Genomic DNA, 70,136 nt, shown 5'->3' with positions numbered 1-70,136 from the left:
GAAGGGGCAAAGGGCAAGAACGTGATCATTGGCGATGACAGGCCGTTGACTATTGATAACAAGATTTTGGCCAGGGAGATAGTTCAGGAGAAAACTCCTGATGGGAAGAAGAATATGAAGATCATACTTAAACCTCGCACGCTCGGGGGCAAGATGAAAGGATCACCGGGGTGTCCGACCCTAGAGGGGGAGGGGGTGAATAGGGTCGCTAATCACTTTTTAACCTAGGGCTCAATCTAATTGCATAAGATAAACCTAACACGTCCTACATATGCTAGTTATGACTATGGTTTATCTATGCTACCCTCTACTTACCCCAAAAGACTTGCAACCTATAGCCAATCCTAATCAAACTAACTAGGAAAGTAAAGATAAGCAAGAGAGAGTAAATGCGGAAACGTAATGCGGTAAGTAAAGCAGTAAGGGAGAGGATATGCAAACTCCCGTGAAGATACCAAGACACACGATTTAACGTGGTTCAGTTAGGACACCAAAGTCCCTCCCTACGTCCACGGCCACTTGTCCAACACGAACAAGTGGGATGCCGAGTCTCTTCGCTTGATCACCGTCTTGCCACGCCTCCAAGGCTCCCGACAAGCAAAGGCTAAGTGACGCCAAGTCACAAAGACGAGGTCACCGCCACCGTCTATCTCGAAGCATCACCACGGCACCGTCTTCACTATCTTGGAGCTTTAACACCAAGTAGGGGCCTCCTTCCCCGCACAAAGTGTCGTTGCCACTCCACACCAAGTCGGAGGGTCACACGACGAGTACACAAGGTGCTTGCCGCAGCAAGGCTTTCTCTCAAGCTAGTTCTCTCAAGAACTAAGCCTAAACAAGCACTAAGCACTCTCACAAGTGTGCTTAAGTCTATATGATGTACAATGAAGCTCTATGGTGGTTGGAGATGATCTTTAGCTCTTGTATACTTTCTTGAACTCCAGCACTCCCAAATGACCCGGCCTTGGGGGTATATATAGGCAGCACAAGCAAATATAGCCATTGGAGAAAAGCTGCCAGAAATGTGCTTAACGCCGGTTAATCCGACGTACCCCAAAAGCCATCATCGGTTCAACCGGTGTATGTAAACTGCTACTTGAAAAACTAGCCGTTAACAATTAACCGGTGTATCGCCGGTTTAACCGATGCAATCAACCGATGTATGTAAAATTAGCGTCGGTTTAACCGGTGATTGTAACTTCTTCACGTTCCTCCAAAAACCACCTCTCTGGACAACTGAACCGATGCAATTGACCGATGCATCGTCGGTTCAACCGGTGTATGTATTTTCATCGGTCTTCGTTTGGCAATGCACCGACGTATGCATTTTCTTCAACGTCGGTTAATCCGGTGAGTGTATCTTCAGTTTCCAGCTTCTGGACAATTACACCGGCGGAACCCCCGTAGGGGTGGCCCTTCGGGCCTTGCTACGCCTCTCTTCTCTTTGTCATCACTTGAACCTAAAAGCCTGAGAATAGTCATCTTAACAATCACATTAGTCCAAGTGTTGTGTGTGTCATCAATCGCCAAAATATTATATTGAAATATGGCATGAGAGGCCATTTTCGCTACACAAGAGGATTCTTCTTCAGTCGACCGGTCTGCTGCTCAGCCGAGACCGGTCAGACCGGTTTCTCCGAACGGTCAGACCGGTCTTGACGGCCGGTCAGACCGCCCTGGTGGTCAGCCCCGGACATTCAAGCCGAAGCATCCGGAAGTGGGTATATGGAAAATTAATCAGCCAAAGGTGCAGGGCAGGGTTGCAAATCAGAAGCCCACGTTTGGACAGCTGTTGAACAAGTACCCAAAGGCCGTTCGAAACGATCGGCTCCTAAAAAAGAGAGCGAGGTCACCTCCGCGTCAAGGCGCACCTTCTTCTCCTCGGGGAGAATCAAGCAAGCGCAGGGGTGATGTGGTTACCTTGTTCCCTCCTCAGCAGATGCAGCCGATGTATGCTACAATGCCATGGACTCCACCAGCATCGGATTCTCATTTTCCCGCGTGGGAGAACGGGGGATTTTGGATGCAATATAATCCGATGCCATATCCACCACACTTCCAGGGGGAGGGAAGCTCCAGAGGACCTGTGTTTGAAAGATTGAGGCAGCCGGCTCATGATCGATTGGGTCAGCACCAATCTGGTCAGGGGCTGAACCCCGGACCGGTCAGACCGGTCTACCCCGACTGGTCAGACCGGTCTCAGCAGAGGCCGGCCCCAATTAGTCTAGTGCGCCAAGAATACCGTGTCAAGGAGAAGAAGGACGAACCAATGCTAATGCAAGTCGATTCTGAGAAGGTTCCAGCTGCAAAGGTTGTGCAAGTTGAAGACGGGAAGGGAAAAGCCCAAGATGCACAAGAGGGACCGGTGATCGTCGAGAAACCAGTCAATGTTTCTCAGAAGCTTGTGTTGGCCAACGATCATGAAGCCAGCAGCAGCAACCTCAAGGACCAGGACAAGAAGAAGTACTTCCAGCCTAGGTGGTGTCCACCAGGGTTGACTCATACTCAGAAGAGGAGGTTGCAGCGTCTTCGCCTCCAAGAATAGAAGGAGAAGGAGGCGGTGAAGTTGAGGGACGAAATATTTGATGAGTGCATACCAAGGTTCCCTCAAAGCAAGATGTGGCGGATTAAGGCAGTTGATCAGCCCACAGGACCGGTCGAACCGCTCCAGCCGACCGGTCAGACCGGTATCCCAGACCGGTCTGACCGCTCAGAGCAACCGGTCAGACCGGTCGACCCTGAGCCTGAGCAGAAGGCCGAAGAAGCTATTTCCACTTCGGCTCCTGACACATCAGAGGTTCCAGCGGCTCCTTCTACAGCAGAGGACGAGGAGTTGGTGGATTATGAGGCTTCTCCGGAACGCACAAGCATGGAGATCAATGTTGTGCGTTTTTCTGATGACTATTGGGCGATTCCGGAGGAGGAGACAGCACATCTGGACTTTGGGCCCCGCGAAGCTATTTTTCAGAAGCCCAAAGATTCGGATAACCACTTGAAGGCTCTCTACGTGAGGGGGCACATCAACGGGAAGCCAGTTTCTCGTATGCTTGTGGATAGTGGGGCAATTGTGAACTTGAAGCCATATTCACTCTACAAGAAGCTTGGCGGGACGGACGAAGAGCTCATGAAGACAAACATGACGGTCAGCGGCATTGGAGGAGGTGATCCCATTGGTGCCAAGGGGGTTGCTTCGATGGAGTTGACCATTGGGAGCAAGATGGTTGCTACGGCATTCTTCGTCTCCGAGGTGCAAGGTAACTTCAACATCATACTTGGACGTGATTGGATTCATGCCAATCAATGTGTACCATCTTCCTTGCACCAATTTCTTATTCAGTGGATCGGTGATGAGGTCGAAGTTGTGCATGGTGATGCATCTTCCTTCATTGGTACCGCCGATTTCGAGTTCGTTGGTGCACATGATAATATCAAGTGTTTATCGGGTCTGGACTCGACCGATTACGACTTGATCAGTTGCACTAAGGAGGGTTTTGTCTCTGCAGTCCTAAAGCCGATGGAGAATCGGCTACACTTACTCCTATGATGCAGCAAGGCAACAACACAGAGCCGATTGGTCAGACCGCTTCCTCTGACCGGTCAGACCGGCCGAAGCCGACCGGTCAGACCAGTGCACCAGACCGGTCAGACGCAGAGTGGCTGCAACAGCGCATCGAGCACTATCGGGACAAGGTGAACGATATTGGAGATGGTTTTATTCCTAGGTCAACTTTTGTAAATGCAAACTTATCGGATGATTGTAAAGCCGATTTAATAAAATTATTGAAAGAATTTGTCGATTGTTTTGCATGGGAATACTCTGAGATGCCTGGTTTAAGTCGCGATTTGGTTGAGCATCGGCTGCCGATTAAGGCCGGTTTTAGACCTTATAAGCAACCTTCTAGGCGTTTTAATTCTGTTATGTATGACCGAATAAAAGAAGAAATTAATCACTTATTAGATGCTGGATTTATTCGGTCTTGTCGTTATGCGAAGTGGATCTCTAATATTGTGCCCGTTGAAAAGAAAGATTCGGGCAAGATTAGGGTTTGCATTGATTTTAGAGATCTTAATAAAGCTACTCCTAAAGATGAATATCCTATGCCTATTGCCGATATGTTGATCAATGAAGCTTCTGGACATCGTGTTATCAGTTTTCTTGATGGTAATGCGGGTTACAATCAAATATTTATGGCCGAAGAAGATACGTCTAAAATGGCCTTTAGATGTCCTGGTTTCGTTGGTTTGTTTGTGTGGATTGTTATGACTTTTGGATTGAAGAATACTGATGCTACTTATCAAAGAGCCACGAATTTGATCTTCCATGACTTAATTGGTATTATATTGGAAGTTTATATTGATGATATTGTGATCAAATCGGCCGGCTTGAGTCATCATTTGGCTGATTTGAGACTTGCTCTTGAGAAAATGTGTCAGTATGGTTTGAAGATGAATCCACTCAAGTGTGCTTTTGGTGTATCGGCTGGGATGTTCTTGGGCTTCATTATTCATGAGAAGGGCATATAGATTGATCCAAACAGAATTGAGGCCATGAAGAAAGTAGAGGCTTCTGCTTGCAAGAAGGACTTGCAAAAGTTTCTGGGCAAGGTGAATTACTTGAGAAGGTTTATATCTAATTTGTCCGAAAAGATAGATGCTTTTACTCCTATTCTTCGGTTGAAGAACGAAATTGAATTTACTTGGGGGGAAGAACAGCAAGAGGTTTTTTAGAAGATCAAGAAGTATTTGTCTTCACCACCGGTTCTCAAGGAACCTAAGAGAGGTATTTCTTTTAGGCTTTATGTGGTTGCGGAAGACAAAGTTATTGGTGCTGTTTTGACTCAAGAAACTGAAGGAAAGGAGTATGTCATCACGTATGTTAGCCGACAACTTATTGATGCGGAGACGAGGTACACATTTATTGAGAAGTTGTGCTTATCATTATATTATGCTTGTACCAAATTGAGGCATTATCTTTTATCAAGTACTTGCATTGTTACTTGTCAAACCGATGTTATTAAGCATTTGCTACAAAATCTGATTTTGAGTGGTAGAATCGGAAAGTGGGTTTATGCGCTTGTTGAATATGATTTGGCCTATGAGTCTTTGAGAGCTATTAAAGGCCAAATTGTAGCGGATTTCATTGTTGATCATCGGATTAATGATGAGCATGATTTGGAAGTCGGCTATATTATTTGCACACCATGGAAGTTGTTCTTTGATGGATCGGCTTGTGATGATAGACAAGGAATTGGTGTCGTTCTAATTTCTCCGAATGGTACTATTTTTGAGTTCTCAAATCGATTGGAGGAAGAGCGCACGAATAACCAAGTTGAATATGAAGCACTTCTATTTGGCTTGAAATTCTTGAAATCCATGGGCGTTAAACATGTAGAAGCTTATAGTGATTCACTTCTAGTGGTGCAGCAAGTATCCAAGGTATGCCAATGTTACAACAGTTCTTTAAATGCATATCTTGATAGATGCCTTGATGTTATCTCTTGCTTTGATGAATTTGTAATCCGACATATTCCAAGAGATAGTAATCAGAAGACGAACGCTCTGGCTCAGCAAGCATCTGGCTACAATGTTACTAAAAAATATTTTAACATGAGAAAGTCGATGCGAGCAACAGCCGAGTCACTGGTTCTGGACGAACCGGTCAGACCGGATGCTCCGACAGGTCTGACCGCCCAGACCGGTCTGACCGGTCAGACTGCTGAAAACAGCGAGTCGGCCACCACTTCCAATTTCAAAGGGAAGGCCGAGGTTGCTGACTGGAGGGTGCTTATTGTATTTAAAGGACCCTGGTCATGGTGCGGAGAGGAATATTCGGCGTTTGGCATTTAAATACATTTTGATCGATAATGAGCTTTATCATCGGACCGCCGAAGATGTTCTTCTCAAGTGCTTAGATTCTGATCAGGCTCATGTTGCTATGGGGGAAGTTCATGAAGGCATCTGTGGCACACATCAACCAGCTCCTAAAATGAAGTGGTTACTTAGGAGAGCCGATTTCTATTGGCCAACTATGATGGCGGATTATTTTAGATATTATAAAAGGTGTGAAGAATGTCAGCGATTTGGTAATGTTTAGTTAGTACCTGCTGCGTTATTACATCCTATTATCAAGCCATGGCTGTTCAGAGGCTGGGGGTTGGATTTCATTGGTCAGATTAATCCCCCTTCTTCAAAGGGACATCGCTTCATGTTGGTTGCTACGGATTACTTTACTAAGTGGACCGAAGCGGTTCCTTTGAAGAATATGACACACCAGGAGGTAATTGAGTTTATTACAGAGCATATTATTGTAACACCCCAGTGTTACTGAGCGCTAATCATGAGCTTAGATTCGCTAATTAGGAGTTTAATCTTGTCATTAGCGTTAATCGAGTTCGCGCGGTAAACGTCGATTTAGCCGGGTTCGATCGTGTTTTTGTCTCTGATCCGATCTTCAAATCAACTTGTGCCCAAAAACAAAGTTGTAGATCATCTTGTCCTCTACAACTTCTATTTTGGTCAAATTTCAAGTGCCTATATGAAATTTCAAGTTTTGGGCGGTTAAAATTTAATCAAAAAGCACTCAAACTCGGTACTGTGCCTTCACTGTTTTCGCCACGGCGACGGTGTGCAGAATCGGCGACGCCACGCGTCGCCGTGCCAGCGAGACCCAGCACCGCTTAACCTCTCCATTGCCGTTGCGATCGCCAAGTTCGATTTCGCCTTCCCGTTCCCCTTTCCTCGCTCGTGCGGAGCATGCCGATGCGCTGAGCAGAGCTCCGCCGCCATCGGAGCCGCGCTGGCCGCCCTCCGCCGTCTGGCCGCTATTTCTCACGCCTCGACCTCCCTCGACCTTCCTCGCCTTGCCCAGCACCCACGCCGTCCCTTTCCCGAGCCCGACCGACCTTCTTCCCGGCCGAATCGGCCTCCCGACCGCCGCGTCTGCCATTGTTGCCGCCTGAGCTCCACCCCCTTCCGTCGAGCTCCACCTTCCCACCTTCCTCCGCTCAAATCGAACCCCTGGTGAGCTTCCCTGGTCTCTCCTCTACCTTCTCCACCCCTTTTCCCCTTGGTTCCGGCGCCGCCGCTGCCGGAGCATCGCCGTGCCGCCGCGCACGCACGCCACATGCTACCCTGGCGCGAGCTCGCGGGCCACCGCCGCGCGCCTCGAGGCCGCCGAGCTCCCCTCAGCGTCGCGCCGCTCCCTCCCGCAGCCGCCTTGCTCCGATGCGGCCGGAACGGCCCGGCCACCGCCGCCGCCCTGGCCTTGTGCACCGCCGCCGCCTTGCTCCGCCTCGTGCCGCCTCTGCGCAGGCCACGGGCGCGCTGGCCCCTGCACGTCGGTCCGCCCGCGCTGCCCCGCTGGCCGGCCGGCCCACGGCCGCGTGCGCGTCAGGGCGCCGCCGGCGTGAGCGGCCGGGGCAGGTGGGCAGAGCAGAGGAGCCCCTGCTCCCTCTGTTCCACTGCGGGTGGGGCCCGCTGATCAGGGGGGTAGGGGTAGTTTTTGTTTTATTTTTGTTTGATTTGAGTGAGGTTTGCAAAATTCATATAAAATCAAGGAAAAATGCTAAAAATGCAAAATAAACTTGGTTAGGTTTCTAAAATCGAGATATTCCGAAGAAAAATACTTGTGCATGGGTAATGTCACTTTTGCCCCTGCTAAAAATTCGGGTTGTGTTTAAGCTAGTTTAATTAATACCAGTTGATCTGTTGTTCTAAAAATTATAAAATTTGCGTTGTGGCTTACTCCTTACATGTGTAATCCACTGTAAAAATTTCATGTGCTGGTGTTGTATACTTTTGTGTAAATCTATTTATGTTTAGTTTACCTTGCTAGAGTTAAATAAATATTTTCGGTCATCAATAAATCTTGGAGAATTTATGTGGCATGCTTTATCAAAATCATGTTATGCTGATAATTTTTTGTGGCTTGATCATATCTGTATGTTAGGTGCTTGCTTTTAATTTGTTCCTAGCTAGGCTCTTTTCTTTTATAATTGTTGTAATTAATTCTTTCATGCATGTGTTTTTACAATAAAACAAACCCCTGGTTAATTTGATCCATGTTGTTCTAGGGTTGTATTTAATACTTCGAAGTGAGTTTAGTAACTTTTGCTTGATAGGAAACACTTCAGGCTAAAAGGCATTAGAATCAAAGCATGTACGTCAGTTCTAAACCATTTCCGTCGTAACCCTAGTGACGCTTTTGGAGTTTGGTCCATACTTTTCATTGTGTGTAGTGCATTGCATCATTTTATGAGTCTCATGCATGACATATTTTAATCGTATAGACGCGGAAACCGAAGTCGCCTACAAGCTGATTGCCGAGCCGGTCCAGGAGCCTTCCGCAGAAGAACCGCAACCAGGAGAAGTCGTTGATCAAACTCCCAAAGAAGCCACTAACCCTGCTGACCTGCAAGGCAAGCCCCGGAGCATATCCCTTATTTTAATTACTCCATGTTATATTTAAAGTATTGTGCATTTACGTTTAAGGAATTGATTGGAACCATAGATGCATAATCTTGAATACCCAGTGTCTTTACTAGTGTAGTTATCGCTAGCACCGCTATGCTTAAGTAAACTCGGTAGAAGACGGGTGATTTTCTATCACCCGCGAGATATAGGGTTGTTACTTTAGGCAGTGTTATGAGAAATAATGCAATGAGAAGGGAATTGGAGACCGGGCGGAGGGAAAGTTGGACATGGTTGTTGATTAAAAGAAAGTTGAGTCTCTGCCTGTGTCGATTGAGGACCGTTCCGTTGTTGGCCCTTTGATTGAGGATTGAACAGTACTAACCACATGCCGGAAGTAGGAGGTAGTCGAAACCGGTAAGCTAATTACTTAAATTGCGTCAGAATCTGAGTCTCGACCTGCGGTGCTGGGTAGGGTTGACGGATGGTGAAGTGACCCATGGGTTCATCGGGTGTTTGCACGTGCGGGGCTCATCATCCGGGTGTTTGCGGGCTTGATTCAGACTTCGGGGTAATTATGGGAACAGTTGCGTGGTGTGACTCGACGGGGTCGCACTGGGCGTGTGAGTTAGGTCCACCTTGCAAGGTTAAATCGGATCGATTCGCCGTAACTCGCGGATATGAGAGCCTTGGTCAATGCGTCACATCGTAGTAATGATTGAAAGGACAGAAAAATGAAAGGTGGACGTATGGTTATGTTCTTTAAAAGATAATATGATCATCCATGTGTGTATTAGCTGTTCAGGCAAATCTAGTGTTATTTATCAAACTAATTGGAGCTAAAATATTGAAAGTAAGGATCCAGTACTAGTGGCTTTTCAGCAAAAGAACTCCAGAGCCAAAAGCCTTGCATATTTAGGAGTCGGCTAAGTATATACCAATAGTCGGGTAAGCCTTACGAAGTATTAGAGTACTCAGGGTTTGGTTGTAACCCTTCTGAGCAGGCTGTATTCCGGAAGACTTCGAGGAAATCGGTGCGTCCTGGATTGGTCAGCCTCTTCCTCCAGGTTGGACGGTCGAGTGGGTCCCGTCTTCTCCGTGAAGTGCAGGCAGGAGAGCCTCACATCAGTGGGCAAGATGTGAAGCTCTCTTTTGTCATCGACGTTATCTACCGTACTGTATTTTTAAACTTGTTTTAAACTGGTTGTATTTTCCGCTGCGTTTGAACTCTGTATACAATATGTAACTCTGGCTTATAAAACTTTATTGTAATTAATTTGGAGACTTTTGTTTAACTCTGGTTGTAAGTTAAGTTTGAAAACTTTTGTTGCTTGTAATCACCTGTGCTCGTCTTTTGGCGAGAGTTCCCGTGTAATCGATCCTGGTTATAGCAGGCAGTCTGAGTGTACTGGTGAAGTGCAGTATCGGAGGATTAAGTTAAATGGTTAATTAGTGCACTTGATCGGTATTATTTGGACTATTCTGTGACAATTATTCATAGATTCGGTATTCCTCAAACTTTGACAATGGATCAAGGTTCATCTTTTATTGCAATGGAGGTACGTGATTTTGCCAAATCTTACAAGATTAAGATACTCAATTCATCTCCATATTATGCTCAGGCCAATGGTCAGGCTGAGTCTAGTAATGAAATCTTGATAAAGCTCATCAAGAAGAAGATAGAAGAGAATCCCAGGAGGTGGTATGAGGTTCTATCTGAGGCATTGTGGGCTCATCATATATCTAGACATGGTGTTACTAAAGTTACTATTTTCGAGCTTGTTTATGGTCAAGAGACCGTTTTGCCTGTTGAGGTGAATCTGGACGCTTATAGATTGGCTAAACAAAACGACATTTCTGCTATTGATTACTATAATTTGATGATGGACAATATGGATGAAGTAAGCGACAAGCGGATGCAAGCTTTGAAGGAAATTGAGAAGGCCAAGCTTCGAGTGGTTAGAGCTTACAACAAGAAGGTAAAAGAAAAATCTTTTCAGGTTGGTGAGCTGGTTTGGAAGACAATATTGCCTCTTGGGACAAAAAGCAATAAGTTCGGCAAGTGGTCGCCAAGTTGGGAAGGACCGTTCAAAATTGTCAAAGTTATCTTCGGGAATTCTTATATGGTGGAGACGATGCAAGGAGAGTGTCTTCCAAGGGTTCTTAATAGGAGATACTTGAAGAAATACTATCCCAACGTGTGGCAAGATGCTTGAAGAACGAAGACGGCCGATATAGAGTATCGCCCTTAGCATTATTTTTAGCCTTGTATTTTCTATGTAAATCTATGTAACTAGGCTTGTTTCTAGTACTTGCTTTTTAGTTTGCAAAGCTTACTAATAAAACAGGGGGCATATGTTGGCGGGCAAATTTGGCATTGCCAGAGGCCGACCGGTCAGACCGGTCTGGTCTGTACAGTCCGAGTAGAGTTAGGGTTTGTATTATGGAATCCGTTTGTAACTCAATTTGGAAGGGGTACGACTTCCCCGGCCTATAAATATAAAGGCCACGGCCGATTGAGGTACTACTACCCAATCGAATCAGTCAATTTACAATTTTCCTATTTTTCTCCAAACCCTAACTTTTCCAACCTCGTGCTGTTCTTTGCTCGTCTCTACGGCGTTCAAAGGCGTCTTGGGTGGCCTGCCGACTCCAAAACAACCCAAGATCTTCGAGCTCCGACGGGGTCCCTCCCGAGCTTGAGGTTCTAGGTCTTCGCGGGATTTTCTGCGCCCAACCGGTCTGACCGGTTGGCGCGACCGGTCTGGCCGGTCGCCGGTTCTTCTCGCTGGTGATCTGATCGTTGCGATCCGCGCGTTCTAGCGCTTGTGTGTTGACTAATCTTGCGTCAACAAACTGTGAACAACATTTCAAATATTTTATTAGTTTGGATTTTGGAAACATAAAAACCAAATGTGCAGGTTAGTTATTTACGGAGTATATGGTAGAGAAAAATTATCGAACATATGTTATTACCAGAGGTTTTGCGTATGCAAGCTGTGGAACATGGTATGAGCTAGTAGAAAAACAGACTCGAGATATAATACTCGCCTCCAAAGTATGAAGGAACCTAATAAGCCTTAGTTTCAGTATTTGCACAGCTCATGTGACATGGTAGGATCCGCATGGTCCCCTTTCCCATATCCATTGAAACTAATGTGGCCATCTATGGACTCTAGATGCAATTTTGGTACCAAGAGCAAAATATGTACTCAAGAGGATAATACCTTGCCCCTTGCAATTTTCAAATGAACACGACCATCAGATCAAAATTCTATAGGTTTGCGCACTTATGAATGTAGTAGCAGTCAATCAGTATCTCGAATGTCCATTGTTCACAAGCCAAAGTTCTTGCATGACACCGCACATCATCAAGTTATTCATTGGCCAGTTTTTATTTGGAGTTGAACACGAACTCATGGTTATCGCTGTCAAGTTGTAGTGCCGTGTTTTGAGAAGCTTATGGCATTTTCAATCTTTTGAATGGGTATAGATCAGAATGGTACATGTGAAAGCAAGGAATCTTTATCATAGCCATTGTTAGTCTATCACACAAAAATGCGCATAAATAGTACGTTATAAAAAATGACAATAAGTATTCTTTCAATGTTAAGGAGTATATGGATCTTTAAAAGATAGATAGCCTCAAGTAATGGTATAATCATTTCATATGGAACAATCTTTAGGATTTAAGCACCACTAACTATATTCCAACGAGGGTGCAATAGCAGATGTTCATATCTTTGCCTCTTTGAGAAAAACAACATGCTATATTGTAGCAGCACCGTCCAAATTAAACCGGCTTAAATGCACTAACCATCATCTTAATACTTAATCCAGTTACTGTGCACTTAAAACGGTGTAACCTGACAGGCTGTCGGGTAAAATCCCGATTAAACTACTGTATTCCAGGATCACAATTGCACTTAGACCCGTACGAAGACGAGCACAGGTGTTACCAGCAACAGAAATCTTCAAATTAATTTACAACACAGGTTTTACATAAAAGGTTTAAATACAAACAACAGAGTTCAAACACACACAGCGGAAGTTTAAAACTGAGTTCGAAATACAATACGATAGCTACGACGACGATAAAAGGTGAGCTCCACATCCTGCCCACCGATGTGACGCCAACCTGCCCAATCTTCACGGGGAAGACGGGGCCCACTCGACGGTCCAACCTGGAGGGAGTGGCTGTCCAATCCAGGACGCACGGACCTCCTCGAAGTCCGCCGGGACACAACCTGCTCAGAGAGGTTATAACAACAACCCTGAGTATACTAATACTCAGCAAGGCTTACCCGACTCTGGGTATACTTAGCCCATTACCTAGACATGCAAGGCTTTTTGGTTCTGGAGTTCTTTTGCTGAAAAGCCGCTAGAAGTGAATCCTTACTTTCAATGTTTTAGCTCCGGTTAGTACATCAAGTATTAACTAAGTTCGCCTAATCATCTAGAGCACACATGGTAGATCAGATTAATCTTCAGAACAACAGATATAGCATTCCATCATTACTTTTCAATACTTATTCCACTTCTTACTACGATGTGACAAAGAGATCAAGGCTCTCATAACCGCGAGTCACGGCGAATCGATCCGATTTAACCTTGCAAGGTGGACCTAACTCACACGACACATGTAAGCCCCGTCGGGCCACTCGCGTCAACTGTTTCCACATTACCACGGCATCTGAACTACGCCTGCTAAAACCCAGGTGATGGGCCCCTCGCAGTGAACTCCCGGAGAACCCGGAGGCGGCATCCTATCCAACACCCACCAACTCCCACGCCCAGCGTAGCATGGCGGAATTCAAATCACCGCTGTAAGGTGGTACACAGCTTACCGGTTTCGACTACCTCCTACTTCCGGTATGTGGTTAGTACTGTTCAATCCTCGATCAGCACTGCCAACAACGGAACGGTCCTCAATCGACACAGGCGGAGCTAACTTTCCATCCATTCCATACCATAACCAACTCATTTCCGCCCGGTCTCCATTTCTCTTTACTCAACAATTCATTTCAAGCCAAGGCTTAAGGGATCAAGATCCTAAACTCGCGAGTGACAGCAATCACTCGACTTCTACCGAAATCCTATTTAGCAAAGCATTTCTATCGACACCTGCATACTAGTATAGGCCCACGGTACCTAGGGAACATGCATACTATGGTTCCATTCAACTCCTAGAACATAATTGCACAATACTTAAATAAACATTGAATAATTTAAATTATGGTTATGCTCCGGGGCTTGCCTTGCAGGTCAGCGGGGTTAACTAGGTCTGCTGGAGCGTGCTCAACGGCGACCTGCTGCTGCTCCTCTGCTCGTGGCTCCTGGACCGGCTCAACGATCAGCTCGTGGACAGCTTCGTTCGTGGCGTCTACACGAATAAAATATGTCATGCAACAATTAGAACACAGCGCAAAGCATAAGCACATAATGCGATGAAACGATTAACTCAAATTAGCCTGAAGCGTTTCCTGCCAAAAACGACTGACAACACTTAAATAACGAAAAGAGCAGCAAAACCCTAACTTGCAAACATTATCTAGCAACACAATTAATCAGTGTAATGTGAAGACGGTAAAGCATGCCAAAGAATTTTTCCAAAAAATAATGTTATAGAAACACATTTCCTTTAACCCTAGAAAAGGAAAGCAAACACTAACAGATGCACAACCAAGCACAAAGGCTATGCATCTGAAAATTTTACAGTGGATTACACATGCAAGTATAAGGCCACTGCAAATTTTTCATAATTTTTAGAGCCATGGAACTACCTACAATAATTAAACTAGGTTTAACGCAAACTGAATTTTTCATCAGAGAAAAAGTAACAAAATACAGGCACAAGTATTTTTCCTCAGAAGCTTGTGATTTTAGAAACCTAACAAAATTTGTTTTGCATTTTTCTGAATTTTCTACGAATTTTGATGCCATTATGAACTTTTCAGCCAAACTAAAGAAAAACAACTGAAAATATTAAAAGGGGGGGAGGCTGACAGCCGGGCCCCACATGGCAGTGGGCGCCGGCCCAGCTGCCTTCCCCCTCCCCTGCTTCGCCCGTGCCGCTCTGGGCCGGCTCGGCGGCCAACGGGGCGGCGGCGGCGGCGGTCTAAGCCGCCCGCGGCTCGCCGGCGGCGCGGTATTGCCCGCCCACGGCCAGAGCAGGGCAGTGGGGCAGGCGCGCGGCTTAGGGCGGCGCAGGGCGGGGCGCGGCGGCCTGCGGCGGCGCCGGGGTAGGGCGCGCGGCGGCGGCCGCGTTCCGTCCTGGACCGGGGCGGCCGGCGGTGGGGGCGGGCGGCTCGAGCTCCGGGGAGCCCGGGCGGCTCTAGGGCGCGCGGAGGCGGCGCACGGGGAGGCACAGGGGCGGCTGACGGCGCGTGCGGGCGGCGGGCGGCGGGCGGCGCGTTCCGCGGCGGCGCGGCGGCGAATCGACGGCGGCGGCGCCGATTCGGGTGGGGAATAAGTCGGGGAGTAGGAGGAGGCCGCGATTGAGCTCACCGTGGGCTCGATTTAGGCGGAGAAGAGCCGGAAGAGGGTCGTCGATGGAGAGGGGCGGAGCTCCGCGAAGAACGTCAATGGCGGCCGTGGTCTGCGGGCTTGATTCGGCTCGGGATGGGGTCGACCGAGGTCGGGAAAGGGTGGAGTGATTTCGGGGTGAGGTCGCGCGGCTCTGGGTGCGCGGAATCGGAGCGGAGTGGCGAGGGTTGGCCGGCGGGACGGACGGCGGCGAGCTCGAGCTCTTGTCTGCGCGACGCGAACGCGAGGAAGGAGAAGGGCGAAGCGAAACCGGAGACGGCACCGCGACCGGATAAGGACGCGAAGCGCGGCGGGCGAGGATCGTCGACGGCCGACGCGTGGAGGAGCGCCGACGAGCACAGTTGCCGGTATGGCCGGCGAGCGCACAGTGCCGAGCAGTAGATACACTGTTTCTCCGTTTGAAAGATTTTAGCCCGATTTTGAACAGTTGAAACTCCAAATTTCATATGGGAACATGAAATTTGGCCAAAACAAAAGTTGTAGAGGAAAAGAAGATCTACAACTTTCATTTTGGGCGAAAGTTGATTTGGAGCTCGGAACAAGGACAAAAACGAGATCGAACACAGCTAAGTAGCTGTTTACTACGCGAACGCGATTAGCGTTAACGACGAATTTGAGTCCACGATTAGCGAGTTAACTCATGCTTAGCGAGACGATTAACACAGGGGTGTTACAGCCTTCCCCCCTTAAAGGAATCTCGTCCCGAGATTCAGGCACAAAGGAATAAAGACAGGCAGAAGGGGTTCGAAGTTGTAGTACCTGGATGAGTGTTCAAAAATTCCGGATACTTGGATTTCAGAAATTCCTCCTTCTCCCAAGTCGCTTCATCTTCGGAGTGATTACTCCATTGAACTTTGTAGAATCGGTTGGTTGTGCGACGAGTAACTCGATCCTTGCGATCGATAATCTTGATAGGATGCTCAGAATAGGTGAGATCAGACTCTAATTGAATCGAGTCACTTTCTACAGCTTCCGTCGGAATTCTAAGGCACAATCTGAGTTGTGACACATGGAAGATATTATGAACTGCAGAAAGATTTGCCGGAAGGTCCAACCGATAAGCCACAGGACCGCATCGTTCCATAATTTGATATGGACCGATGTAGCGGGGAGCTAACTTCCCTTTTATTCCGAATCTTTGCACGCCTTTCCATGGTGATACTTTCAGATAGACGTGATCACCGACTTTAAAGACGAGTGGATCTCTTCTTTTATCTGCATAGCTCTTCTGTCGAGACTGTGCAATCTTTAAGTTGGCTTGGATAAGGCGGACTTGTTCTTCGGCCTCTTGAACCATGTCAGGCCCAAAGATTGTTCTTTCCCCGGTTTCAGACCAATTCAGAGGTGTACGGCATCGATGACCGTATAAGGCTTCAAATGGAGCCATTTTGATGCTCTCTTGATAACTATTGTTATAAGAAAATTCAGCTAATGGCAAACATTGATCCCATTTCTGTGGATAGGTCAAGACGCAAGCACGGAGCATATCTTCCAAAATTTGATTTATCCTCTCGGTTTGGCCGTCTGTTTGAGGGTGATATGCAGAGCTGCGAATAAGATGCGTTCCCAAGCAAGCATGTAATTGCTCCCAAAAACGAGCAACGAACTGAGTTCCTCGATCGGAAATGATAGTCTTTGGCACACCATGTAAACATAGTATGCGATCCATGTACAATTCCGCATATTGCTTAGTCAAGTACGTCGTCTTAACTGGGAGGAAATGTGCCGACTTGGTCAATCTATCCACTATAACCCAAATAGAGTCGTAACCCTTTTGAGTTCGAGGTAAGCCGACGATGAAATCCATACTTATATCTTCCCATTTCCATTCTGGAATACTCAAGGGCTGAAGAGTCCCAGCTGGTCTGAGATGACTGGCTTTAACCCTTCGACAGATATCACACTCTGACACATACTTGGCTATTTCCCTTTTCATCCGAGTCCACCAAAATCGTTGCTTCAGGTCTTGGTACATCTTGTTGCTACCCGGATGAATTGATAGTCGTGAAGTATGGGCTTCATCAAGGATCTGTTTTCTGAGCTCAAAATTTTTAGGCACCACTAATCGGTTCTTGAACCATAACACATTCTCAGCATCCTGGTGGAAGCAATTCACTTTAGGGTCTCCTTCTGATAGTCTTCTCTGAATTTCCATCACCCCTTTATCTTGCTTTTGTGCCGCTATGATGAGATCGCGAAGAGTAGGAGTAAGCTCTAGATGAGTCAATGTGCCATGTGGTACAATACTTAAGTTCAGCTTTTCCATTTCAAAGCAAAGAGATTCGCTTAATGGTATAGCTGAGATGCAATGACAGTGAGCTTTGCGACTCAGCGCATCGGCAACTACATTCGCCTTGCCAGGATGATAATGCACTTCGAGTTCATAATCTTTAATCAATTCAAGCCATCTTCTTTGACGCATGTTCAAATCAGCTTGAGTGAAAAGATATTTGAGACTCTTGTGATCGGTATAGATGTTGCACAATGAACCTAAGAGATAGTGTCGCCAGATCTTCAGTGAATGGACCACAGCTGCTAATTCAAGATCATGAGTGGGATAATTTTCTTCATGCCTCTTGAGTGATCGAGAAGCATAAGCAATCACTCGGTTCTCCTGCATCAGAACACAGCCAAGTCCTGTGCCCGAGGCATCACAGTACACATCGAATGGTTTTGTAGTATCTGGTTGGGCCAAGATTGGAGCAGAAGTGAGAAGTGTCTTCAATTTCTGGAAAGCTTCCTCACATTGATTACTCCAATAGAACTTGACACCCTTTTTCAGAAGTTCAGTCATCGGCTTCGCAATTCGGGAGAATTCTGGAATAAATCGTCGATAATACCCAGCTAAACCCAAGAAACTGCGGATTTCAGGAACTGAAGTGGGAGCTTCCCAATCGAGTACATCCTGTACTTTACTGGGATCCACAGAGATGCCCTCAGCAGATATGACGTGACCGAGGAATGGTACTTCCTTCAGCCAGAAGTCACACTTGCTGAATTTGGCATAAAGTTGGTGCTCTCTCAGACGCTGAAGTACTATATGAAGATGCTGGGCATGTTCTTCCTCATTCTTGGAGTAGATCAAGATGTCATCAATGAAGACCACGACGAACTTGTCTAACTCCGGCATGAATACCGAATTCATGAGGTACATGAAATAAGCGGGAGCATTGGTTAATCCGAAAGACATCACCAAATACTCATATAAACCATAACGAGTAGAGAAAGCTGTTTTTGGTATGTCCACCGGTCTGATTTTTATCTGATGATAGCCAGATCGCAGATTTATTTTTGAGAATACCTTAGCTCCGGCTAGTTGATCAAAAAGAATATCAATACGAGGAAGTGGATATTTGTTTTTGATGGTGACTGCATTCAGCGGTCGATAATCCACACATAGCCTCAGTCCGTGATCTTTCTTCTTTACGAACAGAGCCGGGCAACCCCAAGGTGAGGTGCTCGGTCGGATATAGCCTTTATCCAGCAACTCTTGTAACTGGATTTTTAATTCAGCTAACTCACTGGGAGTCATTCTATATGGCCTTCGAGATATGGGGGCTGTGCCAGGCTGTAACTCAATGACAAACTCAATATCCCGATCGGGAGGCATACCTGGCAAGTCCTCCGGAAACACATCGGGGTATTCACAAACCACTGGAATTACTTCTAGGATTTTCCCCTCAAGATGGTATATGACAGTGGCTGGAATTGCATGCTGGGAAAGATGAATTTCCATAGAACCATACATGGAAGAGTTGAACTGAAGGATACAAGAAGAGGTATTGATGATAACGCCATGCTTCTTCATCCAATTCATTCCAAGTATGATATCTATCCCTTGACTTGGAAGGACAATGGGAGTGAGTGGAAAATTTTTCCCACCCAAGGTAAGGGGAACATTTCGAACTACTTGGCCAGCATTTAACCGGGTGCCAGGTGTCTGAATAACGTAGGGTTTCTCTAGGCATGATACTTGTAAGTGAAGTCGTGCCACACATGCTTCACTGATAAAATTATGAGATGCTCCCGAATCAAATAGCACAGTAACAGGGCAGTGATTAACGGAGAACGTACCCGCCATCACTTGAGTGCCCTCCGGGACTTCCTCCAGAGTGGTGTAGTTCACACGACCAGTCTTGGCAGGTACAATCTTCTTTTTCTGATCTTTCTGGCTGGAACCTTGACTCAGTGCTGGAGTCTTGTAGATGTTCTGCCGAGGTGGCAGACGGCAGTCTCGTGCAAAGTGCCCCAGGTTACCACAATTGTAACAATGGTAGTTGGTGGGGCGTGGAGCTTGTAGCATTAGGGGCCTCTGCTGCTGTGTCGGGAAACGAGGTACCCACGGCTGCTGTTGCTGGGGTGGCCTAGCGACCCAACGGCCCTGCTGTGGAGGACGGTTTGAAGCCTGCTGATTCCCTGTCTGAACCAGCTTGTACCTCTGGGGTGCATTGCTGGAGGATCCAGCAGGTGCTTTTCTCTTCTTATCAGCTTTGTGTGCCAGTGTGGCATCTTCCTGAGTGATAGCTTTATTAACCAGATCGGTAAAGTTGTTGCACGTGGTGAGAGCTAGTTTGTCCTGGAGCTTTGTGCTGAGTCCCCTTCTGAAGCAATCCTGCTTCTTCTCATCAGTATCCACATGAAAACCGCCGTACTGAGATAGCTGATTGAAGGTTTGAGCATATTGCAGCACGGTGTTAGTCCCTTGCTTCAGGGCTAGGAACTCTGCCATCTTTCTCCTCATCAAACTGGTAGGGATGTGGTGAGCTTTAAACGCTGCCACAAACTCATCCCAAGTGAGACGTGTACCAGCGGGAAGTAGAGCCTTATGATTGACCCACCATATTTTCGCAGGTCCTCGCAGCTATTGCGCTGCAAAGGCAGCTTTGTCCATCTCTGTGCAATTGAGGATGCTGAACTTATCCTCAATGGTGCGAATCCAGGCATCAGCCTCAAGGGGATCATCGGCCTTGTGGAACAGAGGTGGCTGGGTGGCCAGAAAACCGACATAGTCAGTTTCTGCTGGTGCTAGCGGGGGAGCATGTCGACCTCTGCCGGCATTGACTTGGGCTTGCACCAGTTGCCTTATCAACTCCGTCTGCTCGTTGCGGTCTGCGATAAGAGCTGCAACAGCTTGAGCCAAAGAGGGAGGTTGTTGGGGCAGTGCCTCGTGATTGTCATTGTCATGGTTATCACCCATCTGCAAAAATAATCATTCCCCTGGTTAGCCATTTCGCTAGCAAGACTAATCCATGCAAGTAAAGAATGTGCATATATAATATGAACACACGGCATGAATCATTTCTCTCGCGAGATGGTTCACCAAGGGAATTAAAATTTACTTGCTTCGGTTGAAACCGTCTCACTCAACAATTTCCGTCCAGAGTAGTTCTAACGTATGCAAAACTAAACCTCGCTCAACAATGTTTCAGATTTGAAGACGGTCGAAGCGCAACTCATTGCTGAAATTTCACACACTGATAGAAAAGATCAACACGGAAGTAAAATTTACAATAAGCAGCCACGCTGCTTCAGCTGGAACAAGGTTCAGTACAAACCAAGCCGTGCTACGGCAACAAACTAACATGGGAGAAGGGTTCACAAACGACCCTACAACACACCACTACGGGGTCTTACACGACCCGGCTACACACCACACTAGCGAGGGGTTATCCTACATGACTCGAACTACTGAGCCACAAAAGAATTCTCAACCCAAGGTTAGCCTAAAGCTCTATGTTGGTCATCCTACCCAACTATCCTACAGTAAGGCTACACTGCAAGGGGAGAATCAACACTATCCATCCACGTCCTCACGGAGTCCCAGGTCCCGACTCGACTCCAGACACTCCCTCGATCTCCTCAGGGTCCTCTTCCTCTTCTTCTTCTTCTGGCTCCTCCTCTGCTGCATCAGCCTCCATCTCTGCTGCTGCCTGCACCTGAGCCTGGGCGTCCTCAATCCACTCCTGGGCCTGCTGAAGCTGCCCCTCAAGGTGCTGCACCATCTGAGTCCTGTTCTCTAACTCCTCCTGCAACTCCTGAATCCTGATCTTCCTTGCTCTAGACTTGGCCTTCAGGGTCTTGATCTTGTCCTGGGTACCAATCATGTGCTGCTCATGGAGGTGAGCCTCTCGAGCCTTGCTCCTGCATATCGCATTCTCCTCACGAAGCTGCTCATACATGTTGCTCAAAGCTGAGGAGTAGCTGAACGAGAGTGCTGTCCTGACGCTGTAGTCGGGCATCATGATGTTCAGGTTGCGGTTAACCCGATCTGCATAGGCCTGAGTGGTCTCATCCTTCAGAGGAAACACACTGTAAGGAGTATCTATCACCTCTGCATTATGCTTCTCTGAGAACTCCTCAATGGCCCTCCTAGCTGCAATCTCCCAGGAGTCTGCCAGCTTCCTACCATAAACAGTGAGCTGCCACGAGTCCCAATCCAAGCGAGCGGGGCAAGCAGGAATCTTCACAATCATCTGACAGCGCTCGGTGCCCAGCAAGCTAGACTCGTGACCGGAGTACTGTGGGGGCTCAGTGTAGTCAAACACCCTGAGCATCTGCCACAGCAGACGAGGAAAGTGGCCGGTGTGGAGGGCACTGGAATGCGCCCAACCCTCAGCGTCCACGATCACGTGCGTGAAGCTAGCCATCTGTAAGAACACATAGCGCTGACGTAAGTGACAGTTTTCAAAAGAAACAGGTTTAAACTTGGCAACGCAACACAAATAAATTTTTAAGAACACATAGTAAAAACATGGTGATCCAAATAAATTTTTGCGAAGCGTAACCAAAAGCGACAAAACAAACAACAACTCAGGAATGAAAGGTGCATGCCACGTTCTAGCGTTTCTCACCCAAACAAGTACCAAAATATGGTATACGAGAACAATCGGTGGCACAATTACGTACTCTCCCTATATATAGACTAGTCGTTCCTACGATCAAGGATTTTATAACGCTCTTACGTGGTTAGTTTCCTGCAGAAGAACACAGAGACAATTATAATATCCATTTCTGGACCCTTCGTGCCAGCACACACGAACGGCCCCCATGTGTCCTACGCCACACGGGTAACGCATATGCAGTTTCCCACATATTCACACATACATTACCATCCACTATAGAGATGGCACCCAGACGTTCGACGCTGAATGGGCAGCGCTGCATACGTCACAACAACGTATTCACTTCCCGTACACTCGCCTTACGGGACATCCAAGGGTAGACGTGTCCCAAGGGTCACGGTCATGGCCAACCGCATGACAGGTTTACATCTCGTAACATTGCCTTACGAAATGGCCGTGATCACAATCACACGGCGTGAAATCCGCACTCCATATCAGGCGGCAGATAGCGACAGGCTCGTTTGAATCGAGCCTTATCACCTCCTCGTATGCTCAACATACGGGACCCGCGCACGTATGAAACACGTGGGCTATTCTAAGGACTACCAGAATGCTTACCTTGCTTACCTCAGCGTAGGTGCGTCGTTACCGAAATAAGGTTTAACAAAAAGGAAAAGCTGGAAGTGCTGGAATAAAATAGATACTTAGTTGCCACCTAACTTATATAAAACATAATTAGGGCATACGAACTATCTATTCTATTCCTTAGCGCATCTAGCGTCAACTTTTCGAAAACCTGAAATCGTTGCAAGGTAGTCACCCCAGTGCAATTTAGAGCTCTGATGCCAGCTGTAGCAGCACCGTCCAAATTAAACCGGCTTAAATGCACTAACCATCATCTTAATACTTAATCCAGTTACTGTGCACTTAAAACGGTGTAACCTGACAGGCTGTCGGGTAAAATCCCGATTAAACTACTGTATTCCAGGATCACAATTGCACTTAGACCCGTACGAAGACGAGCACAGGTGTTACCAGCAACAGAAATCTTCAAATTAATTTACAACACAGGTTTTACATAAAAGGTTTAAATACAAACAACAGAGTTCAAACACACACAGCGGAAGTTTAAAACTGAGTTCGAAATACAATACGATAGCTACGACGACGATAAAAGGTGAGCTCCACATCCTGCCCACCGATGTGACGCCAACCTACCCAATCTTCACGGGGAAGACGGGGCCCACTCGACGGTCCAACCTGGAGGGAGTGGCTGTCCAATCCAGGACGCACAGACCTCCTCGAAGTCCGCCGGGACACAACCTGCTCAGAGGGGTTACAACAACAACCCTGAGTATACTAATACTCAGCAAGGCTTACCCGACTCTGGGTATACTTAGCCCATTACCTAGACATGCAAGGCTTTTTGGTTCTGGAGTTCTTTTGCTGAAAAACCGCTAGAAGTGAATCCTTACTTTCAATGTTTTAGCTCCGGTTAGTACATCAAGTATTAACTAAGTTCGCCTAATCATCTAGAGCACACATGGTAGATCAGATTAATCTTCAGAACAACAGATATAGCATTCCATCATTACTTTTCAATACTTATTCCACTTCTTACTACGATGTGACAAAGAGATCAAGGCTCTCATAACCGCGAGTCACGGCGAATCGATCCGATTTAACCTTGCAAGGTGGACCTAACTCACACGACACATGTAAGCCCCGTCGGGCCACTCGCGTCAACTGTTTCCACATTACCACGGCATCTGAACTACGCCTGCTAAAACCCAGGTGATGGGCCCCTCGCAGTGAACTCCCGGAGAACCCGGAGGCGGCATCCTATCCAACACCCACCAACTCCCACGCCCAGCGTAGCATGGCGGAATTCAAATCACCGCTGTAAGGTGGTACACAGCTTACCGGTTTCGACTACCTCCTACTTCCGGTATGTGGTTAGTACTGTTCAATCCTCGATCAGCACTGCCAACAACGGAACGGTCCTCAATCGACACAGGCGGAGCTAACTTTCCATCCATTCCATACCATAACCAACTCATTTCCGCCCGGTCTCCATTTCTCTTTACTCAACAATTCATTTCAAGCCAAGGCTTAAGGGATCAAGATCCTAAACTCGCGAGTGACAGCAATCACTCGACTTCTACCGAAATCCTATTTAGCAAAGCATTTCTATCGACACCTGCATACTAGTATAGGCCCACGGTACCTAGGGAACATGCATACTATGGTTCCATTCAACTCCTAGAACATAATTGCACAATACTTAAATAAACATTGAATAATTTAAATTATGGTTATGCTCCGGGGCTTGCCTTGCAGGTCAGCGGGGTTAACTAGGTCTGCTGGAGCGTGCTCAACGGCGACCTGCTGCTGCTCCTCTGCTCGTGGCTCCTGGACCGGCTCAACGATCAGCTCGTGGACAGCTTCGTTCGTGGCGTCTACACGAATAAAATATGTCATGCAACAATTAGAACACAGCGCAAAGCATAAGCACATAATGCGATGAAACGATTAACTCAAATTAGCCTGAAGCGTTTCCTGCCAAAAACGACTGACAACACTTAAATAACGAAAAGAGCAGCAAAACCCTAACTTGCAAACATTATCTAGCAACACAATTAATCAGTGTAATGTGAAGACGGTAAAGCATGCCAAAGAATTTTTCCAAAAAATAATGTTATAGAAACACATTTCCTTTAACCCTAGAAAAGGAAAGCAAACACTAACAGATGCACAACCAAGCACAAAGGCTATGCATCTGAAAATTTTACAGTGGATTACACATGCAAGTATAAGGCCACTGCAAATTTTTCATAATTTTTAGAGCCATGGAACTACCTACAATAATTAAACTAGGTTTAACGCAAACTGAATTTTTCATCAGAGAAAAAGTAACAAAATACAGGCACAAGTATTTTTCCTCAGAAGCTTGTGATTTTAGAAACCTAACAAAATTTGTTTTGCATTTTTCTGAATTTTCTACGAATTTTGATGCCATTATGAACTTTTCAGCCAAACTAAAGAAAAACAACTGAAAATATTAAAAGGGGGGGAGGCTGACAGCCGGGCCCCACATGGCAGTGGGCGCCGGCCCAGCTGCCTTCCCCCTCCCCTGCTTCGCCCGTGCCGCTCTGGGCCGGCTCGGCGGCCAACGGGGCGGCGGCGGCGGCGGTCTAAGCCGCCCGCGGCTCGCCGGCGGCGCGGTATTGCCCGCCCACGGCCAGAGCAGGGCAGTGGGGCAGGCGCGCGGCTTAGGGCGGCGCAGGGCGGGGCGCGGCGGCCTGCGGCGGCGCCGGGGTAGGGCGCGCGGCGGCGGCCGCGTTCCGTCCTGGACCGGGGCGGCCGGCGGTGGGGGCGGGCGGCTCGAGCTCCGGGGAGCCCGGGCGGCTCTAGGGCGCGCGGAGGCGGCGCACGGGGAGGCACAGGGGCGGCTGACGGCGCGTGCGGGCGGCGGGCGGCGCGTTCCGCGGCGGCGCGGCGGCGAATCGACGGCGGCGGCGCCGATTCGGGTGGGGAATAAGTCGGGGAGTAGGAGGAGGCCGCGATTGAGCTCACCGTGGGCTCGATTTAGGCGGAGAAGAGCCGGAAGAGGGTCGTCGATGGAGAGGGGCGGAGCTCCGCGAAGAACGTCAATGGCGGCCGTGGTCTGCGGGCTTGATTCGGCTCGGGATGGGGTCGACCGAGGTCGGGAAAGGGTGGAGTGATTTCGGGGTGAGGTCGCGCGGCTCTGGGTGCGCGGAATCGGAGCGGAGTGGCGAGGGTTGGCCGGCGGGACGGACGGCGGCGAGCTCGAGCTCTTGTCTGCGCGACGCGAACGCGAGGAAGGAGAAGGGCGAAGCGAAACCGGAGACGGCACCGCGACCGGATAAGGACGCGAAGCGCGGCGGGCGAGGATCGTCGACGGCCGACGCGTGGAGGAGCGCCGACGAGCACAGTTGCCGGTATGGCCGGCGAGCGCACAGTGCCGAGCAGTAGATACACTGTTTCTCCGTTTGAAAGATTTTAGCCCGATTTTGAACAGTTGAAACTCCAAATTTCATATGGGAACATGAAATTTGGCCAAAACAAAAGTTGTAGAGGAAAAGAAGATCTACAACTTTCATTTTGGGCGAAAGTTGATTTGGAGCTCGGAACAAGGACAAAAACGAGATCGAACACAGCTAAGTAGCTGTTTACTACGCGAACGCGATTAGCGTTAACGACGAATTTGAGTCCACGATTAGCGAGTTAACTCATGCTTAGCGAGACGATTAACACAGAGGTGTTACATATATTTCTATACACACGTCATTTGGTATCTTTGTCTATCTAGCCGTGCCGAAATGGTGAAAAAGCCAATCGCGAGCCCTATTGCAACTTTGCAAGCAAACACTGGGCCCACTCGCGACCCGCGAGCCATCCCGAAAACGGCCCACTGTGCTCGCGGATCTCGGCGCTTCCGACAGGATCCAACGGTCTAGGGCCACGGCAGCCTTACCCTGGCTGGCTGGAGGCCTCGCGGAGTCGCGCGGGGCGGCGGCTCGGCTCGCTCTACACCTCGCCAGTCGCCACCCCGCTCACACGACTCGGCGAGAGGAGGTTTCCCCTTTCCTCTGCGTGCACCTCGCCCCCGCGAGAGCTCGAAAACCTAGCCGCCAAATCCATGGCTCGCCGCGGCCGCGACGACGACGACGACGACGAGGCGGAGGAGGAGGAGGACGAGGAGGAGGCCTACGACCTGGACGACGAGGAGGAGGATGAGGAGGACGACTACGAGGAGGAGGCCAGGCGCGGGAAGGCCTCCCGCGGCGGCGGCGGCGGCGGCAAGGGCGGCGGCGGGCGGAAGCGGTCGCGCGAGGACAACTTCATCGACGACTCGGCCATCGAGGACGAGGACGAGGAGGAAGAGGACGACGACGGCGGGGCGCGGCCGAGGAAGAAGGGCGGCGGCGGGGTGCGGGGGTTCTTCGACGAGGAGGCCCAGGTCGACGAGGACGAGGAGGAAGAGGACGACGGCGAGGGCGAGGACGGTGAGTGGTCGCTCTATCTGATCGCGTCGTGATGCTCTATTTGGGACTTCGGTGCTATTTCTGCAGTCTTTGTTGAGATCTGAACCTAGCTAGGTCGATTTCCACAACTGGGTTTGGGGGCCAAGTGACAAAATAGCAATTTTGATGACACTTTATGCTCAACATAGGATCCATCCCCATCCCTTCTGTGTTGTTTTCATGACGCTGTAGTATGTGCAGGTTGCCGAAAAACATAGGTTTATAGCAGCCGTTAGCTAGAAGCAACTCATTTTGATGTTCATCTCAGCTCCAGATCTTGACACGGAGCTTAGTCATGTTTAGGTGCAGTGATAGAGGTGCACCTGGATGATGCTAATTAGTAAAATACTAGTATTTGGATCAAAACCTGACTGCAGTCCTGATATGTTTCTTAAAGTTGTTATGGCCTGTGCTGAATCTCTATCTTAATTATCCGCTCAGGTGATAATTTTCTTCATTGAGCTTGTTCAAGCTGAAATCGATCTGATTACATTAGTTGTCTTTTATGTAAGCTGATAGTGATGGTGATGTAGCTGGGCCTAAGTTTTTGGGTATAAGGAACCTAAGTCTGCTTGAATGGTATTGGGCAAAGTTGATGCTAGGGCCTCAACTTGCACTGCGGTGGAGACTTGGAATTTTTTCTGTCTGATTATTTCAGGCAAGCAAAGTTGCCTGTAAGAACAAACCTATGAGCCTTCTGTTTGCAGAAGCTATTTGAAAGGGCTAGAAAGAGTCAGTTCCCAGGGTCATATTAACACTATCAAACCCTACATACCGTTGACTAAATCTTATCATTTCTTCTTATGCTATCAATTAATTAATTTTGTTCTTCTGAATGTTGGATAAGATGCTTGAAACTTCATGAAGCCTTGCCATCAAATGAAACTCATTCATAAATTGCATCTTGGCTCAAATGGTTTAGTCTTCTGCAATATGAAAAAAATGTATGCGGTATGCCCTTTACGCTGGAACATTGTCATGAAATCAAATCAGAATTACTACTGGGGTGCTTTTGTCCTCATTGTGCACATTTGAACTATCAGGATATTAGATTTTCTGTAAGTACTTACTTTGAAACCGTACATATATTCAGATCAGTTCCATGCTGTCGTCCATACTTGCAGTTAATCTCATCTCACAAACATCTTCCTCCCTTGATTACTGAAAATAATGGATTAGACTTACCAAACTGAAATATCTATGAGCTGAGTGCAGATCTATACATCATGAGCAAGAGTCGATAAATGTTGAAGTCTACCGTTTTGCTACATAAGTACTATGTAGTACTAGTTACTAAAAGAAATGAAGTATGGGCCTGGTTGGAATTTGTTATACAGACGATGACCGTGGATCTCTTCTTTGTTGAGCAAAATAGACATTAACCCAGTGACACATGGTGATGGCCGATGGCTATTACTGCTAGCATTGCTAGCAACAGTGTTAATTTTGTTACTATTTTTATATTGGTTTTGGAATCCATACACCTGTTTAAATGCTGAAATTGAGTTAGATCTGTGCTTATTGTTGTACTAAGCTACAGAAGAATTTTCAGGTTTCTAATGCTTCCACTCCTTTGCCTTTGTTTAGATTTTATCAATGATGCTGGGGCCAATATTCCTGATGAGGATGTTGTTAGGGGCTCAAGACGCCATTCAATGCCTATGAGGGATGAAGAAGAGGACATTGATGAGATTGAGAGACAAGTACGGGAGAGATATGCAAGATCCACTCATATTGAGTATGGTGAGGAAGCTGCAGAAGTGGAACAGCAAGCTCTGTTGCCTTCTGTGAAGGATCCTAAACTATGGATGGTCAAATGTGCGGTATGCACAAGATTTATTTTATTAAACTGCCTGGATGTTTCTTTTAGGCTTAAAGTCTACTAATGCATAACTATGACTTCAGATTGGACATGAGAGAGAGACTGCGATTTGTCTGATGCAAAAGTACATCGATAGGTCAGATCTTCAGATAAAGTCTGTTGTGGCGTTGGATCATCTAAAAAATTATATTTACGTTGAAGCTGAAAAGGAGGCCCATGTCAAGGAGGTAAGCATGTACTCGGTATAAACTTCTTCTGATTCCATTTCCCCTACTTAACTTGGTCTATGCAGGCTTGCAAAGGTCTACGAAATATTTATGCTTCAGCAAAAATAACCTTAGTTCCAATAAAAGAAATGGCAGATGTCCTCTCGGTTGAGAGCAAATCTGTTGACCTTTCAAGGGATTCTTGGGTCCGAATGAAGTTGGGCATATATAAAGGTGACCTTGCTAAGGTATTACTGCAACGCTTCTCTTATAAATACTATGCATCATTGTTCTGTAGTTGAGCCAGGACAGCTGCTGAGCTAATTAACCTCATGTAATCCATGTAATACATTAGGGTCAAAGAAACTAGAAGTTAATCTAATTTCTACTAGTCACATGCTTGTCCATCTGTTGTTAACTGGTTCAGCCAAAGTGGAAGACATTCCTGGTTCTGCCTCTTTTCATTCTTCAAATATTTATATGGTCACATTCTTCAGGTTGTTGATGTTGACAATGTACGCCAAAGAGTGGATGTAAAGCTGATTCCTAGAATAGATCTACAAGCTTTGGCTAGTAAACTGGTAAGTTCTAACCCATGTTTCTCACAATCTCCTCCTATCTAGTTTACTTGTATATACATTGAGGAGTGGAGCTAGTATACTTGTCTGAGTTTTATGCTGGAGGGTGGAGCTAATCTACCCGTCTCAGTTTTATGCTCTTCTTTTATGTACAAATTACAATGTTAACAAGTCATCACTGCTTAAATGTATACTCAAAGTTGGGATATCAGGTCCACAGTTTGATTGCAACATAAGAGACTAAATTCCTGTTCCACATTTGTGCTCAATGTGTTTTTTTTTCTCCTGGTCATGTTTCTCTAAAGCAAAAAGTATGTGATCTTTGAGCTGTACTTGTTTGAAGTAATATTCTTATTATCATGATTGGTTGTTAATTTGCTTGCTCTTGTTTAAGCTGTTCAGTTAATTAGTTCATTTGGGTAATGACGGACAATTTGTATTTCAGGAAGGGAGAGAGACTGTAAAGAAGAAGGCATTTGTCCCACCACCACGATTCTTCAATATCGATGAGGCGAGGTGACATTTTTCTCCTTCAGAATCGATCAAATTGTTTTTGTTATTGTTTGCTAATCCCATGCAAACAGGGAGATGCACATTCGAGTGGAACGGAGGCGGGATAAAGAATCTGGAGAGTATTTTGAGTGGGTTGATAATCTGAAGTTCAAAGATGGTTTCTTGTACAAATCAGTCTCCACAAAATCAATCCACACAAATAATATTCAGCCATCATTCGATGAGCTTGAGAAATTTAGGAAGCCTGGTGATGACATGAATGGCGACATGGCTAGTTTGTCCACTCTGTTCGCAAACAGGAAAAAAGGCCACTTCATGAAGGGTGATGCCGTCATTGTTATTAAAGGCGATTTGAAAAATCTTGAGGGGTGGGTTGAGAAAGTAGAGGATGAAACAGTTCACATCAGACCAAAAATATCTGATCTTCCGGTAATTAATTGCAATTTCAGCTATTTATTTCTATGATGAAATTCATGGGGGAGGAGTAATTTTGTCTATTGTTAATGCATTTCTTGCAACTGCAGAAAACATTAGCTTTCAACGAGAAGGAGCTTTGCAAATATTTCAAACCTGGTGACCATGTCAAGGTGATCTCAGGTGTTCAAGAAGGTGCAACTGGCATGGTTGTTAAAGTGGAAGGACATGTCTTGATCATTTTGTCCGACACAACTAAAGAACATGTGAGCAATTTTTGACCGATCTTATGAAATAGAAACATTTAAGCTGATCTATTTGAGATTATTTCATCCTAACTGTGCTATATTGTTGGATGACACAGATCCGCGTGTTTGCCGATCATGTTGTTGAAAGCTCTGAAATTACCACAGGGATTACCAGAATTGGTGATTATGAACTGCATGATCTTGTCCTTTTGGAGTAAGCTTACCCTTCCAGTGAATAATTGTCATAGTTGGTCTGTTGTGATTACTTATTTGTATTCCTCATAATCTATTTTCAGCAATTTGTCATTTGGGGTAATTATAAGGGTGGAAGCTGAAGCATTTCAGGTAATTGGATTATATTATACTAATGACGGTGATTGTACTTCATGCTGTAATTACCAAGTTGTATATTTAGGTTCTGAAAGGAGTGCCAGATAGACCTGAAGTTGTACTCGTGAAATTAAGAGAAATTAAAAGCAAAATTGATCGTCGTGCATCAGCAAAAGATAGGTCAAATAATATTATCTCAGCGAAGGATGTTGTAAGGGTTGTTGAAGGAGCATGCAAGGTGCGTCCTAGTTCTCAAATGTTATGATTTTAGTTGGTTGTTTTGACTCCTGTTTATTCTGTTACTTATTATATCCACATCCATATTTTGTCAAATTAGGGGAAGCAAGGACCTGTGGAACACATACACAAGGGGATACTGTTTATCTACGACAGGCATCACCTTGAACATGCAGGCTTTATTTGTGCAAAAGCACAATCTTGCCTTCTTGTTGGTGGATCAACTGGTGGCCATCGAGGAAATGTTCGTGCTGAACCCTTTTAATAACCTCGGTCAGCTATTCTTGATAATTTCTGTCTCACTGTTCATTTTATTGATGCAGGTCATGGACACAGCAGATGCTCGGCTTGGTGCATTGAGGTCTCCAGCAAGCATTTTGCAATCTCCAGGAAGGCTGCCCCCAAGAGGACCTCACATGAATTGTATGATCTTTTTATATACTTCGAGTTTCCAACTTCCAAGGCTTATTTTGCCTGAATGTGTTACAGCTGACTATTCAATCATCTAGATTTCTTAAACCAAGGTCAGTTGCTTTGTGTAGCTGCAGATTATCACCTAATGTAGTCTAGCTATCCAATGCAGATGGTGGAAGATTTGGAGGTGGTCGTGGTGGTAGAGGGCATGATGCCTTGGTGGGAAAATGTATCAAAATTAAGTCTGGTCCTTACAAGGGGTACCGTGGCCGTGTCAAAGAGGTGACTGGTGCACTTGTCCGTGTGGAGCTTGATTCATTGATGAAGATTGTCACAGGTGAATCCTCATACTGTTATCTGTCCTATGATTCTCACATATTGAAGGCTAATATGACTACAAATACACAGTTAAAAGAGATGATATTGCTGACACTCCTACTGTCGCAACACCATTCCGGTAATATTTTCCCCATTTGTCATTTTAATCAAACTTGTTGATCTATTTTGTTAACTGGAGTATTATCGTATCATCAGTGAACCTCGTTATTCATTGGGTGGTGAAACACCAATGCACCCGTCTCGAACACCACACCATGCTTACCAGACTCCAATACGGGACCCTGGAGGTTTGTTTTCCTTTTGTCCTGATATTTCAAATCTGTTCCCAACTTCCCATGGATGAAAGGATATTTCTGTTTGCCCATATGAGTTGCTGATTTTTAGTTTGAGTCTATCCCCATATCGCAAGTTGCTGTCCTTTGATCAATATATTTGTTTGCTTATATCTAATTGTTTTGAAGACTATGGAGTTTCTTTAAAAGGCAAGATAATTCTCATTGTCCTTTGTCTGTGTATGGGCTGTGTGTTTGTATCCATTTTATTTGTTGACATGAACAAGGGAGCCTAAGCTATTCTAACCGTTTCACAAGTGTTCCCACCTTAGTAAACTTGGAATGGGAATCTATAGACGCCTTTTGTCCTATCCATTTAGTATTTGTCATTCGTTTAGTTTGTTCTGTAATAATTTGCCCATTCAATTGCTACAGCAACACCAATACATGACGGGATGCGAACTCCTATGCGTAGTCGAGCCTGGGCTCCTATGAGTCCTCCGAGGTTGTGATTTTTTCCACAATGATATTTCTGATCCATGTACATATCTTGGAACTAGGGTTGTATAAATAGCTGAAGGGTCTGTTTGGGATGCAGGAAAGAGAATTTCTTGGTTTCAAACAAAGGCTCACCATTTATTTTAGAAGTACCATTTATATGTGATTTTGATCATTGCCGTGTTGGTGTTTTACCAGGGATAATTGGGAAGATGGAAACCCTGCTACTTGGAGTAGCAGTCCAGCCTACCAGGTTAGGTTTCGCCAGTCCAGTCCTATTCCTTATTTGGTGCCTTGTTTGGTGCAGATATGTAACTTCCACGTTCATTTTCTTGCAAAATTTTCAGCCAGGAACTCCACCAGCTCGGCCATACGAAGCCCCCACACCTGGATCAGGGTGGGCAAACACTCCAGGAGTTAGTTTCAATGATGCTCCGACTCCTCGGGACAATTATGGTATAGAAATCTATTTGTTTATTTGATGTACAAATGTGATGTATTTATGAACCGTTTTGTGGATAGTTTTGTTCTGATGATATGTTTTCATTCTGATCTCCTAGCAAATGCTCCGAGTCCATACGTGCCTTCCACACCTGTTGGTCAACCGATGACTCCAAATTCTGCCGCGTATCTTCCGGGTACACCTGGTGGTCAACCAATGACTCCAGGCAATGTTGGAATGGATATAATGTCCCCCATAATAGGTGTGCTGCTACGATCACTATGTTTTGGCACCTGTAATGTGCTGCCCTCTTCACATAGATACTATCTAATCATGTGCTGAAATGCCTGCAGGTGGTGAGGGTGAAGGTACATGGCTGTTGCCAGATGTTTTGGTCAACGTCTTGAGGGGAGGTGATGATGGTCCTGGTGTGGTCAGGGAAGTACTTGGGGTATGTGTTCCACACCACATGGCTGACTGAAACTTCTGCTGCCTTTTGTTTGTGTTGTGCCACGCTCACATGCATTTGAACCTACAGGATGGATCTTGCCGAGTTGCACTCGGGTCTTCGGGCAATGGTGACGTGGTGACGGTCCTTCCAAACGAGGTCGAGGTCATCAGGCCAAAGAAGAGTGACAGGATCAAGATACTGAATGGCAATTTCCGTGGATACACAGGAAAACTCATAGGCATAGATGGTTCTGACGGAATAGTGAAGCTGGACGACACATACGAAGTTAAGATATTAGATATGGTGATTTTGGCCAAACTGGCGACTTAAATGGATGTATATTTTGTAACGTGTCCATCATAGAACATATGTTGTAAGTTGTAACGATGCCCTTGTTCGCAATAAATTTTTTTGTTGCTTATTTCCTTAGTGCCCATTTATTGTGCCAAAGTGCCCATTTTTTTTGTTTGGTTGATTTGGGGTTTCAGGCTCTGACAGATGAGAGACTTTCATGAATCGTCACTTTCTTTTTGCTAATTACTGGGACTTGTTCAGGATGTATGGTTCTTGGCATCTTCACAGTTTACACTGGCTTGGGCGGTTGGCACGTCATCTGTCCATTATCATTGCACATGCCAAACGGGTGTAGTTACGTATGGCAAAGAATAAGTATCATGGTTTGCAAATACCAAACTGCATTTGTCCTAGTGTTCGTCTTTACTCGAGGTTTCGTAACTTCTGTATCAATCTTTACACAAGAGTGCAAGTCCCTATCCCCTTTTCAGTCACGGCATCACGATCAATATGCGGCCTGATCTGATCCTATGCTCTGTTTCTGCTCGGCTGGCGGCTCTAGCAGTTCTTCGTCGGAGTCTCCCCGACGACGTCCTGCCTGCACTGCTGGAACACCTGCAGGATGTTGCGGTATGGGCTGCTCCGGGACGACGGCGAGGCGGTGCCGGCGCGGTGGCGCTTGCTGCTCGACGGCCGCGAGTCCGGGCTCATCACTTCCTCGGCTTCCGCACCCTCCCGCGGCGGCCGCTCCGTTTCCGCCGCGTCCTTCCGCAGGGTCTCCAGGAACGACTCCTTCACGGCCCCGTCGATCTGATCAAACAAATCGGAACAACATTTCATCAACATTTCAAACGAGCGAGAGAGAGAGAGAGACGTGGGATTTGAATCCAGAGGGAGGAGGCGGAGGCTCACCGTGAGAGGGCAGAAATCCGGCATGGGCCACGCGACGGGCGCGAAGTCGTCGGGGGGCTCCGGCAGCGACTCCACGGGCGCCATCTCCCCAATCTCCTCCCCCTCGCCCTTGTCCACGCCGCCGTCCTCGTCCGCCGCCGCCGCCGCCGCCGCCTCGACCTTATCCTGCGCCCGGAAACAAACCCCACCCATGGTCAGCAACTCCGGCTGGAAACCGCCACCCGATCCAGCGCGCGTGCGCGGACGGACGGGTGGGATGGCAAGAGGGGAGGCGAAGAGATCGGTTCCGAGTACCATGAAGCTCGCGCCGGCCTCCACCATCCCGGCTCCCCTCCCCGCCTCGCCTCCGACTCCGAGACCGCCCTGGCGCCTCGCCTTCGCTTCGATCGGTGCTCCAAGCGGGGGGAATCTCCTCGGCTGCTCGCCTCTCGTGCGCGACGCGGTTGGGTTTGAAATGGGGGGAGGGAATGCGAGAGCGTAACGGCCGCGGTTGAGTTTATGGGAGAGGAAATAGGGGATCTGGGAGTGTGGGAGGAGGGGAGCAGAGGATTTGGCAAATTTGGGGCAAAAGGCAACGGCTACTTTTTGGGCCGTCGCAGGAGAAGCAGCCCGGTCGCGGGCTTGTCGAGGTGGATCCGATTTGAGGGCCAGGTGAAGGGAGGGGATCAGTGAAAAAGGTGAAGCACGGAGCCATCTGCTGCCGATGAGAGGCTCTACCTGGTGGCCAGCAGTGCTCCAAATAATTCTTGGAAATTGGAATACTGAAAAACAAAACAATGGTCCTACCGTACTACGATTGCATTTACGTGAGCTCAAACGGCGAACGTTGTTTGTTGTTTGTCTCGATCAGTTCATCGGAGGAATGTAGGTCGTACTTGGTAGATTCACATTTAGGATAACTCTATTAGGCGATCCGTCACCACTGGGTTAGGGTTCAGGATTGCTGGGAGAGCTTCATTTCCGACAGGCCTAGAAGGGGTCGAGGGGTGGCAGCTGGCCTGGCGGAAGCGACGGGCGCCAAGCGGAGGCGGAAGCGACGGGCGCCAAGCGGAGGCGGAGGCGACCGAGAGGCTGCTGGAGCGGGCGGTGGGAGAGTACCGATTGGCAGCGGGAGCGGCGGAGGCGAACGAGAGCGGTTAGCGTGTGGGTAGTGGTGGGTGGCGGCGGAGGCCGCCAAAGCCCAGGGGCGGCGGGGACACAGCACCGGAGTAGGAGAAGGGCGTGGCGGTGTTTCGCGCGCTAATCCTCTCCTTACATTTACCTCTAAAAATATTAAACTACTCATCTTCAGTTATATAATTTCTACTAAGGTCCCACTAAATCTTGTGAGCCAAGGGTAGGGGCGGAAATATTGTCCTATTATAGGCTAACTAGGCTCAAAAGATTCGTCTTGCAACGTACATCAAAACTATGCAATTCGTTTTTTTATTTACCTACATTTAGTACTCCATACATGGGTCATTTGCTATATTTAATATTTCGATGTGATTTCGATGTGATGAAAAATTTGGAAAATTTGGAGGAATTGGAGGGAAGCTAACACAGCAGTGGCTGCCTGCCTGCCTGGCTGCCTGGCCGGCGAGCACCACGTAAGCTGGCCCGGTGGTGCGTAGTAGGGCTGGTAGAAAAGTTCGAGGCTCACGAGTTATCACGGCTCGCTTATATATACGATTTTGTTCAGGTCAACTTAACCTCCCAAACGAGCTGCATCAAGCTATGATTTTAGCTCGTTTTCTTAATGAGCCAGCAAGTGAGCTGCATCAAATATGATACTAATTAAATATATTTTCACTTACAAATTTCTATATTGTCCCAATTTATCGACTTCTGTTATTTTTATTGTCGTAACACCATCATGAGCTATATTTTTAGATATTACTAGTATGCTTAAATTATTATATGTTGGTTAATATCACTTTAATTTTGATAATAATATTAACTAGTGCTCGGATCGTGAACCAAGACAGCTCGAGCATTTCGAACGAACCAAATCAAACTCGATTCACAGCTCGTTAATCTTGACGAGTCAAGCCAAGCTAGCCCGTTATTGAATGAGCCGAGCCACCCTTATTGCATAGACCGATTGTTGATTTTGCATTGCATGACTTCTCCGTTTTGTGCGCAAAATATATCTTTTGAAAAAATGCATTGCTGCCACCGAAGAAACACAGATCGTTGCAAACGCCATATTGCCAGCTCCTTAGCTACCCTGGCTGCAACGATGGCCATCTGAGCAAGAACTCAGCCTGTCACTGAGGAACGCATAGCAATATAGCATACAGTCCAGTCCAGCATTTTTCCTTGCTCCCTTTTGCTATAACACATCTAGAGTTCACTGCTCCCTAGCTGGCAATATACAAGACTACAACCGTAATATATCTACTGAGCTGGCATCTTTCGTCGGTGCTGCCAGGAGGAGACACCATGGCGTACAAGCTCGCTACGGCTGGTCCGCTTTGACAATTTATCCCAATAAATTACTTACATATAGGAAGTTCAACCAATATTCGTATGGAGTTAAGAAGCATGAAATAGGAACAATGGATTACTTATACGGAAAGAGAAAAGACTTGCAAAATTCCTATTCCTATATGCTTCTTTTTCTAAGATGACAACTTTATGGTAGAAATTTGAGGTACCAAAAGTTATGTTTTGGGAAAGCATCTTACCCTCTGTTCAGCTGGCCAACCAGCGGCTGGCAACTGGCAAGTTGCTGCTGCTGGTGGCTGGTTGCTCACATTTCATTGTAGATTCAGCCAACCAGCAGCTGGCCTGGCATCCAGCCGAACAGGGGTTAACTACCAATACCTCAAATGTTTGAAAAATTAATGTGTAAAATCCATCTGAGGTCCCTAAACTTGTCTCGCTGTACCAGTTAAGTTTCAAAACTCTCAAAATGTATATGTTCAAGTTCCAAAATTGTTTAAAGGGTTCATCTCAGGTCCCAAACACGTCATACAAGCTTCTGACGCAGATGTGCGATGCAATAAACCCCTCTAATGTGATTGAGGCTTCAAATGTCATTTTGCTTTGCCACATAACAGCGTACGTTATCGACGCAAAAAGTAATGTGGAGCACATTTTTAATATAATACAACACCTTGGATGAACAAGACAACATCCTTATTTGCCTTTGGACCATCTAAGAACTAGCTGAAATAAATGTATAGCCCGAGCTTGGCTGAGCATTGATGCATGAACAATGCTCAATGTTAGGATTTTTCAACTCAGCATTATTGCTACCTGCAGTGGCAAAATCAATGCTGCATTTTCATCGTTTTTATATTACATTGTGGCCGCTCTAATGAATTTCAACTATTTTTAAAATTATACTCAATACATAGTAGTTTGAACTGGTTCATGGTCTGTCATTACATATTGTACCATATAGAAGTTGCAATGCTGATACTCCAAAGTATGTAGTTCTCCAAATTTAATAAACTAAAACTGCAAGTTATCATGTGTTTCACACATAATGATAAATAATTCAAATAATAAAAATAACTATTAGCACTTGTTAAATATTTGATTTCTAGATAAAATATGTTAATGTTGATCGTACACATAATACACCCGTGCTTGGATACAATAGTTGCAAGAGTAAACATTGCCTACAACTTGTTGTAGAAATCATAACATTGTAAGATGTTATTTACAACTAAAATTGTTTTCAAAGCACATAGAGTCTAGTATGAATTAAATATTTCTCATAAATATATTTAATATTTTATTTCTTTTATAAGAGATAAATATATCTTCTCCGATGTACATATGCAAATGACAAGTATCCATTATATGAGAAGAATTAGTGGGAACATTTGTTCAATGGTTAACATCTCACACACAAAAAGCTCATTCAATAATCAAAAGGAGTTAAGGAACAAAAGAAATGAATTGTAGTACATGAATCTTCATCATATTGCTTCGTTTCCTTCACCCATCCTTTTTTAGCACAAAAACACATCACTTAGATTCTAGGCCATCTTCTTAATGGTAAAGTACAATTTGTATTATTTAAATTTTACATTTATACCTCATTTATTTCGACTCTTTAATGGGAATGATGGATCCAACTTTAAAGCAAATCCATTCAATTTTTCAAGGAATCTAAATAAAGATAAGGTTTAAAATTTTATGTCAATAAACATATATGTTGTATGATTCAACTTTGTTAAAACTAAAATTATTGAAGCATAAAATTTTAGTTTAGCAATGGATCATATTGTATTATCATAGTGCTAAAAGAATTTATAGTAGCTATGATCTATTCTGAACTCCATTCTAGTGGAAGCAAATAAAAATAAATATACTTTTAAATAAAAATACATCATAATTGATTCTATCATGATAACTAGCTATTTTTTCATCACAATGCTCCCATTAGTATGCAAGTTGCTAGACACATAAATATAGTAGGCCAATTATTCCACAAATTGCTAACTTTGGAGTATGAATATGATGCTATATTTATTACTCCTCCCTAGTATGAAAATCAATATGCCATATTAAGATGGTAACAAAGTTGTAGAAACTTAATATCAAATTTAATGATTGCTAAAGTATGGAAAACTTTATCAGCAAGATATGTTTGGAGTCAAATGTGGATCAAAAGAAAAAATAATCAAACCCACTAAGGCTTGTTGGACCGAGTGTCTCTATATGTGGGCACCCGAATCCAACATAATTATTATAACTATTTTAAAAATTGCACTCATTATACCATTGCTAGCACAGATTCATTGTATATAGGCAATATGAAAGATTTGGTGTTGATGCTACCTCCTCCATTTTCAAGTATATAATTTCTTTTATACTGTAATGTCTATAGCACCAAAATCATAACTATAAGGAAATATTTCATGGTGCAAACTAATAATATCATTTTATATAACGAAATGTATATTAGGTATGAAAATTATTTGTTAAAGATCATGAAATTTCCCCTTAGAACCGTAACCATAGTTTGTCATTTCAATATTTTTGTAATGTTTTCTTTGATGCATATGCTCTTGGTACTAAAGAGCATGTTCATTTTAGTACATATGAAACAACCAATAGTTTGCCTAATGAAGCTACCCATCACACACAATGAATATTGTGACGTGAAGGAAACTAGGGGATAAGTCACATTATATTTATTCAATTCATACTCTTTGCTCAATTCAAACTGGATTTAATCAATAACATGAGCAATGGCAAATTTATTAATTCAAGCCCATAAAGTCAATTCATCCATATGAATGTAAGTAACATTGCAAATGAAACAACATAAAAGTGCAAGAAACATCACATGCTATTAATGTTACATGATTATGTACGGATAAAAAAGTGCATGTGCAAATTGACGTTACTGGATCAGGTTTGCGCACGGATAAAAAAGTGCATGTGCAAATTGACGTTACTGGATTAGGTTTCCGCACATATTAAAAACAATACATGGAAATTTCCGTTACAAGATTAGGTGCTCATTTGGGTAAAAACTACTTGTAAGTTTACGTTACAGAATTAGGTGCTCACACGATACAATCCATGCAAATTTGTGTTGCAAGATCAAAGATCAACATTGATAAGATTACGGATACACTTGGAAACAAATAACAAATGGCTTCAATGTTCCTTCTCACAATCCACACATTATAAATTCCAAAGTCAAATCCAATTAATATAATAACAAATGCTACTCGAATTAACTATGGTTTATATTTGATCATTGTAAACTCTGATTACAATCAAGATAGCAATATATTCAATCACCACTTGTTCGATCCACATCATATACATTCATCAAGTTCATGATCTAAATTAAATGTTACAACACATATGCATGTTTTCACTAGATACATCGCCCATGTAAATAAATGGGTTAAAAACAAAAGAAATCGAAAAGACAATTTTACACAGTCGTAGAGTTGTTTGCGGGTGGAGGGAATGCAGCCTGCAAACCCGACCCATCTGGTCTTAAATGACCTTAAATGTAGAGAGAGAAAGGGAGTGGTTTTGGCCTAAAACTTGCCCCTAATTCCCTCGCACCAGTTACTACTGCTCCTGCTACCTCACACCACTCTCCCTCTCCTGCCAAAGCAGGACGAAGAAACATTGGCAGGAAGCCAGGAACCAGCAGTTCATTGACCAAGGAGCGAGCAAGTGTAACTGCTTCCAGAGAGAGAGAGAGAGAGAGAGAGAGAGAGAGAGAGAGAGAGAGAGAGAGAGAGAGAGAGAGAGAGAGAGAGAGAGAGAGAGAGAGAATGGCGTGAAGCTTGACTGTATCCGAGGTGTCGCGACATCCTGCCTATTTTGCAATGTTGGTCTGGAGTTGGAAGGCGGCCACCACCCTGGAGGCTGGAGCTTTCTTGCTCGGCCTGCTCATTGACAGGTATAAATAGGACCGGGGTGCCAGGCCATTGAGCGCACTGGAACACAGCACAGAGATCTCTCCTCCTCCTCCTACAGCTGTAGAGCGAGGGAGCGACCGAGAAGACGAGGCTTGAAGGCGGCGGCGGCGATGGACTCCGGCGACGAGCACGAACCCGAGGGCTCCAACAACAAGAACCAGCACCAGCGGAAGCAGTACCACCGCCACACCCCGCACCAGATTCAGCGGCTCGAGGCGTACGCTCGCTCTTCGTTCTCTTGATCTCTATACTGTTTGGTTTCCTTTCTTTGTGTTCTGCCTGTTGCCGGCGCCGCCGGCGGCGGCGAGCCGTCGTGATGATTGATGGGATGTAGTAAACTAGTAATGGCCGGCGCTCGACCGTGACCGCAGGATGTTCAAGGAGTGCCCGCACCCGGACGAGAACCAGCGCGCCGCGCTCGCCCGGGAGCTCGACCTGGAGCCGCAGCAGATCAAGTTCTGGTTCCAGAACCGCCGCACCCAGATGAAGGTACACGACGTGTCTTCTCCGAGTTCCCTTGATTCTTTCTTTCTTTTTTTTTTGTTTCGTACGCGAGGTCGCCATGTTCCATTTCGATCTTTCCTCGGCCGGCCTGTTGATTTCCCATGGATTACTTCTTGAATCTCGTGATGATGTGCGATGGATCGAGCTGAGCAGGCGCAGCACGAGCGCGCGAGCAACTCCTTCCTGCGCATGGAGAACGACAAGATCCGGTGCGAGAACATCACCATGCGCGGGGCGCTCAAGAACGCCATCTGCCCCAGCTGCGTCGGCCAGCCCGTCACGGACTACTTCGACGAGCAGAATCTCCGCATGGAGAACACCCAACTCAAGCAAGAGGTAATGGCTACGGGGTTGACGACGGCCGGACACGTTGTTTGTTTCCGGCGACCAGCTCATCTTCCTTTATTTATTTGTATATATATACACATATATTTATACGTATATGTATATTTATACGTATACATATATGTATATGTATATGTACGTCTCTGATGTTTCTTTTTCCATGGGTGCCAACCTGATGCGGACGCGCAGCTGGACCGTATGTCGAGCATCACCTCCAAGTACCTCGGACGGCCGTTCACGCAGGCGCTGCCGACGTCCGTGCCGGCGCTGGACCTGTCCGTGGGCGGGGTGCCCGGGCCGGGGCTCGGCGGCGGGCCGTCGCTAGACCTCGACCTCCTCAGCGGGTGCTCCTCAGCGATGCTGCCGCCGGTGACGGAGATGGAGCGCCCCATGATGGCCGACCTGGCGGCGCGCGCCATGGATGAGCTCATCCGGCTCGCGCAGGCCGGCAGGCAGCTCTGGGACAAGGGCGTGCCCGGGGGCGCGCCGGAGACGCTCAACGTCGCCGCCTACGACAGCCTCTTCGCGGCGCCCGGAGGCGCGTTCCGCCCGCCGGACATCGGCGTCGAGGGGTCCAGGGACTCGGGGCTCGTCTTCATGAGCGCCGTCGCGCTCGTCGACGTCTTCATGGACACGGTACGTGTTCACTCCCACCTCTATCTTCATCTTCCACCGGCGTGCTTCGATAGGCGGGTCATTCTTATGATTCATTATTGCTGCTGCTGCTGCTGACGAGTTGCTGCAGAACAAGTGGAAGGAGTTCTTCCCCGGCATCGTGTCCAAGGCGCACACCGGCGATGTGCTCATGAGCGGCCTGGGCGGCAGGAGCGAGTCGTTGGTCATGGTAACGCTGCCGTCGAATCGAATCCTGAAATGGAATGTTTCTCCTGATCACCGCAAGATTTTATTAACTAACTAATGGCGGCGCCATGTCATCGCGCAGATGTACGAGCAGCTGCACATGGTGGCGCCCGTCGTCCCGACCCGCGAGTTCAGCTTCCTCCGCTACTGCAAGCAGATCGAGCCGGGCCTGTGGGCCGTCGCCGACGTCTCCCCGGACGCGCTGCGCGACGTGCCCTACGGCATGCCGCCGCGCTCGCGCCGGCTCCCGTCGGGGTGCCTCATCGCCGACATGTCCAATGGCTACTCCAATGTACGGTCACGCATGCATGCATTGCCCTGTGCTTTGTGCTAGTGCTGCTGGGCTTGCAATGGCGGCGGGGGTGCCCGTGCCCCAAGGCCCCCTAACTCGTTCGCGTTCTTGCAGGTGACCTGGGTGGAGCACATGGAGATAGAGCAGACGCTCCCCATCAGCGCGCTCTACCGCAACCTGGTGCTGAGCGGCGCCGCGTTCGGGGCGCACCGGTGGCTCGCCGCGCTGCAGCGCGCGTGCGAGCGCGTCGGGTCCCTCGCCATGCTCGGGGCGCCGCTCCACGACCTCGTCGGAGCAGGAGGTACTCTACCAACGCCAAGCAAGCCATCCGCCGATGGAATCAATGCATAGACGCCCTGATCGATGGTTCTTGCGCCGTTGCGCGTGCTCGGCAGTGACTCCGGAGGGGAAGCGAAGCACGATGAAGCTGTCGCAGCAGATGGTGAGCCTCTTCTGCGCGAGCCTGAGCTCGTCGCCGCAGCAGCGGTGGGTGCTGCTGCCGGGCACGACGGACGTGAGCGTCCGCGTGGCCACGCAGCCCAGCGTCGAGCCGGGCCAGCCCAACAGCGTCGTCCTCACCGCCGCCACCTCCATCTGGCTGCCCGTCCCCGCCAGCCACGCCTTCGCTTTCCTCCGCGACGAGAACGCGCGATCCCAGGTACGCCACCCCCGCCTCGCCGGCCGCTCGCCCCTCCGGCGTCCGACCGAACTCCGGGACACATCACCACCATCACCTCGCTTGATGCTCGTGCGCTTGAATGTTGCCTCTGCCATTGCTGCGCCACAGTGGGACATCCTGGCGCACGCCAATCAGGTTCAGGAGGTGCTGCGCATCCCCAATGGCTCCAACCCTGACAACTGCGTCTCCGTGCTGAGAGTGAGCAATCAACCGCTCATCTTCATCTCTTTCCTTTTGCACTAATCGTTGTAACGAATAGATTCACTGATGGCATTTTTTTTTGTTGCAGGGAATGACCGACGCGAACCAGGACGGCATGCTGATCCTTCAGGAGAGCTGCACGGACGCGTCGGGATCGTCGCTGGTGGTGTACTCGCCGATCGACCTCCTGACGGCGAACGTGGTGATGAGCGGCGAGGACGCGTCGTCCATCCCGATGCTGCCGTCGGGCTTCGTCATCCTGCCCGACGCCCGGCCGGGGACCGGCGCGGCGGGTGGGTCCAGCTCCAGCAGCGGCGGCGTGCTGGCGGCGATCTCGCTGAGCTGCGTCGTTACCGTCGCGTTCCAGATCCTCGTCAGCAGCCTGCCGTCGGCCCGGGTCGACGCCGAGTCCATGGCCACCGTCACCGGCCTGATCGGCACCACTGTGCAGCAGATCAAGGCGGCGCTCAACTGCGCTGGCCCCTGATCGATCTTCCTCCGTTCCGCCGCCGCCTCGCCAGCCGTCGCCTCCGCCCCCATGGACTCCACCCGCCGCCGCCTCGCCAGCCGTTGCCTCCGCCCCCATGAACTCTACCCGCCGCCGCCTCGCCAGCCGTCGCCTCCGCCGCCATGGATCCCTAAGTTAACGCAACTATCTCCCCATCAACCCATCCATGATCCACCAACACCATAACAGCTCTCCGTCTTTAGATTCGGTGTCGTATCCCTTTTACTTAAATTGCAGGTCGTCGAGTTCCTCTTTTCCCCCTTCCTTCATTAGAAGATATCCGTTCATGCATGCGCCAAGAATCCATTGCAGGCTTTGAGTCACTCTAGAAGAACACATCATGCTATAGGCTATAGCTACCATGTACCATTCCTCCCGCAGTCCCGCTGCAGCCATTCTTCCCCAGCAGTCCACCTCCACCACCGCAGTTCTTCCTCTTCCTTGGGAGTAACTTCCATGGAGGATCCATCCTTGTCACCTCGCCATTGTTGTTGGGGGCCGCAGCAGGGGATGAATTGTGCCGGTATTGACTATTATCCATTAATGTAAAGCGTTCAATGAATACTCATTTCGGTCACAAATGAAAATGAAAAAACAAGTTGTGGTAAAAAGCTCTGAGATGCGTTCGTGGGCTCATGGCCGGATGCCCCCCTGCTTCCTTTTCCGGGTGGTGATAATGTGCCTGCACATTCTTGCAACCTTGTTACTAATTGGTCTTCGGAAATTTTCAGAGCTGAGGGTTTAGAACTCGGACGGGAGGGTTTAGACTTTAGAGGATGCTCAGGGCGTGGCATGACTAGCAACATGCAGATGCAGATGATTTGCAGGGTGGCCGCCGTGGGAGGGTAGTGGCGAGTGGCGAGGGCAACACGTTAACTACCATTTGTTTCAAAAAAAAAACACACATTAACTACCAGGGTACCAGTGATGAAATGGATACCTGGTCAGAGTCAAGATCAAGGAAGAAGAGTGCGCGGGTGGATACTTAAGGAAAGGGGAAAAAAAGATAACCCGCCGTGGGCTGACGAAGTTACGCTCTTTCCCGTAGGAAACTCAAGTTTTTTAGACCACTAGGGAAGATGTACGTGCCACAGGCACATATTTAATTTTTCTTCCATCAAATAATGATGTTATTTATTTTCTTTCCAAAAATAATACACGTCTTTCTTTTCCTTCCATAAATAATGATGTCAATTATTATCCTTCCAAAAGAAAAAAAATGACGTGAATAATGAGTTAACGTATGTGCAAAGGAAAGTATGTGTATATTAAAGGAAAGTATGTGTATATTAAAGGAAAGTAATACATTAATACATATCTTTCTTTTCGTTCCATAAACAATGATGTCAATTATTATCCTTCCAAAAGAAAAAAATGACGTGAATTATGGGTCAATGTATGTGCAAAAGAAAATATGTGTATGCTAAAGGAAAGTAATACGTAGGTACAAGAGATGTGTATAGAAAATTGCTGGTGTAAAAAATAATAGTATTTTGGTAGAAAACATTGACGAAACCAATCTCACCCTCCCTTTTGTCACGTCTTTTTGCCTGACAAGTGAGGCCTCCGTGAGGGGTACAGTGGACCTAATCTTGATGAGAAATATTTTCAATTGTTTCAACTTTTATAATATAGATAATTCAAAACTTGTGGAAAGCTAAGAAAGAAATGTTTATTTGAGTAGTGATGCAACGGCACAGTGTCGCAGTAGTATGAAAATCTGTTGCATGCTTGCACGTTGTGTGATTGCTTACCTGCATTTGCTAGAGTTGGGAGTTTTAGTGCAGGGTTCACGCCAATAGGCCCATTAACTGTCGCCGCAGCGTGTGAGCCCACGAACTCACCCATCCAAGCACTGTATCTGGTGAGCGAGTCCAACCAACCAACCAACAAAAGGCAACAACAAACAAATCCTCGCTCGGTCTCCTCATTCTCATCTTCCTCTTTACTGATTATTCGGTTAGATATGAATTCATTTCAGGTGGGGAATGATAGAAACAATAAGAAATATAACAGAGATCAGGATTTATTTCGAGTCGGAAACTAATTGCAATAAAATAGACTTATGATAGCTACATTAAAAAACATATAATCAATCCATAAGTCTAGAGGTGTGAAATTACCATTTTTGTTGTACCTATTATGAGTCTATTTTGTTGCAATTAGTTTTTGATCCAAAATGAATTCCGATCACTTGCCATATATCTTATTGTTTCTAGCTATCATTTCCAGCCGGAAATAAATCCATTTCTAACTAAACAATGCCTTAGGAAAATTGGACTATGATTGGTTAGCTGTATGCAGCCGAAACTGTCCTAGAATGCAACATTAGCGTGATTAGTTGACTGAAGTAGTATTCTAGCCTGGCCCGTACGGTGAAAAAAAAACATATGCAGCAAAATCGGCTGTTTCTTCATGGCCAGGCTCGCATGATGCAAGGTAACTGCATAGGGAAACGTGCATAAGGTGAAAATGGAATCCAACTAGTGCTGGGCAGACAACCAAACGTAATCTCCAACCGGCCTGCCTTGCTGCAAATGCGAACCAATCAAACGACTAAGGGATTGTTTAGATCCCAAAATTTTACACCTAAAAACATCACATCGAATATTTGGACACATGTATGGTGTCGGTGTCTGGACCTCGCGGTCTAGCACCAACTAGTAATGGTGCTGCGTAACCCAGTCTCTAGATGGTTGATGCAAAAAGAAACACAATGACACAAGATGTATCCTGGTTCCGACCAACGGGGCCGTACGTCCAGCAGGGTGTGCGAGCACTGTATTATCTTGCACCGGGGTGCTTGTAGTAGGGGGTACAAGCTGGGCGAGAGAGGGAGAGAGGCTCCCAAGTCTCTGCGTACGCTAGGATTGATTGAGGCGAGTGCCAATATCGGGGTGAGCGAGCTCGAGTGAGTGTGTGTGTAGAGTTTGCTGAGTTCTCCTCCCTTTGGGAAGAAGCCCGCCTCCTCCTTTTATAGGCTCAAGGAGGGGCAGAGTACACGTAGGGAATGTCCTTGACTTCGTCATCCCTTCCCCAAATCGCGGGGGGGGGGGGGGGGGGGGGAGTAGATAATCGCTGTTGCCGGACACTGTGGGGCATGGCGTCGGGCGCGGTCGTCGTCCTTGGAAGCTTTTAGCCATGCGCGGAATGCGCCGGCGTACTGTGGCACCAGTGGGCGGCGTGGCGATTGCTGTAGGGCGTACTGTCCTTTGCGCCTGACTGGGCGGAGCACCGAGGGTCCTGCTGACGGCGGTCTCGTTCTGGTCAAAGGCCGTACAGCGTTCGAGGGTTGCTGCCCATATTCGCCGAGGGTCCCGCGGAGGAGAAAGTATGAGGAGTTGGTGGCACAGTGGCGGATGCAATGTCAGGCATGTCCGCATAGTATACGGCGAGTCTGCACAGCGTCTGGAATAACGTCACAGTGACCGGAGTCGGTGGACGGGACTCCGGTCATGTCCGCTGTGTGGCGTGACCGCTGATGCCATCTAACACTCGCGCCATGCTGTGGAGTGGTTGGTAATAAATGCACCTGCCTTGTTGAGTGGGGGTTACAGTTCCCGTCTGTCGAGGGGGCCTCGACAGAGGCGGAGTTTCCCCTCGAACTGAAGCCCTGCGGAGGGCTCGGCCGAGGGGGCCTCGAACGAGGCGGAGTCCGCCTGCCCTTCGAGGGTATGCCCCTTACCCTCGACCGAGGCGGAGATGTAGCGCGTTGCCGAAGGCCTCGACGGGGGAGGCCTCGGGCGAGGCGGAGATTGCTCTATGGGTCGCGAGGAGGCCTCGGACGAGCTGTGCTTCGGTGTTGGGCCGTGGGCCAAGTGATGCTTGGGCTTTCTACACTTGGAGAGGATTTGGGCATCTAAGTATAGATGATGGCAAAGCATCCCGGGGGCTGTGCCCTGCAGGGGATTGGCCGTGCAAGTATAGATGATGGCACCGCGCCAGGGTGAGGCCTTTGGATTAGTCGCTTGATTGTGCTTTTGCGTTCTTTGAGGGCGTTTTAGTCCCTAGATTAGGGTGCCCCATATTATGGTACCCGACACATGGAGTACTAAATAAAATCTATTTACAAAACTTTTTGTACGGATGGATTATAAATCGCGAGTTGAATCTAATGAGACTACGTAATCCATGATTTGCAACAATAATGCTACAGTAACCATCCGCTAATTATGAATTAATCATGAATTAATTAGGGTCATTAAATTCGTCTCGCGATTTACAATCTATCCATGCAAAAAAATTTATAAATAAATTTTATTTAGTGCTCCGAAATAGTAAAATTCTCTTTTAAAAAATTACACAAAAAAATCTAAACACACCCAAAAGCATCTGGCGAGCCAGGCCAGCGGGAGCTAGGATCCCTCATGCGAACCAGGCTACATCCATCTGTAAATAAATCAACCACTTGATTCCATAGCATTAAAAGATGATGATTTCTATAAAATACTATAAAAAGCATTCTTCTCCGTAAATTAGCATTGAAAGATGAAAACGGTTTACCTGTTTGGCTGAGAATAAATGGCCGGCTGAAGCTGGCTAACTGCCTGCTCCAGCAGCAGCCTCAGCCCAGCCACTTAAAGCTTGTTTGTTATGGCTCCAACTCTGTTTGGAACAGCTCTGTTCTAAAACTCTAGGTGGAGTTAGCTCTGGGTGGAGTTGGAGCTGTTTAGATTGGGTGTTTGGCTAGAGAGTATCCCTAGCTCCAAAAAAGATGGTCTTTAGAGTGGATTGACATTATTACCCCAACTCATGGCTCCACATGTCATCTTCTTAATTTCTCTTCTTCTTCCTCACGAGTTGCCTCCGTTCCGTACCTGCTCTGTTTCTCTCTCCTTGCGGCCTCCATTCCCAGCGTGCAGGGCGCAGCATCTCTGCGGTCGCCGCCGACGTCGTCTCGAGGCGCTTGTGGGAGTCCCGTGGCCGGATACCCCACCGCCGCACTTGCCGCAGCCTGAGCGGGGCCGGTAGGGTGGAAGGTGCTGTCGGGCTCTGCAGGTGGCGGCGGCCACGTCAAGGAAGGAGGGTCCAGCGGGGCTCCGCAGGTGGTGGCGACGGTGGTCAGGGCGAGGAGGGAGGGCCCGGCGGTGCTTCGTAGGGGCGGCGGCGGCAACCACAGAGGGTAGAGTGGAGCTGGCGCTGAGGGACGGGAGGAGGGGGCGGCGCTCTGCAGGTGGCGGCGGCGGCCACAGAGGGGAGGGCGGGCCTGGTGCGGAGGGAGGGGAGGGTTCGACACTCTGCAGGTGGAGGCGCCGGCGACGGCCAGGGAGAGGGGCGTGCTCGGGAGGGGGGGACTCGAGGGGAGAAAGAAAAAATAAACCGTTTTCTTTGTATAATGTATGCCAATGGTGGATAATTAGTCCACAACTCCATGTCTAGGTCTATATTCAAGCTTTCTGGAGTTGCAAAAGAGATGCTCCAAAACTCCAAGAAAATTTGAACTACAGCTCTAGAGTTTTGGAGCTTTATAGAGTATTGGAGTCGGACTATTTGGCTATAAAATTTTTTGGAGCTGTTGGAGTTCAGTTTCAAATCGAGGTGGTAATGAGTTATGGTTCTAATGATTTCATCATAATTCTACTTGATTCTTAATTTTCTTAGTTTAAAATTGTATAAGATTAGAATGCGGTCTGACCTAGCTCTTAAATTATTTAGACTAAGGGCGTGTTTGGCAGAGCTCCACTCTAGAAACTCCAGCAACTCCATCAATTTTTCATGCCAAACGCGTCCAGCTCCAGCAACTCTAACTCCGGAAAAAAAAAACTGGAGTTGGGGGCCAACTCCACATTTTTTCTAGAGCTCCTCATGGGGTGCTCCAAAAATACTTGTTATGTACATACTCATGGAGTTAGGGTGAATTTAACCACCTTTGCCACACTCGGGAGAAAAAAAACGGGCGCCGCCCTCCCAGGCTCGTTCCCCCCTCCACTCGTTCCCCTTCCCAGGCCGCCGCCCCTGGGGGTCGGAACCCTAGCGCCGCCCTGCCCGCCCCCACTCCAAACCTCGCCGGCGGCCACCAGACTGAAGCGGAATGGATCCTACTGGAGATGACCTCCCTCCCCATCTAGGTATGGATGTGAAATTCATTGTGAATCTCCTTTAATTCGTGCTCTTGTCACTGAAGTTCTCTTCCAATCCATGGTGCCACAGCTTCTGGTCCTTCCAATCCTTTAGGGGTCGGGCTCCTTACATCTCGCTGGCCATGGTCGATGCTACCGCTGCCACGACCAGCGAGGGAACCAGTATTGGTCGTGGCTTGGCAGCAGGGCGTGGAATCGGCCGGGGCCGTGCCCCTAGCGCCGGCCATGGCCCTGGCGTGGCCGGCAGTGGCCGTGGCCGTGGCGCGGCTAGTAGAAGCAGGCGCTGCCGGCAGGGAGGCTGCACATGGAGCTGCCCAACAAAGCCATGGCAGGGGGTCTGCATAGGCCAGCGACAAATATGTTGTGCCATCATCGGCGTCCGATGAATCAACATCTAAACGCTCCAATAATAGATTCATTTCGTGATGAGCTGGCGATCATAGTTTTTCTTGTTTGGAAGTAGTCAACAAAGTTTATTATTCTCATTTTGCATGTGAACATGGAATGTGAATTTGTCATGTGAACTTGGAACTTGTATGTGAATTGATTCAATGATTACTGCATTTTGGAACAGTTACATGGGACTGTAGAGAAATACTGTAGCAAAATATTGTAGCGAAATACGGTAGCTCGTGAGACAAAAATAGGGGCAAAAGGATCATTCCTCACTTTTCTTGGAGCTGGAGTCGGCGAATCAGCCAAACACGTAAAAACTCCTTATTTTTCTAGAGTTGGTGAAGTGGAGTTGTAAAAAGGTGGAGTTGCTACTCCGGAGTTATTTTTCTAGAGTTGGAGTGCTGCCGAACACGTCCTAAAAATGAAGGCCCTTTACCACTCCTAACTCCGGAAAAGTGACATTGTGTTACATTTTATTCGTAGAAATTATTCTTTGATCTCTTTTTAGCACTTTACATGGACATAAAAATGACTTATCTACCCTGACTATTGAAACCTTTCATGAGAAAACCGTTGTACCAGCCAGTCTTATGATTTAATCCCCTCTAGGGTTTTAAAATCCGACCGGACCGGCCTGACCGCCGCCCTCCGGTACCGGTTTACCGGACCGGTTAGGCCGGTAACTGGTGGAAACTGGTTGAATTCAAATCCAAATTCAAATAAATTCAAAAACTCTCATGCAACCGGTTCCGACCGGTTTACCGGCCGGTTTTACCGGTTTACCGGCCGGTTTTACCGGTTTGAAATTCAAAAGCTCCCGTGCAACCGGTTTACCGGCCGGTTTGACCGGTTTGATCGGTGGGCCTTCATGGGCCGGCCCATTTGTTTCTTTTTCTTTTTTGATTTAATTTTAAATTCCCACAAACTATACTAAATGAATGAATTTTTGAGAAAATTTGACACCATTAGATTCATCACACATTGAAGTATTTTTAGGAATTTTTTAGAATTTTTTTCATTTTTTAAATTTAAATTTAAAATTTGAATTTTGGCCGGTTGGGTTACCGGCCGAAATCGGAACCGGACCGGACCGGTTCCCACCGGTTAGGTTAATTTGATCCCCTCCCGCACCGACCCCTCGATACTCCGACGCTTCCCCCCTCCCTCCCGCACCGCCGCCCCTGCGCCTCTCCCCCCACCGGCGGCGCCGCCCTTGCCCGACCCTCGCCCACACCGGGGACGCTCTATCGGCTCGCCGCCGCGCCTGCGGGCCACCACGGACAGCGCTCGCTTCCCCCCTCACCTCCCGCACCGCCGCCCCTCCGCCTGTCCTCCACCGGCGGCGCCGCCCCTGCACGGCCAGGCCCTCTCCCCCACCGCCGACGATCGATTTGCCTCCCCCCACCGCCGACGCTCGATCTCCTTTCCGCCGATTCTCTCCTCTCCGTGCAAGCCCCCAGCCCCAGTGAAGCCTAGGGTTTAGCGGCTAAACCACCGCGGCGCCGATGGACAAGGACTCGGACCCCGCAGCCTCAAGCAAGCCTACCCAGATGGACCTCGAGGAACAGGCACGCCGCCGCCTCCTCCTCCCCCAACACTCCCCTTGATGTTTTTTCCCCTTTGTTGATTTGGATTTAGAGTCATGGTAGTGACTGTTCTGCGCCCTTCTGTCGAGTATATGCAGACGGACGAGGGAAAGGGGAAAGCAGAGGAGGCGAGCATGAAGAGCGAGGAGCTCGCGGACTCCATCGGGGGCCTCTCTATTGGCCCGGGGCGCACCAATTTCAAGAAGAAGCCTGTGATCATCATCGTCATCGGCATGGCCGGTGCGTTGAATTCGCCCAGCTGCTGTTTATTGAAGTTTTAGTGGCATGAATTGTGAAACTGACTCGTGATGAATCCTCAACCGACCTGAGAGCTAACAGTTTTGGTCTATGGTCTCGTGTAGGGACGGGGAAGACGACCTTGATGCACCGGCTGGTGTGCGATATGCAAGCCTCAAACAAGAGGGGATATGTTGTCAACCTGGACCCTGCAGTGATGACATTGCCTTTCGGGGCCAACATCGACATCCGCGATACGGTGCGGTACAAGGATGTTATGAAGGAGTATGGTCTTGGTCCCAATGGTGGCATCCTCACCTCGCTCAACCTTTTTGCTACCAAGTTCGATGAGGTTGGGTGTTATAAGTTATAACCTATTTTTTATTGCACAAACGTGGGTTTGTCGTTCAGATCGTCTCTTCTGTTTGTTATCTTGGTAGCAAATTATCCCTTTTTGCTGCCTGTCACGTGAATTATAAAGAGGAATATTGATTTGACAATTTTGAACAACTGTGATAGTGAAAATAGAAAGTAATTTAAACATATAATCCATGTGAACGGGATACATTTGCCTAGTATGCTGTGTATGGGACTAGATAGTTACTAGGAAAGCAAATAATTTGTACATGTATCTGAATAGTTGAATGATAATTTATCAGTTGCAGCTTTGCAATTAATGTTTAGATAGCTTCGGAGCTGCACTTGAACTAAGGGATAATTTTTCAATTTGCGGATCGGGCATGGATCTTCCAGTAATAGGAAAGTGAATGCTCAGCAGTAGTAACAAGATGCTGTGCATTGTTAAGATTCTACTGAAGATAATAGGATTAGGGATTAAAGACATATAGAACTGAATATGCTTTGTGAAATGATGTCTTTATACTGCTGAAGTGTTCTAAATAATGCATTCTAGATGTGATGCCTATTATTACCATCTCATGCTAACTTCCATAGAAATTGTGCTCAATTCAGCCTACATAGGAGTGTCGGGGTATTTATCTAATGCCATGCTGACTAATTCAACTTAAATGTATTGTTTCTTTTGTGTATATATGGGAAATGCATTTTCCTGCTACCTTTGTTTTGTTCAGCTAACATGATGTTGATATTCCTTTGTAGGTTGTGTCTGTCATTGAAAGACGTGCAGATCAACTGGATTATGTACTTGTGGACACTCCTGGGCAGATTGAGATCTTCACTTGGTCGGCTTCTGGAGCCATCATTACTGAAGCTTTTGCATCAACATTTCCAACGGTTGTTGCATATGTTGTCGACACACCCAGATCAACAAGCCCTGTTACTTTTATGAGCAATATGCTTTATGCGTGCAGTATTCTCTACAAAACCCGCCTCCCTCTAGTCCTGACATTCAACAAGGTTGATGTCGCCAAGCACGAGTTTGCTATCGAAGTATGTATACCATTTATGATTTTTCTCTATTGTTGATTCTATCCCATTTGCATCTGCCTTATATTTGCATCATGCCAAAGTTGCAATTTACATGGCATGCAATGGCTCTCCTTTTACTTAGCTGAATTTTCTTACTGTGAAGTATGTGTATGTTCACCTGAGTTATCGTGCTATATATTCCACCAGTTTGGCCTTTTCACAATCTGGCATTAATATCCTTGTTTTATTACTGGACCAGTGGATGGAAGACTTTGAGGCATTTCAAACAGCTCTGGAGTCGGACAAATCTTATTCTGCTACATATACCCGTAGCCTCTCTCTGGTCCTTGATGAATTCTACAAGAATCTACGCTCTGTTGGAGTATCTGCGGTGGCTGGTACTGGAGTCAGTACATTTTATGAAGCTGTAGAAGCAAGCGCCAAGGAATATATGGAAACCTACAGGTCTTGTTTCCTAAGATGAGTTAGAAGACTAATGTGCCTGCACATACTTGCAACCTTACTAATTGTTCTTTGGAAATTTTCAGGGCTGATCTTGACAAGAGGATTGCTGAGAAGGAAAGATTGGAGGCAGAACGCAGGAAGGAGAATATGGAAAAATTGCAGAGAGATATGATGAAATCTAAAGGACAAACTGTGGTGCTTAGCACTGGTCTGAAGGACAAAAATCCTGCTTCAGACATGATGGATGATGCTGAGGATGAAGAAGATGAGGAATTTGAGGAGGAATTCGAAAAGTCTGGTTTTGTTGTGGATGATGAAGACGAGGAAGATGAAGGAGAAGATGAGGAAGTGGCTCATTTTGGCTTTTGAGGTATTGTAGTCTTGCTCCATTTGAATTGAGTTTTACCTAATGCAGTCAGTGCGATATTTTGTCCATAGAGCTGCAGAATTTTAAATTTATATTAGTGTGATATTTGAGAAACAAACTTTTTTAGTTGCAAAAGCTCTGTTGAGTGCATGGATGGGAAGATTTATGTTCAATTTATAGGATGCCAAGTGTGTCTTATGCTGTATTTGCAACTCTGCTTATCTGCATAACATGTTTCCGTATATTGTCAGCTGATACAAAACTTTGCTTCAATTTTTTTTATAATGTGATTCTGCATTGCATTGAATGGCAGAATGGGATCCCTGGGGTGTTCATGAAGACTATGAATGCAAGGTGATTGAAGACGACACCCCAATTCCTAAGCATGTTCCTCACAGCACCAGCCTGTTGCTCGTCCTGAGTAGTTCTTCAAGACACTTGATGCTGTCAAATCCTATCCCGCTCTGCAGGGTGTTGCTCCTCCACAAGTGAAGGCATAAAGATGGGAGTCTTCACGATTGTGGCATTTCACATATTGCTGCGTTGAGTAGAGACTAGTTTCTTGTGTCATTTGCCAGCAATGTGCAGTCTCAACTTAGTGATTTGACACAGTAGTTTTGCTGTCTCCCCTAAAACTTTTGCGGTGTATCTCTAATCACTCTCCAATCCAAAGGCAACGCTGCAATGTTATACCTGCAGTTTCCCCAATTTGGCCCATCAGGTTTACTCTGGGCCCGGTTCGAAAACTGCGGGTCATGCACTCATGGTTTCTGGTCTCTTTTCTCTTCTGAATCTGAGAACAGAGCAAGTGACGCCTCTGAGTTGCAGATTATCGTGTCATTTGGATAGCTCAAAATTTCCGTTTCTTTCATTCACTAACTAGTAAGTAGTAAGGCATTTCCACAATGAATTGGGCAGTTGAACCGATTGAGTACATGTTTGGTCAACGTTTTACTGACGGAATATATACAACAATTTGACACCTTTTTATTGTAGATCATGACGGAATAGATGAACCTGCGTCCATCCAGAACGAACGACCACTTGCTCAGCACAATTTGACTACTACTAGTGGTGCTGAGCACAAGCTTAATTTGCCGCTAACAGGAGCCGAGCATACACGCGTCATGATGCACTTCTTCTTCTTCATGACACCATGACGTCATTGACGTGTTGCCACGACGACGACTGAGTACCCAAGCTATACAAGACCAATGAAGAAATAAAAAATGAAACAATAATAAGATGACTAGTACAGCACCCAGCCACAGGGGTAGAGCGAGAGAGAGAGAGGCGCCGCGAGCAACGATGCGCTGGCTAGTTGACACGTTGACCGACTCCTCCGTCAAGCACCCGGCGCGGCCGGGGCGAGACGACCTGAGCTTGGGAATTTTTCTTCATAGACAATCTGAATTTGACCTGGGAATGAACGAAAGAAATGGTCACGCGTCGGGACTCGAATTCAAGCAAGCGAAAACCTACGCACATAAACAGCCAGGAAATTACAACAGCAACAGCAATATTACCTTAGTTTAGTAAGCACTAGGTGGGAGTGGGATCGATTCGGAGGATATATAGTTAGTGGTGGTGCGCGCGGCCGCCAGCGCGGCGGGCCGCCGCGACGTCGGGCTCCGGCTCGACGTGGCCGCCGCCCGCCGGGACGCGGTTCCCGCGCCGGCCCCGAGGGAAGCGGTTGTGGCGCCTCCAGAACTGCAGCAGCCTGCGGCGCGCCGGCGCCCAGGACCAGGAGAAGAGGCTCGCGAACACCCTCCTCAGCACCTGCCCGCGCTTCGGCACGAACGACCTACCGCTCGGCGCGGCGGCCTTCTTCTTCCGTGCGGCGGCGGCGGCGGCGGCCGGCATGGTCGGCGTGGCGGCGTACGTCCGCGACGCGGCTAGCGGGACGTGTACGTGATGAGCACGCACGAAGAGTGGCGGTGTGCGTTGTACGTGTGCGGTGCGGCCCGCGCCGGCGCTGAGGTAGGCGGTGAGGGTGGGGTGGTGGAGGCGGCTTGAGGCTAGAGCTGTGGTGGATCGGGGTGCGTGGCCTGTGCTTGGAGAGGGAGGGGGAGGAGGCGGTCGCTCTGCCGGTGGCCTTTTATAATTTATACTGCAGCCAGCAGCCACCGTCCCAACGACCCGGACGGCCGGAACACCGAACACGATCACGGTCGGGCTAACCCAACCGATACGATGGCTCCATCGCTCGAGTGTGCATGGCCGTGGGAGTTCGAGCTCGGCACTCGGCATCGAGCTTACAGCACAGATCAACCATCGCTCGAGCTGGGCACGGGCGCCGATCATCGGACATCATCAAGGGTGTCCATCATATCGACCCAAAGACCAAAGCGCGTGCGATCCGATGGGGTTTTCTGCCGCGCGCGGTTTCCTGTCCTAGATCCTCTCTCTTTCCTGCTTCTTTCTCCGACGCGGTAATAATACGTGGCAGGTTTTTTTTTTTTGAACCAATAGGAGGGCAGGTCTTACTCTCCACGCCACTATATATATGTTGTGTTTATTATTTTCTGATAGTGACCATATAGTTGCTGTATTAATTCGAACCGCAGTGTGAATTTTGTAATTAGTGAACCTGCAGGTAATGTAAAAAAAAAAACTGAGAAAAACATTGGTTCCTGGCCCTGGAGTAGTATAATACTAATCAGAGGCTTTTCTTTATACACGAAGTCGTTAACAACGCGTTGTTGGAGATAAGGTTCCTGTCGTGGTCCGACGCGGATCGAGCCCCCGTCTGCTACTGCTAGCAACGGGCCGGGGCACACGTCGATCCCGGCCCGAGCTGCTAGCTAGCTACCGGCTTAACCGAAGAGGAAGGTTAACGCGCCTGCAATCCAACAAGGACCCGAACCTGCAGCTCCTTTTCTTTGTTGTCCTCGATGAGCCAAGCAATGTCGTCATCCTTTGATCTTAGTCCTACAGTGATTGGCACTTGCTTGTTCACTGTCCGATAATATAATAAGTATCCATCCAACGTGGGGAAAAACATCTCCACATGTACTTGTGCTCACATGACTTATCTCGACCACTCACTCATCTCGCATAGTCGCATGATATCCATCCAACCATTGAATTTCTCACCCAACCTAGCACACACGGCCTGTCTGCTCGTCCCACGCGTGTCACGCCTCTCCGTCCTAGCAAATCCAAGGCGCGCGCCGAGAGAGGCGAAGCTGCCTCGCGTGCCCGACAAGGTCGGTATCAGCTAGCTATAGCTAGGAAGCTGTAAAGGATCGGCCACTAAGCACGTCCTCGCTCTTGAGACCAAAAGGAAAGAAAAAAAACGCAAGCTCTGTGCACGGCATCGCTGATGTGATGTGGCCTGATGGGAGAGAGTTGCATACTTGCATTGGTGATTGGTCTTGGCTCGATCGTTCGTTTTTCTAGATAGACCCGAGCTGACCTGTCGCTGCTCTCTTGCTCTCGGCGCCTCGGAGGCTTGACTGCTTCAGATCAGTCGGGGGCGGCAACGAATAAATAAGCAAGCACGGCAAGTGATCGAACACGGAGAAAACAGCAGGAACAATCTGACCACGGTTTTGTTTGAAACCGGTCAGGTGATCTGATCGTGGTTTTCTTGCCTGGGAGCGTGACTGGCGACTGATCCCTACCCAATTGCACAGAAGCTTACCGCTACAAGCATGCTAATAACCTATAGTAGTAGCAGCAGCAATCTTTCTGTTTGCACGTTAGTTTTTTTTACCAGATTCTTGGAACTTCCGGACAGTAGATATGACAAGTTGTAGTACGGATTCGCACCACTTGCTTATTACTTTTACTCCAACCTGCGTGTCAAGGCCATCGCGGTGGACGCCATGCATGCATGACTGCATTCCTGCTCCAAGGAAATCGATCGAGACAGGGACATGCATGCGCGATCTGTGACCAGTACTGTAGGTGCGAGTGAGTTGCAGAGGTACGGTGTATCTTGGATGGTTTTCCTCGAGTTCCAAAAGACTGGTGCTTAATGAAGCATGCTACTGCTACTTACTTAGTACTAACTTAGAAGAAGACACTGAAAGCTATACTAGCATTAGCATAACATGAGCTATAGATCTAGTAGTAGTATATGGGCCCTTCCGCCCCTTCGAGGTTGAAAGTGATCGGGTGCTCTAGCCTAAGAGGGGGAGGGGGTGAATTAGGCACTATTAAGACCTTAATCTATGGCTTCAACTAGTTTGCACAAAACTTAAACTAAAACAAGCTAACTAGATGTGCAACTACGGTTCACCTTACTCTGTAACCCTCATCCCAAAAGAGTTTTGCAACCTATAGCCAATTCTAGCAAGATACTACACTAAGAAGGTAAAGGCACACAAGTTGCAATATGAAATGCGGAAGCTTAAAGAGAGGGATGAGAGGAAACGAACTCTCGACACGAGGATTTATCCCGTGGTTCGGATTGCCACAAAAACGCCCCTACGTCCACGTTGTTGAAGCACTCACGAAGAGTATCGCTTCCCGGCAATCAAGTCTCTTCCGTGAACACAATCACGGTCACCTTGATCCCGATCTTCACAAAGGGAGATTGCCCACGAAGGAGGGGTCTCCGTCCCCCGCACAATATCGTCGACACCGCTCCACACCAAGCCGGATGATCGTTGACTAGAAGGCGAGCCACCAATTGCTCCAAGGGGCCGGCGCACCGTAATACAAGTGTGGTTCACTCTAGAACCAGCCACAAGGATCTCAACCTTGCTTGTTCACTCACTCAAGAGCTAATCTAGCACTCACACTTTACAAAACTAGTGCTAAAACCTAAGGATATGATCAATGAGCTCTTGTATGGCTTGAAGGTGTTCTTGGGTGTGTATGAGATGTCTTGGGACTCCAGCCAACTTCAAATGGCCGTGGTAAGGCGTATATATAGGCCACCAAATCTTGTAGCCGTTGCTCCAACGGTCAGTAGAAAACAGCATACCATCGGATGAACCGATGCCTCTGTATGGGGCGGCGTCGGTTCATCTGGTCACTCTCAGACATGAAGTAGCCGTTGAGCGTGTGTCAGTTAAACCGGTCACTCACAGCACTCAACTAGCCGTTTGCCTCTTTCTCTCCTGCTGACGTCATTACACCGGTGCTATGCTCCGATGGACCACCGGTTCAACCGGTGCTGAAGACTTGGCTCCTGCATGCTTGACATCGTCTCTGGAACATAGTACATCCAATGCACCGATGCCTAGCTTGACGCCGTCGGTTCAACCGGTGACTTGGCTATCTTGACTTTGTCTTCGCTTGATCTCCATTTGGTGCTCAGATTTGCACCGATGCCAGGGCGTCGGAACTTCCGACAACCATCGGATGCACCGATGCTACATGCATCGGTTCTTCCGGTGCTCCTGTTTTCTGCAGAATTCTTCCAATTCATCGTTTCTTTGAGTTCTTTCTTCGTGTATTGCTTTGTATGGCCTTTTTACTTCATCACTGGGATCTAAAAATTTTCACTTAACAAAACCATTAGTCTCATTGATTGCGTTGTCATACGATCACCAAAATCACTCGAAATGGCATAAATGGTGTCATGTTTGTTACAATCTCCCCCTTTTTGGTGATTGATGACAACACAATTAAAGCAAGCATAAAATTTGAAAGAACTGACAAATTGAACCACTTACACTTGTTTGGATGCTTACCATCATCCAATGACGGTTTGGTCTCCCCCTAAAACCATGATCCCCCTTTGTTCCTCCCCCTATTTTCTACTCTTTTCTCATATGTTGACTTGATCCAGTCGGCATTTTCCCCCTTTGGAAAATATTTTTCCTTCTTGGGAACATCTCCCCCCTTTGTTGGGAACATGACTTGCTTTGATCCATATTTCTCCCCCTTTGGAATCAAATCACCTAAAAGGTCTTGCACCTAAAAAGTCTTGCAAAACAATATAGCTCAAGAGAAGATTAGTAGCCTAGGGAGTTAGTTCCATGACTTATGATCCAATTGTATGATATCAATGAAGATACCAATTGAAAATTTACTATAGTGGATCACCAAATCACGAAACTAGCATGACATGAGCTAAGCTTTCCACAAGTGTGTACACAACATGATAATGTGAAAATCAAGTGTACAACTAAAAGATTCAACAAGAAAACTTAGATCATATCATGCACGGAGGTAGCTCTAAAAAAAATAAGAAATTGACAATTATACCACTTGAATGAGTTTAGAACCTTGCATACCTCCAGGGGTTACTTTGTTTACCTTGTATGTACCAATTGAAAGTGACTTGCAATCAATTGAAAGTCTTTAAACAAAGAGCACTTGGGACACCAAGGTTAAGCAAATGTATGAGCACATAGCCTAAGAACTTAGATATGAGCATTTAAGTTCTAAGGAGCATGGCTCAATATGCATGAAGCACAATTTATCTAATCACTCTTATAGAGTTGTTTGTTCACATAGAGCGTGAATAACATTCTCTTAGAGTGTTAACTCCATCGTGAGACTACAAAAGATAAACTTGCAAATATGTTAGTCTCAAAATCACAACCTATAGAATGAACTCCCCCTAAATATGTGCATTTAGTGTTTGAATCACCAAGCAAATGTATGCACATTGATTTTGACACAATTGGAAAGTTTACCCTATAGCTTGTGTTCGTGGTACACATACAAAACACATACCTCATGAAGTACATGTACTATGAAGGATAATCTTGTGTAGCTTTCTACACACTTATCAAACCATGTAGATTGCTCATGGGTTAGAATCATGACACAAGCAACCTACCATATATAACACTAGAAGATGCAAAACATGCAAACATCCTAGCAAGAGCAATAGAGCTACATGATGCTTGAATTTAAATCTAGCTACCATTACCTAATGGGGGACTTGGGCAACGAATGTCCAAGTTGTGAGCTTAGCTTGTTTTGGCTTGAACCTTCACTTCAACTTGTAAGCTAAGCCTCCAAATCCCCCGAAACCGTTCTTGGCTTTAAGTCTCTTTTGGAACCCACACCGTTTGAGGTCCCTTCATATTGGTGATGATGTCCTTGGGCACCCAAATGGAGTGGTTCCAACTCATTTCGTTCTTCCCAACTTTGTGAGCAACCACCTTGCCATTTGTCTTCTTTTTTATTACATAGGAGGTGCTATTCTTTTGTTCCTCCGGTTGGGCTTGGTGTAGATGAGAGAACTCTTAATTGTGAGCTTCTTTTTGTTCTCCTCATCCGGAAGCTTCTTTCTTGGTTGAGGACACTTGTTGGACTTGTGGCCTTCTTTGTGACACTTTGAGCAAGTCACGGTAGACCCCTTCTCAAGCTTCTTCACCATGTCTTCATGGTTATCTTGAGAAGGTTGAACATTGCTCTCTATGTCTTTGCCCTTCAATCTATACAAGTCCTTCATGAGCCTTTCCACTTCTTGCTTGAGCTCATCATTTTTCTTGGCAATGAGATCATCACATGATTCTACAACAACATTCTCATAACATTTCTCATTGCAAGGGTTAGAGCAAGAATCATCAATTAAATCAATGCAAGAAGTTGAAGCATCTACCCTAGAGATAGGAATTGCACAAGGGATAGTTTGCTTTATTTCCAAAGAGTCATTAGTATCATTAAGGGTCAGTTCGATCCATGCCACTCCAATTTCTTGAAATTGGATCTCATGTTGAAAATCATGCCATTGAGTGGCATGATTTTCAACGTGACACCCAATTTCACGGAGTTGTGGTGGCATGAATCGAATTTTCCCTATCATTAATGCTCTCAAATTTTAATTTGAGCTCTTCATGCTCCTTGCTAAGCAATTTGAATTTGCACATCAAATCTTCAAAATTTGTAGCAAGAGAAGCAATTAGATCTTTGAGAGTATTAATGTTTTTAATTTCTTTTGATTGCTTCTTAATGACTTTTTGGTGCTCATGAACGAGGTCAAGAAGTTCATCAATTGAAGGAGAGTCGGAGTCATCATCACTTACATCGCTATCTATACCTTTGGCCATAAAGCAAGTGTTGGATGATGATCTCATGCGAGTGGTGAATTTCTTGTTTGATTCATCACTTGAACTTGATTCTTCACCACCGCTAACCCATTCACCAAATATGGCAAATGATTCATGCTTGGGCTTCTTCTCCTTCTTTTGCTTGTTTTTTTTGAACTTCTTCTCAACCTTCATAAGTTGATGGTGAGGCCCATCTTTGAGGAAGACCATATACCCCATTGAGTTGATTTTCTTCAAGTATTTGTTCATCTTTTTTACTTGTTTGTAGAGGTTGGGATGCATTGGCTCTTTATCATCACTTGAGGAGGTTCTTGCATCCTCTTCTTCCTCATCACTTGAGCTACCTTTGATGGCCATCTTCTTCAACTTCTTGAGTTGTTTGCATGCAAGAGCGCTATTGTGTCATTGTGGTGAGATCTTTTTCATATAGAATTGTTGTCACCAAATTATAGTCCGGCCTTCGGAGTGAGTGAAAGATTTTGCGAATGAGTTCCAAATCTTCAATTTGGTTCACACCTAAGGAACTAACCTCATTCACAAGAGTATTCAATCGTGAGTACATAGATTCGGCATTCTCATCATCAAGTTGCTTAAAACTATTAACCTTATCAATGAGAATATGATATCTTTCGTTGGTAACATCCTACATGCCCTCATAGTTCTCGATGATAGTTTGCCATAGCTTTTTAGCATTTTCACAAGAATAAACACGATTGAACACATTATCACTAAGAGAAGATAAAATTATGCATTTTACGGTGACATCATATTGCTTCTCTAGTTGACCATTATTTTTTATGCCCTCACTCACAACTCTCCAAACGTTTAGTCCCGTTGCTTGGAGATGGGCTTGCATTAGCATCTTCCATCATTGGAAGCCCGTGCCATCGAACCGTGGAGCGGGTCTAAAAGGATCCATCCTTTCCCCCTAAGAGCTAACTCACTAGGCGGTGAACCCTACCGATCTAATGAGCCGGCAAACACAAATTTGCCAATGGAACTGGCTTTCTTTGTGAGAGAAGTGAGTCCCGGTTCTGATACCAATTGAAAGTGATCGGATGCTCTAGCCTAAGAGGGGGGGGTGAATTAGGCACTATTAAGACCTTAACCTATGGCTCCAACTAGTTTCACAAAACTTAAACTAAAACAAGCTAACTAGATGTGCAACTACGCTTCAACTCAGTGTGTAACCCTCATCCCAAAAGAGTTTTGCAACCTATAGCCAATCCTAGCAAGATACTACACTAAGAAGGTAAAGGCACACAAGTTGCAATATGAAATGCGGAAGCTTAAAGAGAGGGATGAGAGGAAGCAAACTCTCGACACGAGGATTTATCCCGTGGTTCGGATTGCCACAAAGGCACCCCTACGTCCACGTTATTGAAGCACTCACGAAGAGTATCGCTTCCCGGCAATCAAGTCTCTTCCGTGAACACAATCACAGTCACCTTGATCCCGATCTTCACTAAGGGATATTGCCCATGAAGGAGGAGTCTCCGTCCCCCGCACAATGTCGTCGACGCCGCTCCACACCAAGCCGGAGGGTCGTTGACTAGCCGGCGAGCCACCAATTGCTCCAAGGGGCCGGCGCACCATAATACAAGTGTGGTTCACTCTAGAACCAGCCACAAGGATCTCAACCTTGCTTGTTCACTCACTCAAGAGCTAATCTAGCACTCACACTTTACAAAACTAGTGCTAAAACCTAAGGATATGATCAATGAGCTCTTGTATGGCTTGGAGGTGTTCTTGGGTGTGTATGAGATGTCTTGGGAGTCCAGCCAACTTCAAATGGCCGGGGAGAGGTGTATATATAGTACATCAAGTCTTGTAGCCGTTGCTCCAACGGTCAGCAGAAAACAGCATACCATCAGATGCACCGATGCCTCTGTATGGGGCGGCGTCAGTTCATCTGGTCACTCTCAAACCTGAAGTAGCCATTGAGCTTCTCACGCACTGTCTGCGACACCACCGGTTTAACAATGACTGTGTGTCGGTTAAACCGGTCACTCACAGCACTCAACTAGCCGTTGGCCTCTTTCTCTCCAGCTGACGTCATTACACCGGTGCTATGCTCCGATGGACCATCGGTTCAACCGGTGCTGAAGACTTGGCTCCTGCGTGCTTTACATCATCTCTGGAACATAGTACATCCAATACACCGATGCCTAGCTTGACGCCGTCGGTTCAACCGGTGACTTGGCTATCTTGACTTGGTCTTCGCTTGATCTCTATTTGGTGCTCAGATTTGCACCGATGCCAGGGCGTCGGAACTTCCGACAAACATCGGATGCACCGATGCTACATGCATCGGTTCTTCCGGTGCTCCTGTTTTCTGCAGAACTCATCCAATTCCGCATTTCTTTGAGTTCTTTCTTCGTGTATTACTTTGTATGACCTTTTTACTTCATCATTGAGATCTAGAAATGTTCACTTAATAAAACCATTAGTCCCATTGATTGCGTTGTCATACGATCACCAAAATCACTCGAAATGGCATAAATGGTGCCATGTTTGTTACAGAGGTCGGTCGGGATGGAGATGATTTGCCGCTGCTGTCACGGTGGCCCTGGCCTCACGGAATCGAACCGAACTGCGTGCGTGCCGCCACCGTCGCCGTCTCGCACGACTGCAGGTCAAGATGATCGGCCGGCCGGCCGGGTTTTTTTTCAGTGGCTGGCTATCGCTGATGTGTGTGCATGCTGTCAAAGTGGCTAGCACTCGCATCATCGCATGCATCTCAGTGTGTAACTGCTCGCATGAACCCAGCTAGCACTACGCCATGCTCTCCGCGCGCTATCCGCGCGCCTCACGCTCTCCACGCTCGCCATGCGTGGCGTGCCCGGCATGGCCGCCTTGCCCGGCCTTGCCTTGCGCAACTGGCCTGCAAGCCCGGTGTATATGTACAACACATTGTTGAGAATAGAGAACAGGCATTGCATTCCATTCCTCTTCATGGTATCAGACACCATCTGATCCTAACCACCTGCTTCCGCTTCCGCTCGCCATGGCGCACAGCCCCTCCTCCTCCCTGTCCAGCGGCACCAACCCCTTCGCTGCCGGTCCCGTCGCCATCAACGCCTCCACAGCGCAGCTCATCAACATCAAGTCCCATGTTCCCGTCACCCTCGATGTCATTGACACCAACTTCACTGCCTGGCGAGTCTTCTTCACGATCGCCCTCCGCAAGTTCGGCCTGATGGACCACGTCGACGGCACCACCGACGCGCGGTTCAAGCTCGACGACCCGGAGTGGCTTCAGATTGACACCTGCATCGTCTCCTGGCTCTACTCCACCCTCTCCTACGATCTCCACCTGCCAACACCGCCGGTGACTCCCCCTCTGGCGGCGACCGCCCTCGCAAGCGCAAGAAGTAGTACCGCCGCACCGGTGGTGCTGGTGCACAGCAAAGCGGCGCTGGTGCGCAGCAAGGCGGTGCCAACTCGTCCCGTGGCGCTCCGTGGCCTCCTGGGTCAATCCCTGGACAGGTGTCGTTTAGGCATGGCCCATCAACCAGCTCCCCACCGCCTCGCCTGCTGCTAGCGTCCTGGGGTCCCGACCAGGTGTGCTGCCTCAGCAATCCCTGACGGCACAGCACGCCCCCAACACCATCCCTCCGGCTCTCTACCAGGCGCCGATGGGGCTCTCCCTTCAATCCTCTCCACCAAGCGCTGGCGACTAGGTCCTCGACACTGGCACGTCGACACACATGGAAGCCGACGCTAGTATGCTCTCCTCTACCTCCCCATCCTCTTCTCGGATCGTTATGGGCAATGGCGCCTCCTTGCCAGTGCAGTGCACGGGAAACACATCCGTGCCCATGACTTCCTCTCCTCTACAGCTTCATGATGTTCTCGTTTGCCCTTCCTTGATCAAAAATCTTCTCTCCGTCAGAAAACTCACTCGTGATAACAATGTCTCCGTTACATTTGATCCTCTCAGTTTTTCTATCAAGGATCTTCGCACCAGGGAGCTCCTTCTTCGCAGTGAAAGCACCGGCGACCTGTACCCACTGTCTTCATCTGCGTTGTCTCCCCGTGCTCTCCATGTGTCCGTCGACCTGTGGCATGCCCGGCTTGGACACCCAGGACAGCCTGCTCTTTCGCGCATTCTAGACTCGTTTAATTTCAGCTGTACTCCTTCTTCTCCCCACGCATGTACTTCCTGCCGACTCGGCAAACATGTTCGTCAACCATTCAATGAATCATCACAAGTTTCCCCATATCCCTTTTGTCTATTACACTGTGATGTTTGGACCTCGCCAGTACTAAGCCACTCCGGTTTTCAGTACTACCTTGTCGTGCTCGACGACTACTCACACTTTGCTTGGACGTTCCCGCTGCGACGCAAGTCCGACGTCTTGCCCATGCTCCTCTCTTTCCATGCCTTCGCCCAAACACAGTTCGGACAACCGATCCACGCCTTTCAGTCTGACAATGGCGAAGAGTTCGACAACAAGGCATTTCGATCCTTCCTTGCTGCGCGTGGCATCGTGCTACGTCTCACCTGCCCTCACACATCGCAGCAGAACGGCCGCGCAGAGCACATTCTCCACACCCTGAATGATAGTGTGCGCACCATGCTCCTCCATGCTGCCATGCCACCCACGCTCTGGCCCGATGCACTCCAGACCACCACCTACCTCCTAAATCGCCGCCCGTGCACACCCCGCAGCCACGCCACGCTGTTCCTGCTCCTCTTTGGCCACGAGCCGGAGTATGATCATCTGCGCATTTTTGGATGCTGTTGCTTACCAAACACCACTGCCACTTCCCCTCACAAATCAGCTCCGACAACGGCCACGCCACTCCACTCGCCAGCGGCCTCGTCGACACCTCCTCCCACTACAACGCCGGTGCCGCCGTCGCCACCTCCTCGGCATCCCATGGTCACCTGTGGCAGGGCTGGCATTGCCAAGCCCAATCCACGCTACGCCAACCTCGCCACCACGGACGACGTGCCGCGGACCATTCGAGTCGTGCTTCACGGTCCCGCCTGGCACGCCGCCATGACCGACGAGTTCGACGCCCTCCAGCGCAACGGAACTTGGCAACTTGTTCCTCGTCCTCGCCGCGCCAACGTCATCAGCGGCAAATGGATCTTCAAGAACAAGTACCACGCCGATGGTTCCCTGGAGCGACGCAAGGCGCGCTGGGTGGTCCGTGGTTTCTCCCAACGCCCGGGGCTCGACTTCGACCAAACCTTCTCACCAGTCATGAAGCCTACAACCATCCGCACCGTGTTGCATTTGGCGGCTGCCCGAGACTGGCCCGTTCACCAATTGGACGTCAAGAACGCCTTCCTCCATGGCGATCTGACAGAAACGGTGTACTGCCAGCAACCTGCGGGCTTCGTTGATCCAGCGCGACCCGATGATGTTTGCCTTCTGCGCAAGTCGTTGTACGGCCTCAAGCAAGCGCCTCGGGCATGGTTTCAGCGGTTTGCGACGCATCTCCAACACCTGGGGTTCAAGGTGTCCAAATCCGATAGCTCCCTCTTCGTCTACAACCACGGCTCCGACGCTGCGCATCTGCTCTTGTACGTCGACGACATCGTGCTGTCCGCCTCCTCCAAGCCACTGCTTTAGCGCATCGTCGACCTTCTCCAACACGAGTTCGCGATGAAGGACCTCGGACCACTGCACTTCTTCCTCGGCATCCATGTTCGATGCACGGAGACCGGCTTCTTCCTCTCTCAAGCACAGTACGCCGACAGCGTCCTCGACCGTGCCGGCATGAGCGACGGCAAGCCAGCATCCACTCCGGTCGACACCAAGTCCAAGCTGCCAAGCTCAGTAGGCAATCCCCTCGTGGATCCAACCTTCTACAGAAGCATCGTCGGCGCGCTCCAGTACCTGACCTTGACGCGGCCCGACCTCTCCTACGCCGTCTAGCAGGCATGTCTCCATATGCACGACCCACGCGACGAGCACTGGACATTCATCAAGCACGTGCTCTGGTACGTGCATGGCTCCTCAACGAAGGGTCTTCAGCTCCGCCGATCCATGATGCCACAGCTCGTCGCCTACTCCGATGCAGACTGGGCCGGGTGCCCGGACACCCGGCGCTCGACGTCGGTCTTCTGCGTGTTCTTCGGTGACTCCCTGGTGTCCTGGTCCTCCAAACGCCAAGCCATCGTCTTTGGTTCCAGTGCCGAAGCAGAATATCAGGGCGTCGCCAATGCCACAGCTGAATATTGCTGGCTTCGTCATCTCCTTGGCGAACTACATGTACCTGTCGACACAGCGACGGTTGTCTACTGCGACAACATTTCTAGACAACATTTCTACTGTGTACATGACGGAGAATCCAGTTCATCACGGACGCACCAAGCATGTTGAGCTCGACGTTCACTTCGTTCGGGAGAAAGTGGCGCTCGGCGACGTTCGCGTTCATCACGTTCTGACGAGGCAATAGCTGGCGGACATCATGACCAAGGGGCTTCCAACATCGGCGTTCCAGGACTTCTGTTCCAGTCTGACGTCGTTCACGACGCTCACACTGCGGGGGGTGTCAAAGTGGCTAGCACTTGCATCATCGCATGCGTCTCGGTGTGTAACCGCTCGCGTGAACCCAGCTAGCACTACGCCATGCTCTCCGCGCGCTATCCGCGCGCCTCGCACTCTCCACGCTCGCCATGTGCGGCGTGCGCGGCGTGGCCGCCTTGCCCGGCCTTGCCTTGCGCAACTGGCCTGCAAACCCGGTGTATATGTACAACACATTGTTGAGAATAGAGAACGGGCATTGCATTCCATTCCTCTTCACATGCATTTATACTCGCTCGTTTTGTGCCGATTCCACACGGTGTGCATGTGCGCATTTGGCCGCAGGAATTGTCCCATCAAGTCAATTCCCTCCTTCCGAGCCAGCACACTGACGTGTGATGATGCGTACGTGTTTCCCTCCACTGGCCTGCGGCTGCTCTTCGCTGATTAATTAGGAGTGGATCAGTGACAGTGAGTACGAACTTGACTAAGGCCCTGTTTGATTCCTCTTAAATCACCTGCTTATAAGCTGAAAAATAAAAAAAATGACTTATTTTGCCAAACACTACC

General features: G+C 47.7%; 5 protein-coding genes and 1 long non-coding RNA gene across 6 annotated transcripts; 4 read left to right on the top strand and 2 right to left on the bottom strand.

Annotated features, from left to right (window-relative positions):
- The first annotated feature begins 2,869 nt into the window (after positions 1-2,869).
- On the top strand, positions 2,870-10,625 carry LOC120669084 (protein NYNRIN-like). The gene is made up of 3 exons (XM_039948904.1): positions 2,870-3,142; positions 6,197-6,301; positions 9,900-10,625. Exons 1-3 carry the CDS (start codon positions 2,870-2,872, stop codon positions 10,623-10,625), a joined length of 1,104 nt encoding a protein of 367 aa, XP_039804838.1.
- A 15,730-nt stretch (positions 10,626-26,355) lies between these two features.
- On the top strand, positions 26,356-34,030 carry LOC120669570 (putative transcription elongation factor SPT5 homolog 1). Its single transcript, XM_039949356.1, has 22 exons — positions 26,356-26,827; positions 28,433-28,668; positions 28,751-28,894; positions 28,960-29,121; positions 29,371-29,454; positions 29,897-29,967; positions 30,036-30,393; positions 30,489-30,644; positions 30,743-30,840; positions 30,923-30,971; positions 31,042-31,194; positions 31,294-31,437; positions 31,517-31,616; positions 31,777-31,944; positions 32,016-32,064; positions 32,142-32,233; positions 32,654-32,723; positions 32,915-32,969; positions 33,064-33,172; positions 33,277-33,420; positions 33,512-33,609; positions 33,697-34,030. The coding sequence occupies exons 1-22, from the start codon at positions 26,461-26,463 to the stop codon at positions 33,937-33,939; spliced, it is 3,150 nt and encodes a 1,049-aa protein (XP_039805290.1). The 5' UTR covers positions 26,356-26,460; the 3' UTR covers positions 33,940-34,030.
- A 180-nt stretch (positions 34,031-34,210) lies between these two features.
- On the bottom strand, positions 34,211-35,454 carry LOC120669571. Its single transcript, XM_039949357.1, has 3 exons — positions 35,110-35,454; positions 34,816-34,980; positions 34,211-34,713 (listed from the first exon to the last, which is right to left on the bottom strand). The coding sequence occupies exons 1-3, from the start codon at positions 35,134-35,136 to the stop codon at positions 34,462-34,464; spliced, it is 444 nt and encodes a 147-aa protein (XP_039805291.1). The 5' UTR covers positions 35,137-35,454; the 3' UTR covers positions 34,211-34,461.
- Positions 35,455-41,317: 5,863 nt separating this feature from the next.
- LOC120669083 (homeobox-leucine zipper protein ROC8-like) lies at positions 41,318-44,576 on the top strand. Its single transcript, XM_039948902.1, has 10 exons — positions 41,318-41,424; positions 41,579-41,696; positions 41,865-42,047; positions 42,246-42,692; positions 42,802-42,900; positions 43,000-43,209; positions 43,324-43,510; positions 43,605-43,867; positions 43,997-44,086; positions 44,178-44,576. The coding sequence occupies exons 1-10, from the start codon at positions 41,318-41,320 to the stop codon at positions 44,574-44,576; spliced, it is 2,103 nt and encodes a 700-aa protein (XP_039804836.1).
- Positions 44,577-52,230: 7,654 nt separating this feature from the next.
- Positions 52,231-55,863, top strand: LOC120669911 (GPN-loop GTPase QQT2-like). The gene is made up of 7 exons (XM_039949810.1): positions 52,231-52,641; positions 52,758-52,899; positions 53,022-53,248; positions 54,016-54,306; positions 54,545-54,750; positions 54,834-55,120; positions 55,431-55,863. The coding sequence occupies exons 1-6, from the start codon at positions 52,579-52,581 to the stop codon at positions 55,117-55,119; spliced, it is 1,215 nt and encodes a 404-aa protein (XP_039805744.1). The 5' UTR covers positions 52,231-52,578; the 3' UTR covers position 55,120; positions 55,431-55,863.
- A 164-nt stretch (positions 55,864-56,027) lies between these two features.
- LOC120669912 lies at positions 56,028-57,417 on the bottom strand. The gene is made up of 2 exons (XR_005672881.1): positions 56,644-57,417; positions 56,028-56,536 (listed from the first exon to the last, which is right to left on the bottom strand). It is a non-coding gene; the product is annotated as an uncharacterized LOC120669912 (long non-coding RNA).
- Between the last annotated feature and the right edge of the window lie 12,719 nt (positions 57,418-70,136).

This window comes from Panicum virgatum, chromosome 4N (assembly GCF_016808335.1).
Source record: "Panicum virgatum strain AP13 chromosome 4N, P.virgatum_v5, whole genome shotgun sequence".
In the NCBI taxonomy this organism is placed as follows: Eukaryota; Viridiplantae; Streptophyta; class Magnoliopsida; order Poales; family Poaceae; genus Panicum; species Panicum virgatum.
This window is presented reverse-complemented; position numbering and strand designations above follow the sequence as displayed.

Coding starts and splice junctions, on each gene's coding strand:
- LOC120669084 (XM_039948904.1), top strand. CDS start 2,870: ATGGAGATCAATGTTGTGCGTTTTTCTGATGACTATTGGGCGATTCCG. Junction 3,143..6,196: donor TCATGAAGACAAACATGACG/GTCAGCGGCATT, acceptor TCTTCAAAGGGA/CATCGCTTCATGTTGGTTGC. Junction 6,302..9,899: donor TTGAGTTTATTACAGAGCAT/ATTATTGTAACA, acceptor TATTCTGTGACA/ATTATTCATAGATTCGGTAT.
- LOC120669570 (XM_039949356.1), top strand. CDS start 26,461: ATGGCTCGCCGCGGCCGCGACGACGACGACGACGACGAGGCGGAGGAG. Junction 29,455..29,896: donor AAGCTTTGGCTAGTAAACTG/GTAAGTTCTAAC, acceptor TTTGTATTTCAG/GAAGGGAGAGAGACTGTAAA. Junction 33,421..33,511: donor TATAATGTCCCCCATAATAG/GTGTGCTGCTAC, acceptor AAATGCCTGCAG/GTGGTGAGGGTGAAGGTACA.
- LOC120669571 (XM_039949357.1), bottom strand. CDS start 35,136: ATGGTGGAGGCCGGCGCGAGCTTCATG. Junction 34,981..35,109: donor AGGCCGGCGCGAGCTTCATG/GTACTCGGAACC, acceptor TTCCGGGCGCAG/GATAAGGTCGAGGCGGCGGC. Junction 34,714..34,815: donor CGGATTTCTGCCCTCTCACG/GTGAGCCTCCGC, acceptor TTGTTTGATCAG/ATCGACGGGGCCGTGAAGGA.
- LOC120669083 (XM_039948902.1), top strand. CDS start 41,318: ATGGACTCCGGCGACGAGCACGAACCCGAGGGCTCCAACAACAAGAAC. Junction 42,048..42,245: donor ACACCCAACTCAAGCAAGAG/GTAATGGCTACG, acceptor GCGGACGCGCAG/CTGGACCGTATGTCGAGCAT. Junction 42,901..42,999: donor GGAGCGAGTCGTTGGTCATG/GTAACGCTGCCG, acceptor GTCATCGCGCAG/ATGTACGAGCAGCTGCACAT.
- LOC120669911 (XM_039949810.1), top strand. CDS start 52,579: ATGGACAAGGACTCGGACCCCGCAGCCTCAAGCAAGCCTACCCAGATG. Junction 52,642..52,757: donor AGATGGACCTCGAGGAACAG/GCACGCCGCCGC, acceptor GAGTATATGCAG/ACGGACGAGGGAAAGGGGAA. Junction 52,900..53,021: donor CATCGTCATCGGCATGGCCG/GTGCGTTGAATT, acceptor GGTCTCGTGTAG/GGACGGGGAAGACGACCTTG.